This window comes from Hibiscus syriacus, unplaced genomic scaffold (assembly GCF_006381635.1).
Source record: "Hibiscus syriacus cultivar Baekdansim isolate YM2019G1 unplaced genomic scaffold, ASM638163v2 tig00109949_pilon, whole genome shotgun sequence".
Lineage (NCBI taxonomy): Eukaryota > Viridiplantae > Streptophyta > Magnoliopsida > Malvales > Malvaceae > Hibiscus > Hibiscus syriacus.
The window spans coordinates 550,248-622,336 of NW_024062537.1; the positions used below are offsets into that span (position 1 = coordinate 550,248).

At 32.3% G+C, this 72,089-nt stretch overlaps 1 protein-coding gene and 1 non-coding gene across 2 annotated transcripts; both read right to left on the reverse strand.

Moving 5' to 3' along the window:
• Nucleotides 1–25,734: 25,734 nt before the first annotated feature.
• Nucleotides 25,735–27,212, reverse strand: LOC120210988. Its single transcript, XM_039209625.1, has 5 exons — nt 26,975–27,212; nt 26,646–26,855; nt 26,336–26,551; nt 25,943–26,151; nt 25,735–25,845 (listed from the first exon to the last, which is right to left on the reverse strand). The coding sequence occupies exons 1-4, from the start codon at nt 27,035–27,037 to the stop codon at nt 25,945–25,947; spliced, it is 696 nt and encodes a 231-aa protein (XP_039065556.1). The 5' UTR covers nt 27,038–27,212; the 3' UTR covers nt 25,735–25,845; nt 25,943–25,944.
• Nucleotides 27,213–46,810: 19,598 nt separating this feature from the next.
• LOC120211001 lies at nt 46,811–46,916 on the reverse strand. Its single transcript, XR_005524554.1, has one exon. It is a non-coding gene; the product is annotated as a small nucleolar RNA R71 (small nucleolar RNA).
• Nucleotides 46,917–72,089: the final 25,173 nt, after the last annotated feature.

Consider the following 72,089-nt stretch of genomic DNA (forward strand, 5'->3'; position numbering starts at 1 on the left):
TCTATTATTTCAAAGACGCATATTTGGTGGAAAATGGCCTTTTTTCATTATCATCACCTATAAGAGGAGGATTAAAAGTTTGGGCGATAAAGTCGGTGGTGATGATGATGGTTTGACCCATAAGGTGAGAAAAAATGGTAATATAAAAGGTGCCATCATGAGAAACGGATGACACACGAGCATTTAAGTAAAAGGATCAAATAAAAAAGGGATAGATTGGACCATGAAAGTTTAAAAAATCAAAAAGTTTTATGTCCTTCAAATTTTGCTCATACAGAAAGCCCAAATTGTGTAAAATTCAAAAATCGATTTTTCAAGTTTCTTTAATTGGTATTTATGCAAAAAATGAGTCATATCGTTCACGGGCATTGGAATTTTTGAAACATTGATCAATCCAAGAAGCAACCTAATGGTTGCTTAAGGATTTTCCCTTTGAAGCCATGGTTTTCTTTTTGGCATTTTGAAAGATTTTTAAGAAAATATGAGTTTAGACCAACGAAAGGTATTGGGAGGTGGTTTTTTTTGGTTGGAGAATTTTATCAAACATCTTGTGGGTGTAAGATAAAAGTTTGGGTTTGAAAAAATTTGATAATTGGTAATGCTCCCTACAACAAAACAACAATATTTTCAATGAACATTTGTTCTTTAATCACCTAATTTAACCCAATTTGTTAAAATTTGTTCTCTAATCCTTTTTCTTGAAAATTTCACTTTTACTCCAATGACCAAATTATATGACACTTGACTCAAATATGATGCAACCTAAGTCATATTATTGATTGGAAATTAATTTTAATGACTTAGAGGATACTAAATGTGCATGAAAGTTAACTTGAAATATCAAATTATGTAAATTTTTATTATTGATCAATTTAATCTATAATTTGCACAAATAAGGTCCAAATCAAGTCACAATCATAAAATGGCTCTAAAGATCCTAAACATGTATATTTTCAATTTTACTACATTTAAATATCATATTGTCAAAAAACAACACATATGATCATTATAAAGCATGGAGAACGTCAAATATTGTAAATTTAAGGCCGACAATATCAACATAAGTATATTAGGCCATAAATGTGCAATTCATGCAATAATAACTCCCCTAAATAATTGCAATTAAGCATTATGTGGGGACACTCAATCATGCATATTAACAAATAAAATCACATAGAAGCATGAAATTGAATGAAATTGAAACATTTTACCACTTGAATCAAGGTTGATTTTTTAAGCCTCCTCTCTTCAAGTGTCTTTCCTTAGTGTGACTAGAGCCTTCAAATAGCTTGAAATTGCTCACCATTGCTCCAACACACCTACAAGAGGAACTTACTTAATTTTTGGTACCCAAATTGCTTTGGGTCCTTGATTGTTAGTTTCAATGCCTCTAGTTCCCTTGGGAACCCATACTTGACTTATTTTATAGGATTTTCTTTTCTTTATGAGACATGTGTTTGAATTATGACCATTATAATGTCAATGTGAACATTTTTTCATTATTGATTTTTGATGAATTATTTAAAATGGCTTCTTTTTCTTTAATTAAGCTTTCAAGCTTAATTTTTAAATCAAATTTTTCTTTTTCAAAATCTTCAATTTTGGATTTTGAAAACTCCAAATCTTTTCTTAATATTTTATTTTAATTTTAAAAATCCAATTTTGCTTTTAAAAGAAAATCATTTTCATTTTTGAATTTAGAAATTAATTCCTTATATTTGGATTCATGGTCTCAAATTACAAATACTATTCATCATAAACAACTTGTAACTCATTAAAAGAATAAGAATTTAATTCACCAGAGTTAGAAGTTACCATTGAATTTTCTTGGATGACCATAAGGAAAATGTTGGCTACTTCATCATCTTCATCAGTGTTGTCCTCATCACTCCAAGTAGCAACAAAAGCCTTCTTCTTTGGCTTGCTTGATCCCTTTCTCTTCAATTGGGGACAATCATATTTCACATGTCCCGATATTTGGAAATTGTAGCATATTATGTGATCTTTTTCTTTCTTTGATTCATGCTTCACATCTTTTCTTTTTGAAGAGATGAATTTCTTGAATTTCATGAAAAGTTTGGCCATCTCTTCATATTTATCCACCTCTTCACTAGAGTTTTCTTCATATTCATTGGTTGACTTAAAAGCAATGCCTACCTCCTCCTTCTTCTTGTTTTTCTTTCCTTCGTCTTCATCTTCTTGTTCTTCCTCCTTTACCATCAACTCATGAGTGAGAAGAGAACTAATAAGCTCATTCCAACGGCTAGAAATGACCACAAGATCATTCCAACATATATAAACAAGTCATGAACACTTGAAGAATGTTACAATATCTATCCAAGCTTAAAGATTAAGAGAAAAGATTCTTTCATTCTTATTTTTCATTTCTCTTGTACATAGTATTTTGAGCTTAATTACAAATCTTTATGACTAAGTCTTGTAAGCTTAAATCTTGTGAAATTTTCTTGCGTACATATTTTATCCTTTTTAAAAGGGGTGTAAAGGTTACTCTTGAGCCTAGAAAAAAAAAGAACAAATTAGTGAATTTGTTAGAAAATTCTTATTGTAGAGCTAAGGTAGTGGATGTAGACTTGGTTTAGAAGTCGAACCACTCTAAATTATTATGCCTAATTGTCTACGTTTTTACTTCCACACCCAAGTTTTTCAAAAGGCCAATTCACCTCCTTTTAACACTTGTTCGGTTTGATCATTAGAGCCACAATTATCCCAACATTATCACAAAAGGATAAGGATAATTATTTAAATCTTATGGTGATAAGTGTTGAATATTACATATTTTTACTATTATTTACTCCTCATTTTTTGCTTGGATATTACTGATTTATTTCCTTTTTGGGTTTATTTTGGATAGGAACTTCATTGGATTAATTAGCCCAAAAACCAACAGATTTAGAAGTCCAATTAGCATCTTCTAGCAGATGAGCTGAAATTTCTTGAATATTTAATTTGGAATTTACATGAGATAAGGTTATCCAAAAGATAAAGCAGAATTCAACTAGAACTACAAAACTTAAATATTTATTTTTATCTTTTGTGATAAACCTTTTAAATTTAGGATTTTTAGTTTGATTATTTTATTATCTTTTATTTAGGAAATAGTTATTTTATTTATTTAGAACTCTTGGTAGGATTTCTAGTTTGATTATTTTATCTTTATCATTATCTTTTATTTAGAAATTAGTTATTTTATTTACTGAGAACTCTCGGGTTATAAATACCCCTTTGGTTTCAAGCTTTAATGACAAATCAAAATTTATATTTCCTTGACTATTTATTGAAGTTCTACTTTTCTTTCCTCTCTTTATTTTCTTTCGTTATTTTATTTTTCATTATGCTAAGTATGATGTTAGCTTTATCGATCAACCAAAATACGCCAAGTGGGGGTGAATTGGTTTTTCAAAGAATTTGGTGGAAGTAATTGAAAAATAAAATTTTTGCACAACAATTTAGAGTGGTTCAACTTATCAACCAAGTCTACATCCACTACCTTAGCTTCCACACCAAAGATTTCTCAAATCCATTATATTTGCTTACCTTTAAGGACAAGGTGTAACCATACAAACACTTCAAGGTTTATACCCTAAAACCTTGAATACACACTCTCCCAAAGAGTAATTACAAATTTAGCAAATAAAAAAAACCTCACAAGGCAAATGTGTTTGCAAATAATAAGCTCTCACCTAAATCACACTTGAGCAAACTAAATAATAAAGCTCACAAGTGTGTTACAATGAAAAGATTAAGAATTTAAGCACAAAGGACTTCTTTGATGTTGGTATATTTGTTCAATATGATTCTTGTTAACCTTGGGATGTTTTGACCTTCAATTTATACTTCTATATCAATTCTAGCTGTTTGGAGCGTTGGGGATCATTATAACGTTACCTACAACCAAAAATAACATTTAATGCACAAGGGATTGATCATGTTTAAACAATTCGATCGTTGCAAGAAAGGGATCGATCTTCAAGGGAAGGATCAATCTTTTTCATCGATGGATCGATCTTTTTCCTCGAGGGATCGATCCTTTTATGAAGGAATTGATCCTTTTACAAGGGGATCAATCCTTTGGTCAAAGGGATCGATCCTTTGAGTGAAAAGAGCTTGAAAAAACAACTTTAAACCGCGAAAATGATCAAGTATATTTTTGAAAAGATTCGACTAAGTTGGAAAACATTTAAAACAATTTTTCAAGTTAATTTCAATTTTGAACTTTTTTTGATAAATTTTTGAAATTTTCAATTAAGTCCAAAATCAATTTTACAATTTAATGTTATATCAAACTACATATTCAACATACAATCCAATCCATGCTTAGCTAAACTCCACTTAGCCTAAAGCTTTGCGAAACTGAATTCTAAATCATGAAAATTGAGTCTCGTTCTTCATAACTTCGGATAGTATTCTTCCATTCTATGGAAACTATGAGTGACAATCAGTCACTCCTTTAAAAGTTACTACATCTTCACTTCAAAAGTGCATTGATTTAAGGTTGTTTTGGATTACGGTTTGGGAGACGGGTCGGTTGGTCGTAATTTGGCTTCCTGTGAACAAACTTAGCGGCAGTCTACTAACGGAAATCAAGATTAAGTTTGATTCTCATAGAGATGCTATAACCCGAGTCAAGCTCTTTTAGAAATCAAAGTTATCTTGGTGATAACGGCGATAGACGTGGTTAGACTAGAAAGAACCAAATTTCAGAGATAGAATTGGGAATTTTGGTTAACCATAGAGAAAAGTTAGTTGCGGAGGTTGGGCTTTGTTGACTGTAACTGGCGTGCATCCAAAAGAGAAAATATATCTCGATGATCGATCAAAATTGAAGCTAAGCAAAGCCTAAGCTATATCATCTCAATTGAATTCATCTACTTTATTTACTTATTTACTTTTTCATCATTTATTCATTATTTTTTTTTAATTTTTTTATTTTCATTATTTCTAAATTCCCCATATTTATTTTTATAGTTTAAATCAAATGATCAAAACAAGCCTATTAATTAATTCCTTAGTCCATGTGGATCGACCTCTACTTCTTTATACCACTTTCATCATTTATTTGAGCTTAGAGTATTTATCTATTTAGAAATTTAAACACTTGTCATGTGCTATGATTGAATTCTGCTCCATCTTTAGATAAGCTTCTCTTAGGCATTTATCTCCAAGATAATTTCGAAATTAACTACAAGATAATGTTGGGTCGTTTTCTAGCAGCTGCTGCTTGTATTGTCGAAATATACTATGTTGAACGCGAATAACGTCATGCCCTAGGTCGTGCCCATGTCTTCTGCCATGACTTCCAGAAAAATTACAGATTCCACCTTTAATTGTTTGTTTTGGGTTGATTAATCCCATTGAATCCCTAATAAAAAAAACATGCAAAAAAATGAATCGGTAATATCAAGATGAGAAATAAGGAGTAAATAGTACTAAAAATATGCAATATCCTACACTTATAATTGTGTATCGCGTCCAGGCTCAAGGTGCAAATTGAAGTTCACTAAACCCACCAGGGTTAGGGGCGCACATGCACGACGTTGACAATATGATTTTCTGGATTGATTGAGAGGTTGCAAATATTTTACCCACTATGAATTAATTTTTTCCTTAAATGTGGTATATCTTTTTTAATATCCCGAATTTAAAAGGATATTTTATTATTTTATTAAATTCATATATTAATATGGTAATGTCTTGCAGTTCACGAATATATATTCGATTAAATATGATATTAATGGCTTATTTTTTAATTTATTCAAATACAACATTAACGAGTTTAGTTTCATAATATATCATTTCCAATTATTCTCCAACGTGAAATCACTATAAATACCATGCAAATCTGTTAGGTTAAACACAATATCGTGCAAACAAGCAAGGGTATAGTTTGTGATCTCTTCAGTTGTGATACTGTAAGCTGATCATCTAGTTGTTGTATTCTGGGAGACAGATGACCAACGATCTAATCACTAAGGAGTGGTTGAAAATCTGTATTAAGAAAAAATTTAACTACATGCCTAAACTCATTTTCGTTCGTTCAATCTGATAAAAATAATGTATTTAATTATTTATTGTTATTTCGATTATTTAATAAATTTTTTTTTATTTTATCGTCTCGAGTTATTATATTTCGAACAAATTTTACTAACAATCTCCATTTAGTAAGTGTTGTGGGTGGATCTGTTGGTGAAGGGGTGAGTTGTTCCAGTTTGTTGTCAATAAATTTGGTACATTCAAGTGGCTGCCATGTGTGGCGTTACTTGTGTTGTAGTATCTTTGTATTGCTGCAAGGAATAGAAATTATTAATAGACATGGTGAACTCTTTTTCCTCCATCTAAGTTTGGAGAAGTTTTTCAATGAAGCTCCTCCTCTATGTCTCCTGTTTTGTATCAATAATACCTGTTTTGTATGGATTATCAATAATATCGTAAGAAACCATCTTTTAAAAAACAATCATTTTATTTAATATAGAAAATTTATCGTAACAGTAGCTTAAGGATCTCTTCAAAACACTCATTACTCAAATCAAATTGTTGAGAGATTTTATTTAAATTACTTTTCGATTTTTAAAAATGAATAACAATATTTGTGAGTAGGACTAGGATCCAATACATAGTGTAAAATTAAAAAATTTTACACTTTTAAGGATCGTTGGATGAGATGAAATCAAAGACTGTGATTAACAGTAGAAAAAGAGAAAATATTCGCTGAAAAAAAACAATGAGTTAATCTCAACCTTTGATCTCTCCTCATCCAACGATCATAGAAGAGTGTAAAACTAAAAGTTGTACATCAGATGTAAGTGGATCCTAACCCTTGTGAGTATACTTAAAAAAATAATTAAAATAATTTAAGAAAATTGGGTTTGAGGAATTTTTAAAATGAATACATTATACTAAATTACAATTTTGAAAATTTTGAAGAGACGGCAATTGTATCATTTTAAAGGACTACTGTTCCTATCGAACCATGACTCCTCCGCCTCTAATCTAATTAATGGATGCTTATAGACGCTTAGAAAAAATTATTTGGTTATCGATTTAGAATTTTTATTATTGAATTTTTTTTATTAATTTAGGGTGAGTACAAAGTAATACTTAATCTAAAGATTTACAATCATTTGACAATGGAGGAGGAATTGAAAGCACAGAGGTATTTTATGATGGTTTAAGAGCATGTAATTCAAATTTGATAAAAAAATTGGACTTAAAATGAAGGAGAAATTGAAGAAATAAGGACATATGAACTAAATCGTAAAATTGTTAAAATAGTTAGCCAAATTTTCGGTTTTTCGAGTAATTCGAAATTTTTAAACTTCAAATAGACTCAAACTCGAAAACTGAATCGATAATTCTTGTTGACTCGAATAGCTCAAAATTAAAGAAAAAAAAATGATTTTTCGAATTGACTCAAGTTTTGAGCACCCCTACATTTAATATTGATATTTTAAATATTTATATTTAATTTATTAATCAATTAATTTAAATCAAATACTATAAATATTTATTATGTGAACGATCTCTCAATTTAATTTATTCTATTTAAAATTCAAATTCGTAATCTTATTTTTTAAAAATTTAATATTTTATCTCATTAAATTTATTAATTATTGTATATTAATTTTGTTGGTAAATTAACGCTTAATACCTAATTACCACTTTTATTCTATTTTAGTACCTAATTTTTTTTATTATACTTAACGTTTAATATAAGTTTCAATTTGTACTTCGTCATTAAAAATTTGGCGAGAGCGATGATATGAAAGTATTTTCCCTTTTTCGGTACTCCACGCATCTTGTAATGTAAATTCCATATCAAGGGTGTTTTTAAGTTTTTAACGGCAGAATATCAAATTGTAACCTAAAATAAACGTTAGACATGGTTTTGAAAAAGGCATAATACCAAAATTAGCCCCTATTTTTTTTATCAAAATTATCATTTTCCCCTTGTTCTATTTTTGGAGTATTTTGGCCCCCAACGTTTCATTTTAGGGCAAAAAGACCCCTAACATTTGACAAAATAATCACTTTGTCCCTTATTTTTTTCTAGGGCATTTTAGCATTCAACTTTTCATTCTAGGTTAAAAAAAGCCTCTATTTTATAGTATTAATCATATGTTAACTAATTATTTTCATCTATAGAGTGAGTTTTTTGTCCTAAAATGAAACATCGGGGGGCCAAAATGCTCCAATAAAAAATAGGGGCTAAAAGACTATTTTAATAAATATTAGGGACTATTTTTGGAACTATACCTTTAAAAAAATTTAAATACTAAATAAAATAAAATTATAATTTTAGTACTAAAACATATAGTTTACCTTGATTTTTTTAATATAATGTCATTACTATTATTTAGGGGTGTATTCGGTTCGGTTCGGTTTTTTGTCAAAAATTGAATCGAACCGAAATAAACGGGTTTTCAAAATTTAAATCGAAACCCAAATCGAATGGTTAAAAAACCGAAAAAATCGAAACCAATTTTTTCAGTTCGGTTCAGTTTTTTTAACGGTTCGGATTTTTCGGTTCGGTTTAGTTTTTCGGTTTTTCAATGAAAAAATCACTTGAAACTATAAATTTTTAAAAAAAATTGTCTATTCGATTCAATATGAAACAAATGGATTCCATTTAAAAACTCGAACCGAATCAAAATAATTAAACTTTAAACCGAACTGAAAACTAAACCATATAATATCAAACCAAACCGAATCAAACCATTTTACTCTATTCGTATCGATTTTTTGATTTCGTTGCTCAACCCTATTATTATTCAATAAAGTAGAACGCCAATTAAAGGTATTTGTTTTTATGACGGCTGAAAGAGATACCAAAGTTCAATTACTGGAGTTAGAGAGGGCACGTGTCGTTCCACTATTGAATCTCAGTGTCTTAGTTACGACAGCAATTTCAAGGTGTCTAAGGCGGCGTGTACTCCCTCTTTTTCACTCCAATTTCTTTTTTAAATACTAAAATTAATATAAAAAATAATATTATTTTTAAGAAAAATACTAATTGTAGAAAATTGGGAAAAGAAAATTTCGGCCTTACTGGTATTACCGGTATGTGTCATTGTCCAGACCTTATCGAAGATTGCCATTATTGCAAATCTTATTAAATTACTTGGCATACCAAAGATCAAGGTACGTATTAGACACTATTTTTTTAATTTTATCAATCTAGCATTTTTTCTAACAAGTGCATATCGTCATTCGTGTCTTTACGGTTTTTTCTGAACTGACGTCACGTCATAAAATGTACAAATGATCATCTGTGTCTTATCCGAGCTGGCGCCACGTAAGGACAGGCGCGGATCGACATCCGTGCCTTCCTGGGATTTCTGGCACGCGTCAGTAAGGCGCGGATGGTGTATTGTTCCACCCGAACAACTCGACCTTTAAACTCTCACATCCTCTATAAATAACATCCCTTCTATGCAAATATCACCACATCAATTCTTTTTATTTTGTTTCACCAATTCCTTCGATTTTTTTGTAAGCTAAAATTATTTTTATTATATTATATTTATTTTATATATGATTATTTAAAAAAAATTATTGTACTAATTATTTTGTATTATTTTTTACGGTTGTAAAATTGGAAAGTGAGATTATACCTCGAGACATTTTTGCCGATACGATAACAATATAAAATTATATTATTTAAATTATTATGAAAATTTTAAATTTTTTTGATTAGTTTATATATACTATTTATTTAATTAGGTATTTCAGCTATTGTTTTTGCAGATATAAGACTCTCTAATCTTTCACTCTCAGAATGACGCGTATTTTAACTATTGTTTACTATAATAGAGAAATTCGGGAAGATGAAATCAGTATCTTCTTCACATCAAATCATTCTGTCAAAATCATTCAAGAGAAACATAACTCTTGAGGAGCTGATAACGACAATTTCAAGGAAGGTTCATGTTGGAAGTACTAGAAGACTATCCTCACGTTAGTACAGATTTCCAACCGTAGTATTTTTGTTAACTTATACAGCATTCGAACTATCCAACGATGACGATGTTGCTATGATGGTTGATTCTCAAAATCATTATTTAGACACTGATACAGAGATGTATGCAAAATTTGTTGAAGTACATGTTGATCGTGGTATGTTATTATGCTCCCACTATGGGTTGGCTCAACAAGCTGATCAAGTTGTCAGCTCAACTCAAGTAATATGTAATGATTTTAACTCGTTAATGGGAAATCAAAATCATTGTGTCATTCCATCAAGTTCAATGGGAAGACATTTATCAGTAACTTCTTACGATCTATACTGAGGTGGCTCCATAAACAATCTGTTTGGCAACATCGCGTCCAATTTAAGGGGAAGACATTCATCTGCCAATTTCTTTGACCTGAATATGGAGATGCCCTCGAAACAAAAATTTGTACAGTATCCATTTGACACGATGCCTTCAAGCTCTTGGGGGAGGCATTCAACTGCGAGCTTCTTCGACCTCAATATCGAGATGCCTTCAAGTTTAAGGGGAAGGCATACAACTACCAACTTGTTTGACCTAAATGTCAACATCGTGGAGGAACCCTCATCTCCACCAAAATAACCTTTTCGTGAGCCAGGTAAGGATGGTGCTGAGACTGGATTATTCATTCAGCTAGAACCACCGCAGTTCAACATAGACTCCGATGATGATGATGTAGATGAAGTTACCATAAATACGGTACACACTGAACCTCCAACACACATGTATGAAGCTGACTATGTGCAATGTACGGGCCAGAATTTGCGGATATGCCTAATGTCCGTGACTATAGATTTAACTCATCTGTCAATGATGGTGAGTTATATAAAGGAATGTAGTTTCCATGCAAAGAAGAAGCGATGATGGTAATTAAGAACTACAACATTCGTAATTTTGTTTAGTCCAGAGTCGACCGCTCTACCACAAAAAAATATGTCAGCGACTATGTCCAACGTGATAACTGATGCAATTGGATGGTTCGCGTATCGAAAAGGAAGAGGAAAAAACAATATATGAGAACCAACGATATACAACGGTCCTCACACATTGTGTGCTGGAATGATAAACCAGGATCATCCCAACTTGGACTCCGACATTATCTGGCAAACCATCATGCTCATGGTAAAAGCAAGCTCTCATATAGTTATTGTTGTGTTGATTTAAGCTATACAATAGCAGTATGGATATACCATCTCATACAGGAAAGCATGGAAGGTAAAACATAATGCCATTAAAAAACTTCACGACGATTGGGATGTATCTTACAACGAACTACCAAGTTGGTTTAGGGTAATGCGCAGATTAAATCCTAAGACAATTATCGACTTTGAAACTTGTCATGCATTCCACAATGATGGAGTGTTTCGTGATCGATGCCAATTCTATTGGCTTTTTTTGGACTTATCTACAGTGCATTAATGCTGTGAAATACTGTAAGCTCGTGGTCCAAATCAACGGGACATTTTTGTATGGAAAATACAAGTAAGTTTTACTATTGGAAATTGTCCAAGATGATAATTGCAACATACTTCCAGTTGCTTTTTCCCTTGATGAAGGAGAATATACAAATTCTTGGGCTTTTTTCCTCATAAACGTATGCTTACATGTTATCACAAGGGGAAAAATATGTGTCATTTCAGATCGCGGAGCTGGGATCAAAGAAGCAATGAATTCTTTGGATCTAATGTGGCAACTACCCTATGTTCAACATCGATATTGTATCTGACACATTACTGCAAACTATCATGCAAGGTTCAAGAAGAATAATGAGCGTCAATTACTTGTACGCATGAGTATGTCAAAATACTATTTTTTATTTCACAATCATTTTCATTTTTTATGGAAACAAAGTTAGTAAGTTCTACATTTGATGCTCAGGTTACAAACTATTACCTGAAACATTCGAGTCTATGCTTCAAGAGTTGTGAGGAAAGAACAAGGAAGGATACAATTACATCAGCCTCATCAATAAAGAAATGTGGACAAATGCATATGATGGTGGATATCGATATGGACACATGACAACCAACTTGGATGAGGATATCAATTCGACCTTAAAGGGGGTACACTATTTACCAGTAACGGCTTTGGTAAAAATAAGATATTTTCATCTGTGATCACTTTTTGCCAAGCTCGGGGGACAAGCTCAAACTTCGATGCAAAATTGTCATGTCTATCACCCAAGATTAGTTACAGATCTACAAAAAAGAATTGATGCATCAAATGGAATGTCTGTAAAAAGCTTCTCTAGAACCCATGAATTATTTCATGTCACAAAGATCCCACGACCTCTTCAATGGATTCAAGCTAACTCGTTCAGAGTTAATCTACGAGATAGATGGTGCAACTGTGGGTTTTTTCAAGCTCTGAAGTATCCATGCTCTAATATCATAGCAGTTTTCTCGCATACTCGTGAAAACTATAATTGTTTTGTGGATCCCGTATACCGACTTTCAGAAGTGTTTAAGGTATATGAATTTGAGTTCCCCCCATAGGTAATGAGAAATACCCTAATGAGGTTCAGAATTTGCTTATGATTGTACCATATCCTTCCTTATTGAGGGAGTCAGTTCGTCCAAAATTCACCCAAATTCATTCTGATATGGATATTTGGGAGAAATCCAGAGAAAAAAAAGATGTGGCCATTGTAGAAACCTAAGACACAATAGGAAAAATGTCTATCTCTTTTGTCATCAAGTAACCGTTTATGTAGTGCTTGATTTAGTTGTTGTTTATGAAATCTAAGTTTTGTTATTTAATTTTCATTTACTTTCAGTTAATTTCATTTGAGCATCATCGATTAATTAAACAAGAAAACGATACAACAAAAATTAAAATGAACTAAATAATAAAACAATCAAACAATTAAGTAATAAAAAAATTAAGAAACAAAATAAATAAAAATAAAAAATTAAATAAAAAATTTACAATTTTTGTTAAATAAAAAAATAATAAAGTGTATTACTTTATCGATGCTTGCGTCTTGCATGTGTTCTGTACGACGGTGGTTGTCTGTGTCTAGGAGGATTTCTTTGTATAACTTGTTCTGACTCCTTACTCGTATCATCATCATGAGCAAATACATTTTGTTGATGAGGGATGAATGACGATGTAGTACCTCCATAGAATAAGGACCTGAAGGTATATGACTGACTATCCCACCGCTCATAGAAAACTGTGAAAACTGTAAAAAGACCGACATCGATGAGTGCGAAAACTGTAAAGGAGGTGTCTGTGCATGTGGTGAAGCTTCACCTACCAATAACCAGCATATAAACCCCAAGTTGGATCTACAAACATGGAACTATAATATTCGCCAGGAGGGGTCATATAACTCTGCGGTGGTGGTGGCATATGATATGGAAGCGGTGGCGCGTTTGACCTGGATGCAGTGACATATGAAATGGTTGTGGTGCCATATGATATGGTTGCGATTCCATATGAAATAATATTTATTATATACTAAATAAAATTATTAATATACAAAATCAGTGTTGTAATTGTCTCAATAATAGCGGGAAGACCAATGAGTTTTTCACTACAGGACATAAAAAGGGCAGGCGATACCACATCCATGACTAGAACAGAAGAAGACACCTGCAGATAGCATTTTTTCTATAGTCAGTAGCTCGACACATTGCCCTATACAGAAATGCCAAAATTGCGAAGCCCCAACTCAGTGTGCCAGCATGATGAAAATCTGCGAGGTGACACAACCACATATAATGAACTTGGTTGCGCGATTTGTCCGACATCAAGAGCCCTCATATGAGCTGTAGTATGCAAGCCCGTGCTTACATTTTAACCTGCCCCTCGGAGGTGTCACCGCCCAAATGCTTGAAAGTTGTATCAAACAATTTAACGAAATTCGACCACCGTTAAAATTAGGCGGAAAACATCCAAGATACTCCTCACACAATGAATGCCAGTCACTATGCGCCACTCCAGAAATCACATCCCCATCTATCGGAAGACCTAAATGCATGGAAACATCCTCCAACGTAATTGTCCACTCTCCACAAGGAAGATGGAATGTGTGTGTCTTGGTCTCTACCGCTCAACCAATGCAGAAATAAGGTTGGATTCAAGGTACAATGCCCTTCATATTTTTCTATGTAATCGAATCTAGCCTTGACTAAATACGACCATACACGGGTAGGCATCTCTAACTTAAGATTGCGAATGAATGGATATAATATATGATCTCTCTCATAATTTAATAAATATTATAGAAATTAAAATATAAACTAATACTAAACAAATTAAATAAATAAATATTAACAATAATTAAAATTAAAATAGATTTTAAAAACTATTACCATATCAACAAAATGCCTCGAGAAATGATGTACATCTAAACGTAGCAAATCACGTTATATTTTATAACTGCAAAAATTAATAAAAAGTTAATATAATAAAATTTAATAAAATAATAAATTATTAATTTATTATAATACACTAAAATATTTTACCTTGTTAATAGAATTTGAGCTTTAAGAGAATTTGAGAGTGTTTGAGCTTTGAGAGGGTTTGGATGTTTGTGTTTGGTTTATGAAGAGGGGAGAGGGTATTCATAGGAAGAGGGGAGAGGGTATTCATAGGGGTAAGTCGAATTTCCCATAAATGTAGGAGGTGTGAACAGTTAGGGCATCCGCACCTTACTAACGCGTGTCAGAAACCCAGAGCTAGAATAAGGCGCGGATGACCATCCGCCCCTTTCATAATACGGAGCCAGCTCGGACAAAACCCCATAAATGCACGGATGACGAGATGTGCCTTATCAAAAAGGGTGTTAGATCGGTAAAATTAGGAGAAATGGTGTCTGATACGTGCTTTATTTAGTTATTATTTTGCTTTTAAATTGCTCCATACTCATTGGTTTTTGTGGCTTATTTGTTCATTTTGATTCATTTTCTATGCAGGATGCTAGATTCTAGAAATTGCACTAAAAGAACAGAATTCAATAGTTTTTTATTTATTTTGGGAATCAAAGCTAGATTAGTGGGCATGACTTTGGGCATGAAACATCTGACGAGGCGATGACGTCAGTACCTTCTAGAAGGTCAAGTCAACGCTTCTAGAAGAATGAATTGACCAGTCGCACGTCTCTGCAATTCAGATTTGAATTAAACTCATGTTTTAGGATATTATTTTAAATATTATATTATATTTTATCTTATCTTTGTTTTAGTTATTTCAATTTAAATAATTTTAAGTATTTTAATTAGGATTTTCTTCTTTAATTTAGGATTTATCTTTACCTTGTTTTAGGATTTTGAAGGCTATAAATACCCTCTCAAGGTAAGCCTAGAAATATATCTCTCAACAACTAAGAATTTACTCTTCTTCTTCTTCTCTCTAGCTTTATAAAATTCTCTCTTTTATTTCCTTTCAAGTTTCTAAATTTTTTTTATTTTATTTTAAAGTTTTGTTTTCAAATATGCTAAGTATGACTTTGGTCATGCTTAGCTATTTTTTTAAGCCGAAGGCTCAATTCTAGACGTGAGAATTGTAAGAAACTTAAACCGCTTCAGATTTTTTCTCTCTGTTTTCTGGGCTTATTTTCAAATCAAAACGAATTTCAAAACCAAAAGTCAACCTTGGTCTGGATGTTGTTATGGTTAAAGTGGGAAGAATGATCGGCTTATTGAAGCACATTATACTTCCTGTAAACACACTTACCAAAATTGTTTGCTAAGAGGAAATTGAGATCATAATCAATTATTGTTGAAACAACATAATCCGAGTTGGTAGGTTTTCAAACTTCAACTTTTTAAGATCTAGAACATTGTTGTTTCTTATATCAACTCAAAAATGAAATTAAAGAGTGCACTTGGATATTCGGTATACAAAGCATAGTCGCAAGGATGTGTCCTTGTAGACAAGTAGCCGACGTGAATATTGAAGTAAAAATCTATTTCGATGATCCGAGGAGTTTGAAGTAAAACTGAAGCCTGAGGTAGTTTTTACCATAAATTTTCTTTAACTCAATTTTCTTTATTTATTTGTTTGTTTATTTAATCTTTAGTTCATTTTATTTCTTTAAACAATTTAAAAACTCCCATATTTTGTCCTTATCCTTATCTTATAATTATTATTTATTTATTTTATTATTTTATCCTTAACTTGCATTTTAAATGATTTATATTTAGTTATTTATTTTATTATTTTATTCTTATATTTTTATCTTTATTTGAAATTATATCTTCTTCTAACTCAAAAAGTCCACTAAATAAGAAACACCATATTCCATGTGGATCAACTCTGCTTCTCTATATTACTATCACTTTTTACTTATTAAGAAGCCGAAATTTTTTGATAGCAAAATGATAGTTATCAAATTGGCATCGTTGTCGGGGACTAATGGCAAGTACTAATTTATTTTTCTTTGTTTTTGATTTATGACAAGAAGAAACCTTAGTGAATTAGTTGATCTTGACCTAGAGATTGTAGCACGAGAACAAATAATCCACGCACAAATGCTTCAAAAAAAAAGAAAGATATAAGAAGAGCATAGTTCAGAAACGGAATCAAATCCAAAACAAACTCTAAACTGGACGCATATTACGAAGATCAAATCCCGATGGAAGAAGAAGAAACGATCCGAGAGCTAGCCGCATCTTCTGTCACTTAGATGTCATTATGCATCACTTTTCCTAATGGCGGGACTCCATTTCAGTTAAAGACGGGAATTATTCATCTTCTTCCCACTTTGCACGACCTTCCCATTGAAGATCCGCACAAACACTTGTTGGAGTTCCACATGGTTTGTACTAGCATGAAACTACATGAAGTTATCGAATATCAAATTAAATTGATGGATTTCCCTTTCTCTTTAGCCGACTTGGCTAAATATTGGTTATTTTATTTACCTCCGAATTTAGTCAATTCATGGGCTGACATGAGTCAAATTTTTCTTGACAGGTTTTTCCCAGCAGCTAAAGAAAGCGAGTTACGAAGGAGCATTCTTTACATTCAGCAAATAGCAAAGAAAGTCTTTATGACTATTAGGAATGATTTTAAAAGTTTTGTGCATGTTCTCCGCAACACGGATTAAGCAAGAAAACGTTACTTCAATACTTTTATGAAGGCTTTTTTACCAATGGAAATGAAAATGATAGATTCTGCCAGCCGAGGAGCATTAGTCAGCATGACCACAACAACAACGAGAGAATTGATTTTAACCATGGCAGCCAACTCTCAACAATTTTCAAGTGAACACAGCCGACTGGTTCACGAGATAAGTACCTTTTCCATTGAAAATAAATTAGATAAATTAACTGAAATAATTAATTCACTTGTTGTAGAAAAAATCTGGGGTAACAAGAGCATGTGGGATATGCACGAAGCTAGACCATCAAAAGGACTGCTTCCTGATTATACAAGAAGGAGGAAATGCAGAAATCAATGACGTAAGAAATTTTCTAGGTCCCCCATATAGACCATACAACCCATATAGTAATACTTATAATCTGGGATGGCGAGACCACCCAAATCTCAACTATGCGCCAAATCAAAGACCATATTTTCAACCAAGACCTCCTCCTCAACAACAAACGCAAAAGACATCATTGGAGAAAATCATGGAAAAGTTAGCAATTTCCCAAGAAAAGCTGGTTACATCCCAAGAAAATTCCAAAGCCGAACCGAAACACATCTTCAAGAGTTGGATAAACAAGTGAGCCGATTGGCTCAAACTGTGGGGAAATTGGAATCACAAGGAAGATTATCTTCTCAAACGGAATTAAATCTGAGAGAGAATGTTATTGACACCACATTCTGAAGTGGAATAGTCATCTCACCTGAAATTCCAGAAGAAAAAGCCACACATATCGAGGAATAAGAAGAAATGCCACCTCTAAAAATACAAGGTACGTCTGCAACACATCCTCCTCTTTCTCCTCATGAAATCACACTACCACCCTTCCCATCAAGATTGATAAAACATGATAAAAGAGCTAAAGAAAGGGAGATTTTAGAGGTGTTCCAAAATGTTCAAGTTAACATACCTCTTCTTGAAGTAATTCAACAAGTACCAAGGTATGTTCAATTTGTAAAAGAACTTGCACTGCAAAGAGTAAATTAATGGGGCACGAAAAGGTAAATTTGGGAGCACATGTTTTCGCAATTTTTCAAAAAAAAACTCCCACCAAAGATGAAGGATCAAGGTATGATCGTCATACCTTGTAAAATAGGTAATTTTAAAATTAAACGTGTAATGTATGACTTAGGGGCTTCAATCAATGTTATACCATTTTCTATTTATAAAATGATTACTAACGAGCTTTTGAAGGGAACATGAATAACCATACAACTAGCTGATCAGTCTGTGATCTATCCAATGGGAGTGATGGAAAATGTCTTAGTAAAGGTCGATGTATTATTTTTTTCCTGCATATTTCTATGTCATTGACATGGAACATGATAGGTCGGATACTTATTCTGAAGCACTTTTAGGCCGACCCTTCCTAAGCAAAGTACATACAAAGATCGATGTTAGAACTGGTATACAGACAATGAAATTTGATGGTGGGATAGTTGAATTTGATGTTTACAAAGCAATGAAATACCCGGATCAAGTTGAAAAATTAATTTTGTTTAAATTTTAGACCCTTTAATTGATGAATATATTGAATCTAATAATCTTTCCATGGATCTTGAACTTTTTCACAAAGAGGAAAAAAGGGAGTTTGAAAATATTTTTTCAATCAATTCTAATTTATTTTTACCTTCTTCTAAAACTAAAATTTTACCTTCTGTTTTGCAGGAACCTGAGGTAGAATTAAAACAAATGTTGAAACACTTAAATAATGCTTTTTTAGGAGAAAATGCTACTTCACCGGTTATTAATTCGGATAAGCTTTCAAAGCTAAAAAAGATCCGAAGAAAAGCCTATGAGAAAGCCAAAATCTACAAGAAAAGAATAAAAGAATTATACGATCGTAGAATTTCTCCTAAGGAAGTTCTTAGTTGGAAAAACATATGAAGTGGATGAAGTATTTCTCTCGAAACCTATAGTCTTAATCAAGTCGTAGAGCTAACGACGTTAAAAATAGAACTTTATAAGAGACAACCCATTATTATTTTATTTTTTTGATTTATTTTTTTGATTTTTTTAATTTTTTTAATTTTTTAGGTACACTGTTATTCCTACTTGAATTTTAAGCAAGATAAAATCAAGAATTGTTCAAATCGAAAGCTAAAAAGTGGTGAAACCCTGACCCCAAGGCGTGAAGAGATTGTGTGGCAGCAAACAAAGGAAGAATCATTCGGGAAAAAAGGAAGCATAATTTTGAAATACACTGTTTGGACAGTGCAGAAAAAAACAGACTTGGTTCGAACTGTGCAGAAACAAGCAGAACAATACAGAAAAAATAGATTTGGTTCAAACAGTGACAAAAATACACTGCAGATTCGAACAGTGCAATGTAAAAAAATAGCTGCACATTTTTTGTTAAAAAACATCAGTACAATTTTGGTTCGAACTGTTAAAAAATAGCAGTACAATTTTGGTTCAAAAAAAAGGATAAAGCTTAATTGAGTTATTTTCTTGAGTCTATTTCCTTTAGAATAAGATCTTTGAATGATCTATTCTTTTCTTGATTTTTGTTTTGTAGAAAATTTTAATATTGGTGGCTTCTCGATCGGACATTCTACTCTACAACAGTTCGTTTCGATGTGGTCGTGACCGCAGTCGCCACTAGATCAGAGAGTATTCCTTTTCCATCTCTTTGTTTTTAAATTTGATATATGTTTTGGGACAAAACAGATTAAGTGAGGGGGGAAGGATATGCATGTCAAATTTTTTTCCTAGACTTGTTTGATTGTTTGAAATTGAGTTATTCTGATATTGATATGCTGGGATCGTTGGTTGTTATTCTTGAACTTCACTTTATACTCTTACTTCCTTTTGGAATGTGACCATGTTTTGATCGAATTTAATTTACATGATGGTGACTGGTATAGCTGGTGAATATTTTTTGTTAAGTATAGTTATTTCATGCTTTTGTTGATAGAGATGAACTTGACTCAGTGCATATAAACTTTTATTGTGAGATTCGAGCCTAACAAGCATACATTTTCTTTCTTGCTCAATGTTTGACTTGAGTGTGCCGGACTAATTAGGATATTCTAGAACTTGTAATCACAATGCATATCGAGACTACATGTTGAACGTAATATTTTAATGTGAAAGGGGCACCTAGGATAAACCCACTTTTCCCAAAAAGCCTACCCATTTACATATCCACTAGTGAACCACATTTGAGCCTATTTCCCTTGCTTTATTTTACACCTCATAATTAAACCCAAAGCCTTTTTTTATTTTTCCTCTCTTTTCACACCCTTACCGAGACATGAGATCTTGTATCACTCTTGTTCCACGAAAAAAGAAAAGAAAAAAAAGTCGAAAAAAATTTCATTGTTTCGAACATAAGAAAAAAAAAAATTGTTCATTGTTTCGAACAGAGAAAGAAAAAAGAAGGAAAATCAATCGTTTCAATTATCTTTCATTTATTCTTTTTCCTTGTTTTATTGTGCTTCATGTTAGTTCGTGGAATGTTCCTAATTGTATTAATCTCTTGTCTTGGTACTTAACCCGATCATCATGGCCTTTTTCCTACCCTAACCTAAGCCCAGTTACACCTTGTTTAAAGACCCCTTGATTATTGCATTATGTTCACTTTTAGTAGTGGAGACTTGATTGGATTCCAAGCATATGGTAATATTTTGGTTAGTTTCAGTTTGATCAATTTCATTTACCCCAAACACTTTGAGAGGCTATGTGTGAATCTTTGTGAGGTATTGAGTCATATTTCATTGAAGTTGGCAGTTAATCAGGATGTCTTGCTTGCTTTAAATTTTCTTAGTTGTATCTTAGCTTGATTGTACATTGAATTCGACAATTTTCATGGACTTAGTTCAATTGGAAGTTTGAGGAATAACATGAGTTTGAAGATGACAACTTATGATTTTGATGCATTAATTGATGAATGCTTGAGGATAAGCATTGAATGTGAGGGGAATTTGATAAATGCTTTATTTAGTTATTATTTTGCTTTTAAATTATTCCGTTATCATTGGTTTTTGTGGCTTATTTGTTCGTTTTGATTCATTTTCTATGTATGACGCTAGATTATGAAAATTGCACTAAAAGGACAGAATTCTACAGTTTTTTTTTAATCAAAGTTGGATTAGTGGGCATAACTTTGGGCATGAAACATCTGACGAGGCGATGACGTTAGCACCTTCTGGAAGGTCCAATCAGTGCTTCTAGAAGAACGAATGGATCAGTTGTACATCTCTGCAATTCAGATTTGAATTAAACTCATGTTTTAGGATATTATTTTAAATATTATATTATGTTTTATCTTATCTTTGTTTTAGGTATTTCAGTTTGAATAGTTTTAAGTATTTTAATTAGGATTTTCTTCTTTAATTTATGATTTATCTTTACCTCATTTTTAGGATTTTGAAGGCTATAAATACCCTCTCAAGGTAAGACTAGAAACATATCTCTCAACAACTGAGAATTTACTCTTCTTCTTCTCTATAGTTTTATAAAATTCTCTCTTTTATTTCCTTTCAAGTTTTCAAAATTTTTATTTCATTTTAAAGTTTTGTTTTCAAATATGCTAAGTATGACTTTGGTCATGCTTAGCTAATTTTCTTTTAAGCCGAAGGCTAAAACGAAGAATTAATTCCAGACGTGAGAATTGTAAGGAACTTAAATCGCTTCAGATTTTTTTTTCTCAGTTTTATGGGCTTATTTTCAAATCAAGATTTTCAAAATAAAAGTTGGCGTTAGCCTGGATGTTGTTATGGTTAACGTGGGAAGAATGGTCGACTTATTGAAGCACATTCGACTTCATGTGAACACACTTAGAAAAATTGTTTGCTAAGAGAAAACTGAGATCGGAATCAATTATTGTTGAAACAACATAATCAGAGTCGGCAGCTTTTTGAACTTCAACGTTGTAAGATCTACAACATTGTTGTTGCTTAGATCAACTCACAAACCGAAATTAAAGAGTGCACTTGGATATTTGGTATACAAAGCATAGTCGCAAGGATTTGTCCTTGTAGACAAGTAGCCGACGTGAATATTGAAGTAAAAATCTATTTCTATGATCTGAGGAGTTCGACGCAAGTTGAAGCCAGAGGCTGTTTTTACCATAAGTTTTCTTTATCTCAATTTATTTATTTATTTGTTTATTTAATCTTTATCTCATTTTAATTCTTTAAACAATTTAAAAACTCCCCCATTTTATCCTTATCCTTATCTTAAAGTTATGATTTATTTATTTTATTATTTTATCCTTATCTTCCATTTTAAATGATTTTTATTTAATTATTTATTTAATTATTTTATTCTTATCTTTATCTTTATCGGAAATCCTATCTTCTTTTAAATCAAAAAGTCCACTAAATCAGAAACACCAGAGTCCTGTGGATCAACTCTTCTTATCTATACTACAATCACTTTTTACTTATTATGAATTTAGAATTATTTTGATAGCAAAACGACAGTTATCAGTGCCTGACATGTAATTATTACCTATCAGGGTGATATTTTAGTAAAATTACCAAAGACTCTATCAATTTCGTTTTAATTATTAATAGGATTGATATAAAAAATAAGTGTCTAAACTATATAATTTTTTGAGTAAATTATACATTTAGTACATAAACTATATGTTTTGATCTGTTTTAGTACCTAAACTTTTAATTTTTTAAAACCATACATAAAATTTAGTTTTTGTTTCATTTTAGTACCTCACTGTTAAGTTTTACAAAAAAAATGAAAGTCTAGATACTAAAACACGTTTAGTACCTAAATCATAATTAAGTTTTGAAAAAATAAAAAAATTAGTAAAACGGATTAAAACTGATAATTTATGTACTAAACACGTTAAATTTTTAATGGTGTGGTACTAAAATGAAACAAAAAGTAACCTTTAGGTATGATTTTGATAAAATCGAAAGTTTAAGTACCAAAACTGATAGTTTAGGTACAAAATACGTAATTTACCCATTTTGGTGCCTAAATTATTTTTGGTCAATCCATGTAACTAACATTACAAATGATACCATTTTAAGTCTTTATAAATCATTCAAGCATTTAAGCATTTAGTGGGTTGGTGGGTGGGAGGGAGGGAGGGGGACGACCACAGTGGGGAAGGGGAATATTTTTTAATTTCTTTTTAAAAAAATAAAAATTTTAAAATTATATAAATGTGATACATGTCATTTAATGAAAAATTTTAATTGTCGTTACGATCGAGACACTTAAAATAATAACATTTGTAACGTTAAACACTTGGATTGACTGAAAAATAATTTAACCACCTAAATAATAAAAAAATATAGTTTGGGTACTTATTTTTTATATTAAGCTTTACTAATATCTATTCTCAATAAAATTTTGTAATTAGTATTTTAATTCAAAATTTTATAAATGATTAATTTGTAAATGTAATAAAATACTAATTATTATTATTATTATTATTATTATTATTATTATTATTTCCTACCATTTAAGTAAGTTCATAAGTTGCATGGAGGTTTTGTTGACTAAATAATTCAGGCCATTTGTAATTGTTATAATATACTAATGATTATTATTTTGGGACCATGCTATTTGTTGTAGTACGCGTAGAACTTGTTACAAATGAGTGACAAATTTCACAAAATATAATAAATAATTGAAACTCGTTATTCCTTCTAATGAGTTTCATACAATTTTCTTCTTGTCCATATGGTGAGTTCTATTCTTTTAATATATTTTATGAAATCCATCACTCTCTCGTAACAAGTTTTATAAGATTTTCAAATACATGCATTTCTTTTTAATAATAATCCAACCACATTATTTCCAAATTTTATTGAAGTTTCAGTTCCTAAAACATGGGAGTATATAAACAATACATTCAATTATAGCAAACCATATAAAGATCCCATATGTAGATGTAATGAAAACAAACCACTTTTTGCGTATAAAACCAAAATTATATCGCCACCACAACAACATTCAATTGAGTCGAGTTAAGTAAAAAAAATTTAAGTTATTCGAATTGATAAGTCTAATTTTATAATTTAAACTTTATTTAACAAAATTTCTAGTCGAGTTGAGTTTATAAAATTTGAGTCGAATTGAATAAAAACTTTAATTTTCGAGTTGAAGAGTCTTATTTTATAATTCAAAATTTATTAAAAAATTTCAAGTCGAGTCGAATAATTTTTTTAAGTTATTTGAGCCGATGAGTCTTATTTTATAATTCAAACTTTACTAAAATTTTCCGAGTCGAGTTTATAAAATTTGAATCAAGTCGAGTTGTTCAAGTTTATGTTTAAATTTAATTGTATATATTTATAATATTATGATACTATTTGATTTTAATTTAAACGGTTTCTATAACAATATACAATGTAAATATATATATATATATATATATATATATATATATATTCATTTTTTATATGTGATATACATATATCGTACATAATTGAAAGACTCTACCTTAACTTGAAAATCATTCTACTAATTACTAAAACTTTCGAGTTATTCGAGTCCTATCTTATAACACAACTCGAATTTAATTTTTTTTTGAGTCAAGTCTAATTTATAAAATTATAAGTCAATTCACTTTAAATCGAGTTAAAAAGATTAATTTTAAATCGTGAAAAATAAAAAATATCAAATTTTCAAGTTTAACTCTACTAATCCATAACCACAACCCTTTCATTTGATATATATATTCCATTCTTTGATATGCTTGTTTACAACTTCAATTTCTTTTTAGAGTTCTTAGTTAGCTCAATCCTTTTTGAGTTAATTTAATAAAAATGATTTGATTTTATATATAAAAATCAAGTTAAAATACACTCTTCTTAGCTTCTTAATATTTTAAATAAATATTTTAGATAATGAATACGAACCAAATAATATTTAATGGTTAAGAGATTCTTATTATCCTTTAAAGTTTAAAGTTCGAGCACCGCATATATAAGAATATAAGTGTTCAGTGTCAAATAATTGATGATTTTTGAATAAATAGTACTTATATTCATCTTAGAATTCTAAAAAATTATTTTAAATAATAAAAAAATATTTTCTAAAAAATAAACTATTAATAATATTAATTTTTATATGTTAATTTTTTAAGAAAATTTACAATATAAATGTACTTATGATTCATGTTCAAGTTCCAATTTAAACTTTAACTCAATTAAGTATAATTTTTTTATTCCAAACTTTCTCCACTTCCATTTCAAAATTTTTAAATTTTTTAAATCGAACTCAACAATATTTTAACTCGAGTCATTTACGGCTCTAATTACTTCAACAACAACACACAGCATCAAAATTTAGCATAACCTAAGACTCATTTCCTACGCGCCTTTTCTTCGCGTGGGAGACAAATTTTCTCACTTCAATGCAATGTACTCGCAAAATATGAGTACTTCGGTAGAAAGGAATGTCATCACACAGTACATCACTCCATCCAACAACAAATATTAAATAAATAAAAAACAAAGAATCTACTCATCACTCCGTTAATGTCATTTTAAAATTTCTCTTATAAAATACACACCAACTATATATTAAATATATACACATTTTTAACCCATTAATAATACAATAAAAAGTTCAGTAAATTAAAAAAAAAAAACTACCCGTCAAGCTACTTAGGTTTATCATATCAAACCCATATTTCCCTATCTTTTATACAATAATGAGATTGGTATTGTTTAGTTTGTAACACCGGCCTCTATGGCACGAGCTCAGGTGTTTTGACATTGCTTCCTATATCAGTCTAGTAAAAAGAAATTAAAATGTCTTATGGTACATCTCCCTCGTAAGAACTTTTTCCCACCAACCTTGATTTACCTCGGCTTGGACCTCCATGTAACTTTCATTTTATTATTTTTATTAGTATCAGTATTCTACGATGAGACCTCCCATCGGAGCTCGGTGAGGAATTCCCTTCCTCCGCTTCGCCGTCCTATAATTCACGGCGGTCGGTGGCGGTGTCGACGGCCTGAAGCTCTTCGGGCTTCCATTGCTCAATGACTCGGCATCGGACCCATCTGTTTCCTTGCACATATTCTTCTTCCTGATGGAGTTCTTTGATGTCCCAACAATCTGAAAGGTTTTAATCACAAGCATGGAATTAGTTCTTTAATTTAGAAATGTATCCTTAGATAAAGTGATCAAACTTAATAAGAAAGAGAATAGTTCGTGATTTCTTCATATGTGTTATTGTAAGCTGATTATCTAGTTGTTGTATATCCAGATAGACAACCAAGCACCAAGGAGTGAAAATTACCTTGCAATCAAGAGAACAGAAGGTGAAGGAATCAAGAAGGCTCCGGTGGCAGACTTGGCAGGTGTTGGTGACACCTTTGCCAGGCCTAGGCTGAGGCCTTTGGTTCAAGAACACGATCCTGGCACTGTTGATAATGTAAGTCTGAATCCCTGTTATGTCCACGAATTTCTGAATTTCTGAAACCCTTATCACATCATGGTATGAAGATCTCCTTATCTGCCACAACAACCCCATCATCTCCAAATCTCACCACAAATCAATGGTACATGACAGTGCTGAAACCAATCCAAATTCATGTAATTTGATTTACCTGGATAGCTCTATGGTCCTTGTGATGAGCAAGGCAAAGAGAACAAAGAGCACCATTCATGCAATCCAGGCAGTACATGTTGCATTCACTCTTGTGAGCATCGGCATGGAGTTTGCATTGAATGAAAAAGCTTGTTTGAAGCAGTGGTCTCAGCCATGGCGGCCACTTCATTTCCTCTTTATCGTCGTCATAATCTGGACCACCTCCACCCTATGATGAAATCCCAGAAAAAGAAAAAAAAACAAATAATCATCATGTCAATGACAATCAAATACTATGAAAATTGAGGAAGATTCAAATATGATTGCTAGGTGGTTTGGAGGGCTAACCATGATTCTTCTGCTTTTTGGTTTGATCTCTCTAACGGTTGATTCTTGATCAATACTGATCATTTGGAGGGGATAAAGAAACTTTCTTGGGAAACTTTTTTTTCTCGAGAAAAAGTGAGAAGAAAGAAAAACAAGTGGGGTTGCTTTGTAGTGGTGAGTGGTGGATGGGGTGCTTATCTTTGGCTTAAAAGTCTTCAACCGAACCTCAATCCGAACGAACCCAAAAACTTAAATAAAACATTAGATGTTTTTATTAACGATTAATTTAATTGATAAGTAGATTAATATTATTTAAGTAGATTTTGAATTCGATTCTTTTATATATATATATAAATTTATTGAGAGACTTATTTATCCAAAATAAATATGTGACGAAGATTGATTTGGATAAATTAAGATGGAATCTTGAAAATCGGAAAAGAAACAATAAAAAACATTAGATGCTTCTGTTTCAATAAACTTCGTCACCTTTTTAAATCTGTTTTTATTTCATTTTCTGGATATAAAATAAACTAAAACTTTTTTTTTTCAAGGAAAATAAATAAAAAGGTCATGTATTTTCACTTGGACAGAATAGAAGAGAGGGAACGTGGAAACCTGGCTCGTTATGATCTCAACACGTGGAAAGAGTTTTGGAATTTGCCACCTAAAAAAATACTTCACCTTTAGAATGCCAAAACAATTACTAGAATATACGGTTAAAAACTTTTAATTGACGCTTTTTTTTAATTGTGGGTTATTCAATAACAAATATTTTAGGGTGAGTTTTGATGGGTGAATCTCAATAGAGAATTTTTATATATATAATAATTCGAACTTAAAATTTTATTTAAACGATATCAATTGATTTACCACTTAAATCAATCTCTTTTTATATCCATCCTTGTTTTAAACACATCTCATCTAAGTAATTGATAAACATTTTAAAACTGAATTTAAATAATAATAAAAAAATACTATATATAATTTTGTTTTTATAGAAAATAGGTTTATGCATGGAGAAATCCAGATCTTACATTATCATAAAATTAAAAATATAAAAATGAAAAGAAAATGTCAAAGTCTAACACTTGGGTGGTACCCTTCATATAAACATTTAACGTTGGGCATTGAAGAAGTAATTATTGGCCATCACAAGTTCTATTTATTCATTGCAAACCACAGTTTTCTAAATAAAGAATTCTGTGTTTTATTTTAATATATTTGTCAATTACTTTCAGCGCTACATGACACTATAATACAATTTTTAATTTATAAATTATTTTTTAAAATAAAAATCAATTTCAATGAAATCGACATAATATATATATATATATATATATATATATAGGGTAAAGTACACAAATGGTCCCTCGACTATAGGATATTATTTTATTAAGTTCATCGACTATTAAAAGTTATAAAATGATCTCCGACTATAGGTTTTTACTTTGTTGAGTCTCTTGACTTTTAAAAATTATAAAATGATCACCCACCTATTCATTATGTTTTAAACTTGTCATTTTTCGTTAAAAATTGACGATCGTCTGAGTTGCACGTTAACTTACTGACTGAGATAAGATAATCGTTTGAGATTATAATATCATATTTTATTATATCTCAGACAGCAGGTTAAATTTCATCTCAGTTTGTTATCAAATTTTTAACGAAAAAAGACGAGTTTGAAATATAATAAATAGTCGGATGACTATTTTGTAACTTTTAATAGTTGATAAATTCAATAAAGCAATTTAGTCCTCAAACTTTTAAACATTTTAATTTCATCTTTAAACTATTAATATATGTTCAATTATGTCCTTCCGTCAACAAAACTGTTAAAATGCCCGTCAAAAAATTCATGTAAGCTTTGATGTAATATATAATTACATGACATGTCATAAATTATTATTAAAGTGGAAAATAAAATAATAATTAACTTTTTAATAAAATAATAGTTAACTTTTTAATAAAATAATAATTAACTTTAAACCCTAGAAAGAATTCTCTCAATTTTGAAAACCCCAACCTACACTAAAAAATTCAATTCTATCAAATCCTTCCTAAAATCATGATAAAGAGAAAATCAGTGGAACAAACAGAAGAGAAACATTTTTCGAGTTAAAGTTGGGACAAGTGTTGGAAAACGATGAGTAAGGAACTGATAATCCATGATTTAGGAGGTAATTATTTTAAAATATTTATTAATATTTTAGGTAATTTTAATTTTTTTTTACTTTATTATTTTTAATGAGTTCAATCTAAATATTTAGGGTTTTATTTATTGCTATCTAGATGTAAGGCTTTATTTGTTAGTATTTAGAATCAATCGATTAAAATTTGAAACAAATTTTCATTAGAAAGAAATATTCTTTTGCATGTTTTTTAAATGAAATTTATTTGTTTAAAATGTTTCAGTATTGAATTTGTTTGTTTACAATATTCAAAAGAACCAATCTGTATTTTAATTTCTTTTTGTGCTTCTATCTCACTTAGTTTAAATAATCATATACATCACCAAACTTTAAAATAAGATAAATAAGCAAGTCGTCACCACTTCACTTTGTTAAAGTATTTATCAGCTCATTATTATTTTTTTAGCTTCTATGTTTACTACTACATTAATGTATATTATGTACTAATAAACTTTTTTTATGTTTTATAATTGATCATGTTAATGAAGCTGGAGCTGGAAATGAAACTATTGTTGATGGCGACCATAGTGAGAGTGATTTTAATGACAGTGATTATGAAATTGAAGAAGATGATGATGTCATGTTTGAGCAAATTGTAAATGTTTTAATTGAGAGGGATGATGAAAATTTAGGATGGGCAGGAAATGAATCAAATAATGTTGTTATTTATTCTTTGGATGATCTTTATAGTATTGTTTATTCTGACAATGAAGTAGTTGATAAACCAAATAAAAAATGGCTCGAGTTTAATTATGTGAATGATCCAGTTTTTTCTGTTAGGATGTTGTTTGTCGATAAAAAGCAATTAAAGGCTGCTGTAAAAAATGCTAGCATTAAGGATAAAGTGAATGTAGTTGCAAGCAAGATGATAAAATAAGGTTTAAGATTGTTTGCAAAGAATGGTGTGATTGGACTTTATACGATAGAAAATTCATTAAAGACCCTGATGACCCAACCTTTCAAATCAGAACATACAAATCAAAACATACTTGTCATAAAGATTACGCAAATGGAAATATGAATTACAATTGATTGTGCAATAAATATATGCATTGTTTTATTGCTAATCCAAATTTCTCGTTATCTTCATTTGAGAGTTTAGTCTACAAGGATTATGTTTTGATTATCCCAAGGTCCAACTTGTTTAGGGCAAAACAACTAGCCTTGAAAACACTTCAAGAAAATTATAATGAGCAGTACTCTAAAATTGGGAGCTATGTTGAAGAGAAGAAACACTAATCTGATTCTAGTGTGCATTGTAAGTTAGATGGTGGTTTGTTCCAAAGAATGTACATCTGTTTCAAAGCATACGTGGTAGAACTAGCTCATTGCAGATGTTTTATTAATATTCATGGTTGTCATCTAATAAGAAAATTTGGAGGACAACTGTTAAGTGATGTTGGTATTAATGGGAATGATTGTATTTTTCCAATAGCATCTTCAGTGGTTGAAAGTGAAAACACAGAAACATGGAAATGGTTCATTCATCTTTTGATTGAAGATATTAACATTCAAGATCAATATTCTTAGATATGGATGTCAGATAGACAAAAAGTATATGCTTTAATTATTAATTCATACGCCAATTGTGATATATAAATCAATTTAGTTATCTAATAATTATTAATTAAATGTAGAATTTAATATATGCACTGGGTACATTGTTTTCAGAAGCAGAGCATAGATTTGTGTCACATTGCATAACAATTTCAAAAATGATGGGTTTTCAAGGTACGCCAATTGTGATATATAAATCAATTTAGTTATCTAATAATTATTAATTAAATGTAGAATTTAATATATGCACTGGGTACATTGTTTTCAGAAGCAGAGCATAGATTTTGTGTCAGACATTTGCATAACAATTTCAAAAATTCGAACATGGTAGAGCTCGAACATAGATTCTATGTGAAAAGGAATGTCGCAGATAAGTTTTCTGGTCCATTATGCCTTAAGATTCAGAAAAAGTTTGATAAGAATAAGGAATTTTCAGGACGCTATTGGCCACAACCGTCAACATTGAAAAATTTAGATAATATGTCATATCAATCAGTTCACATTGGAATTAGATGAGAAGTTATGCAGTTGCAGGAAGTGAGACTTATATGGTATCCCTTGTGTTCATGCAATTTCGGTTATTTGGTTTAACAAAGAGAGCCCAAATATTTATGTAGATGCGTGTTACTCTATTGACACACAAAAGAAAATTTATCAAGAAACCATTAATCCAATCAAAGGAAAAACATCATGGCCAACATCTATGTTCATTCCAAAACCCCCTGTTGAGCAGCCAAAATAACCTGGAAAATCTAAAACGAAGAGGAAGAAGGAACTTGATGAACTAACTTCACAGAAAGAATCTACTAAACTTAGAAAAATTGGAGTTGTCGTGACATGCTCAAAGTGTGGAGTGTGGACAATAAGGACATAACAAGCGGTCTTACAAAGTTATTAGACAGAACAAGAATTTACAACAATCAAGTGATGTAAGTATGTGATGGTTATAATAATTTTTGTTTTATTTAATTACAATACTAATTTCTACTTTAAGGGTGCCTGGAATAGGTGGTTGAGAATATGTTATCTAAGTTTATTGTTTTAGTGTTTAAAGTTATTAAGTTTTTTAAGGGCTTAAGTTAAACAAATTGTTTCAGTGTTTGTAGTTAATAAGTTTTGTTTGTTTTTTTAGGGTTCAAGTTAAATGATCACAAATGCGACATGTATAAATTATCCTTCAATTTATCAAGCAGTCTTGCAGTGATTTTTTGTTGTTAGGGAGATAAGCAGACAATGTTTTCTTATGTTATTTACCAATGGTTGTTTTTATTATATACATACTTATTGTTTAAGTTTAGGTATCGTTTAGATTCAAACATAAATAGTGGTTACTGTTATGATAGTTAAATCAAATATATGTAACCAAATGATAAAATATGATGTTTTGGAATTAAGTATTTTTTCTCATTTCTCTAGTTAACTAGGTAAATGTGGTATGTACTTCTCTAGTTAAATGTGGCATGTTATTTTGTTCTTTTATGAATGGGCAATAGTGTCTAATCCAAAGCATAAATTTGTCCCTGATCACATGAGTCCCACAAAGAAATGTCTCTTTAATATTTCTAAAATTTCTAAAACTCACATACAGTGACATCGGGCTGTTATAGTCTGAAAAACCAAGATTTTTCTGTTCAGGTTTAACGTTCCTCTAAATTTCATTTCGAGTACAAAAATTAACATCTTCAAATAATCTTGTAAAATGGCATGACAACAAGTAAATAACTTAAGATTTTTTATAACTTGAATGCTTCTGTTAATGTCAAATACATGATTGTTAGTGACAAAAAATAATCAATAATAAAAAACATTCAAGCTTGATCCAATTGACCAACAACTTCCGAATGAGTTAGAGTGCTTGAAGTGTAGCAATGTCGTTAACAGCACATGTCATTACCTTTTTCTTCCCATTTTGAGAACCAAATACTTGAGATAATACTGATTAGTCATTACCATTCGGTCTATAGTAGAGCTAGAAACAATTGGAATCAAACTCAACACTAAAAAAACAAGTAACAAAATTCTCTCAAATTCTTCCCAAGATCATAATTAAGAGAGAAAATCAGTGGAACACAGAAGAAGTGTTCTTAATGTAAACCATCTTTACGATCCCAAGTTCATCCCTTTTTCGGATTTGTAGGAGGTGAACTACAAGACTCTGTTAGGAGAAAGTCAAGCTTAATCATTGATTCGGGTATAAGGAGAAATATTTTCCAATTGAAGTTGGCTGCGGTTTAGGAACATGATGAATTGAAAATTGATATCTATGGTTTAGGAGGTAAGCATTTTAAAATAGTTTTTTATATTTTTAATTTTGAAATTTTAACTTTACTATTTTTAATAAGTTCAATCTAAATATTTAGAATTTTGTTTGTGAGTATCTAGATGTAAGGTTTTGTTTACTAGTATTTAGAATTAATTAGTTAAAATTTGAAATAAATTTTCTTTATATGTTGTTTAAATGAAATTTATTTGTTTAAAATATTCAAATATTGGAATTTGTTTGTTTATAATATTCAAAAGAATCAATATGAATTTTATTTCCTTTTTGTGCTTCCATATCACTTAGTTTAAGTAATCGTATCCATCATCAAGCTTAAATCTAAGATAAATAAACAAATAATCACTGTTTCATTTTGTTAAAGCATTTATCGCCTAATTTTTAATTTTTTGGCTTCTATGATTACTACTATATGAACGTATTTTATGTATTGACAAAGCTTTTTATGCTTTATTAATTGATTGTGTTAATGAAGTTGAAGCTAAAAACATTTCAGTGATTTACTATTAACTCAAAACATTTAGACAAGAATCACGTTTTATCCCAGTGTTTGATCCACTTTCATTGAAAATACTTAAACTAGGTTTATTTATCTTATGTTCTATTTGTTTTATTGGTTGAAACCTCTAATTATTATCAGTTAAAGCATTTTGATATTGCATTTGGCTTTGATTATGTAACAACCCAGAAAAGTGGATTTTTTTAGAATTGAGTAAATTGACGAAATTTGAGGATTAAATTAAAAGTTTTCAAAACTTATAGGCCATTTTAGAAGTGAAGGAAATTCATGGACCAAACCATGAATTTACCCTTGGAGTGTCGGCAGAATTTTGGTTATATATGCGTGCAATTGGTTTCTATAAAACAGAAACCAATTGCTCAAATTTCCTCCTCCAACGCCCAACTTCCAAACCCGATCCCGACGTCGTTCGGCCACCGATCGTCGATTTGAAACCACCATCGTGTTCGTCATCGACCGATGAACAAACTCCATAAAACAATTGAAGTGAAACGCTGTCAAACGTTATGAATTTCGATTCAAAGTCTCGACTTTTTTTAGCACCACCGTCGAGAAAATCTTCAATTAATCTCCGATTGTTGCTCCGTTTTCGACACCTCCCGCACCATCGTATTCCTTGTGCCGTTCCGAGTCAACTGGTGTCCATCGCGTCTCCGTGCTCGCCGATGCATGAGGGAGGTGAAGCGGTCAAAGTTTTTGACGTGTTGAAATCGAGATCTCTGCCATTCAAAATTGTGAACCAAGCTTTGTAAGTGCCTCAAAATCACTTAAAATAATTTTAGGAAATTTTTCTGTAATTTTTCCGGCACTAGAAGAGGTCCCACGTGCCGCCCCTGCGCTTGGGGGAGCTTCGAAATACGTTATAAGCAGTTTAACCGGTTCAACCCGTTGACTTTGACCAAAAAGTCATTTTTTTCAAAAAGTCATATTTTAGGTTTTTCGACGTCCTGAGTCTGAATTCAAAGTCCGTTTTTCGAAATTCAAACCCGAAAGCCTCGAAATCGTCAGTCAAACAGTTGACTTTGACTTTGACTAAAAAGTCAAAATTTCTGAAAAGTCATATTTTATGTTTTTCGACGTTCTGAATCTGATTCCGAAGTCCGTTTTGCCAAATTTTAACCTGAAATCCCAAAATCGAGCTCGTTAACACAAAAATGCTTAGTAATTTTAGCATTTTTGATTATTTATTTGAGATATGGTTATGGAATTAATCCAATAAGATATTTTATGAAGGTACTCGTGTCTCACCTGAGCGAGAATCAGTTAGGTCCGGTATTGTCCGTTTGTCAAATCCGCCCGAACCACGTACTACGAGAATTACCCGTAGGTTTCCGTAAATTATTTAAATAAAGATTAAGATTATTCATAGTAGGATTCCAATATGGATTTTTCCGATTTGTAGGATCTAGCGCTGCAGTAGAGCGTGATCGACAGACCCAATAGTAGGCTTTCCTATTCGATTTCTCAGACTGTTACAGGTGTGTTTCCTGAAGGTGTTACCTTACTATTTTAAAATATCTATCTGAATACTGTTTATTTGATATCTGATTTATGGCACATTTCTGATATGATCTCTGGTTACGGTATATTTTTATACCTGATTTCTGAATATGGCTTATCTGATATATGATTTACCATACGTTACTGATTTGACTTTTGTTTTCAGTATTTATGTATATGATTTCTAAGCATGAAACATTTTCATGTTTTAAAGGATTAGTCATTGTTTTCACTCAAATGCATTCATGTTCATTATTGTCATTGGGGGGTATTGTTGGAGGAAATATATATGCAGGCTCCTCGGCTTTGTGCTCAGGGCCTTACTGTTGTGCCGGGCTGTATGGTTCTGGGGAACCTACACATTCTGTTGTGATCGGATGGGGTAGTGTTCATATTTTTAAAGACATGTTTGCATAAACCGATTTTACTGAAATATTTTTATCAATATGTTTTTTTTATATACACTATATGGAACTCACTGGGCTTTTTAGCTCATTCTGTAAATTTTAACCTTTTCAGATAACAACAAATCGTAATCTAACAGATTTGGCATCAGGGGAGATCAACTACTTTTACTTTGTACGAACGTATTTCTCTATATGTTTTTCACTTATATTTGGTGACATGTATTTTGCTATCGTTTTTGAATTTAACCGTATTACCGATATTTTGTTCCGTAAATGTTTTGTATAGTTTTCTAAAATATGTATTCATAAATGTTTATCGTATAAATCTTTATTATGGATTAATTTCATATATTAATGAAATGTCGATTTCAACGTTGTTTTAAAAATAAAAATAATAATTTATGAATATGATACGTAATCACCTAGACATAGGCATAACGTCGAGGCTGAGTTTAGGAGGTTACATTTGGTGGTATCAGAGCTTTCAGTTTTAAACACTCGGACTGTGGATGAGTCCTAAACTCTGGATTTTTAAGAATTTTGATATTTTCAAAAATGTGTCACCTTATTTTATGAATTATTTTTATCCGAGATCCCTGATGCTAATTTGACTTTTGTTTCAAATTATTTATGTAGAGCCTTATAGATCCAATGATGAGCGCTGCTAAAGGTTGTAGGACAGGACGTGGCCGTGGTCAGGGCGAGTCGCTCAACCTTCTGTTACGATAGATGATCCGATGTCACCACGTGATCTTCCTGTTCAGCATGTAGATCCAACCATTTCTCAGGATGATGTGATTACTCCTGTGAGAGACTCTCCCGTAACTGAAGATGAGGATACTGACATGAATTAAGATACCATTAATAGAGTTATCTTTCGTATATTTCAGAGCGCTGCTAGAGTCCCTAGTAATATGACTGTAGTCGAGATTTCGAATTCTTGGTTGCTGCTGGTGTAGTTCCATTCGAGGGTATTACTGGTAGATCTCCGACTGATGCTGAGTATTGGTTGGAGGATATAGAGAGAATTATGGATGAGATGGATCTGAGGCTTGAGCAGAAGTTAAAGGGAGCCCTGACTATGCTGAATAAAAAGAGTTTCAGATGGTGGCAATCGATTTCTGGTAATATTCTGAGGAACCAATTAACATGGGATCTTTTTAAGACACGTTTCCGGAGTCTCTACATCGGAGAGAGATATCTGCAGGAGCGACGCCAGGAGTTTCAGAATCTGGAGTAGGGTAATATGTCTGTTATGGACTATGAGGTTGAGTTCATCCGATTGAGCCACTATGCTCCTAGACTTGTTGACACTGAGACAGATCGATGCTTGAGGTTCGAGAATGGACTCAGGTATGAAATCAAGAGTCAAGTTTCTACCCACTGGGAGAGGAATTTTGATGCCTTGGTTGAGATAGCCAAGACTGTAGAGGAAATAAAGTGAGTGGGTATAGAGCGCAATAGAGATCAAGATCAAGACCGATTCAGAAGGCCTTCTGGTTCCATGGATTCTTCTGCACACCCCAACAAAAGAGGTATGAGTGAGTCTTTTCAGAGAGGCGGCGCGAGTACCAGGCCTGTGGCATCCGGTTCTTCAGCTGTTCAGCCATCTAAACCTTTTGGTTCTTCTGAGTTACAGCCATGTAATTATTGTGGGAAACCTCATCCTGAGGAATGTAAGAGGAAATTAGGTACCTGTTTTAAATGTGGTTTTGGTGACCATTTTGTAAAGGATTGTACATGGTCAGGTCTTACAGTTTAGACACCAGCTCGTACTCCCGCTAGTTCTCATAGCATAGTTCAGACTCCTGTAGGGGGTTGTACTCAGGAGAGAGCACCTGGATCGGCTACTAGAGGTCGATCATATCAGAGTAGAGGTCCAGTTAGATCTAAAGCTAGGCAGTCTGCATTGGTTTACACTGCTAGACTTTGACAAGATCGCGATGGGCCTAATGTGATTGCAGGTACTGCTACTATACATTCAGTTCCCTACTTTGCATTGTTTGATAGTGGTTCTACAAATTCCTATGTATCACATTCCATTTCTGAGGGTCTGAATATTTCTGTTGAGAATACTGAGAATTTGGTGACAGTTCAAAGTTCCTTAGGCAAGTCCATAGTGTTGGATCGTATTTTTAGAGAATGACCTATAGAGATCAATGAGGAGATTTTTCTTGCTGACCTGATGTAGTTACCTTTGGAAGAGTTTGATTTGATTCTTATCATAGATTGGTTGGACAAACATCGAGTCAATCTCGATTGGAGACCAAGAGAGCTATTCTAAAGACCCCAGATAATCGAAAGATTGTAATGATCGGAGAACATCGTGGATTTCTGACGAATGTTGTGTCTTCTTTGGTAGTTGAGAAGATGATCAGAAAGGGTTCCAAGGCATTTCTTGCTTATATTTTGGATACTAGGAGTTCTCAATATGATATTGAAGGTATCCGGATTGTCAAGGAATTTCCCAATGTTTCTCCTGAAGAGTTGTTTGGATTACCGCCGGATAGAGAAGTTGAGTTTGAGATTGAAGTCTATTCTGGTTCCACCCCAGTTTCAGTGGCTCCTTATCGTATAGCCCCCAAAGAAGATTAAGGAACTGAAAGTCCAACTCTAGGAGTTGTTGGATAGGGGATATATCTAACCCAGTGTATCACCATGGAGAGCCCCAGTTCTCTTTTTTAAGAAGAAAGATGGGACATTGAGACTCTGTATTGATTATAGGAAACTGAACAAGCTCACTGTTAAGAAAGATGGGACATTGAGACTCAAAGTGAAAGACTCGGATATTCCGAAGACTACTTTCGTACTCGGTATGGGCATTATGAGTTTTTAGTGATGTCATTCGGGTTAACAAATGCCCCTGCTGCTTTTATGGATATGATGCATAGGGTGTTTCGACCTTTTTTGGACCAGTTTGTAGTTGTGTTCATTGATGACATATTGGTGTATTCTAGAAGTGAAGAAGAACATGAGGGGCATTTAAGGATTGTTCTACAGACTCTAAGGGAGAATAAGCTATACGCTAAGTTGAGCAAGTGTGAATTCTGGCTCAGCGAAGTGACTTTTCTTGGACATATCATTTCTACTGATGGTATTCGGGTGGATCTAAGCAAAGTGGAGGCTATTCTGAACTGGAAGTAACCCGTGAATGTTTCTGAGATCCGTAGTTTCTTGGGATTAGCTGGTTACTACCGTTGGTTCGTTGAGGGGTTCTCCCTTATTGCAGCTCCTCTAATGAAACTATTGAGGAAAGATGTTCCATTTGTCTGGTCTGATAACCAACAAGCTAGCTTTGAGAAACTGAAGACTGTTCTAACTCAAGCCCTAGTGCTGATTCAGCCTGAGTCTGGGAAAGATTTTTCTGTCTACAGTGATGCTTCTCACTCTGGATTAGGATGTGTTTTGATGCAAGATGAAAGGTTGTCGCTTATGCGTCACGTCAGTTAAATCCACATGAGCGTAACTATCCTACTCATGATCTGGAGTTAGCTGCCATGATTTTTTCTTTAAAGATATAGAGACACTACCTCTACAGAGAAAAGTGTTATATATATACTGATCATAAGAGTTTAAAGTATCTACTTACTCAGAAAGAATTGAATTTAAGACAGCGTCGCTGGTTGGAGCTTCTAAAGGACTATGATTTTGAGATAGAATATCATCCAGTGAAGGCTAATGTAGTGGCCGATGCCTTGAGCCATAAGACGATATCAGATCTCATAGCCTTATTCGCCAACTTGAGTTTATTTGATGATAATAGTTTGTTAGCAGAATTGCAGGTTAAACCCACTTTGGCCGAGGATATTAAGACCAAACAGATCCTTGATAGCTCATTGCTTCCCATTATTGAACATGTTAAGCATGGATCAAGTTCAGAGTATACTGTAGATCAGGATGGTATTTTGTTCTTTCACGGTTGTTATTGTGTCCCTAAATATGATGAGTTGAGACGGGTTATTCTTCAGGAGGCTCATAGTAGTCCTTATGCTATGCATCCTGGCAGGGAAAAAATGTACAATAATCTCAAAGAGTGCTACTTTTGGACTGGTATGAAGAAGAGTATTTCATATTTTGTAGCAAGGTGTTTAACTTGTCAGCAGGTTAAGGTACAGCATCAGCATCCATCTGGATTGTTACAGTCAATTAAGATTCATGAGTAGAAATGGGAGCGCATTACGATGGATTTCGTTACTGGTCTTCCTCTGACTCATTCCAAAAAGGATTCTGTTTGGGTGATTATTGATCGACTCACCAAGTCAGCGCATTTTATCCCTATTCGGGTTAATTATTCTCTGGACAAACTGGCTAGATTGTACATTTATGAGATCGTTAGACTTCATGGTGTTCCATTGTCTATCATATCTAATCGAGATCTGAGGTTCACTTCTAGGTTCTGAAAGGCCTTGCACGAGGCTCTGGGTACTCGTTTGAATTTCAGTACAACTTTTCATCCACAGACTGATGGACAGTCTGAGAGAGTTATTTAGGTGTTGGAGGATATGTTACGGGGTTGTGTGATTGATTTCCATGGTAGTTGGGAAGATTTCTTTCCATTAGCCGAGTTTGCTCACAATAATAGTTACCAGGAAAGTATTCATATGGCACCGTAGGAGGCTCTGTATGGACGTAGATGTTGTACTCCTATATGCTGGACAAAGTTACATGATAGAAAAACTTTGGGTCCAGACTTGGTTCGAGAAACAGAAGATACTGTCATATTGATCCGTGATCGCTTAAAAGAGGCATTTGATAGGCAAAAATCATACGCAGATAAGCGACGGAAGGATGTCGAGTTTGAGGTTGGAGATCAAGTTTTTCTCAAGGTATCTCAATGGAAGAAAGTATTGAGATTTGGACGTAAGGGTAAACTGAGTCCGAGATTTATTGGGATGTATCGTATTCTGAAGAAAGTCAGTCCTGTTGCTTATCAGCTTGAGTTACCTCACCAGCTCAGTTATATTCATGATGTTTTTCATGTATCTTTGTTGAGGCAATACCGTCCAGATCCAGATCACATCATTCAGGTTGATGAGGCAGAGTTAAGACCTGATTTGTCATATGAGGAGGAGATCGTTCAGATTTTAGAAAGGGATGAGTGTGTTCGTCAGAATAGGCGTATTCCAATAGTAAAAAATCAGTGGAGTAACCGTGGCCCCTCAAAAGCTACTTGAGAGACATTAGAGTCAATGGAAGCTCAATTTCCTCATCTATTTTCATAAGGTAAATTTCGAGAAGGAAATTTCTTGTAGAGGGGGAGAATTGCAATAACCCGGAAAAGTGGATTTTTTTATAATTGTGTAAATTGGCGAAATTTGAGGATTAAATTAAAAGTTTTCAAAACTTGTAGGCCATTTTAGAAGTGAAGGAAATTTAGGGACCAAACCCTGAATTTACCCTTGGAGTATCTGTAGAATTTTGGTTATATATGCGTGCAATTGGTTTTTGTAAAACAGAAACCAATTGCTCAAATTACCTCCACCAACGCCCAACTTCCAAACCTGATCCCGACGCCGTCCGGCCACCGATCGTCGATTTGAAACCACCATCGTGTTCGTCATCGACTGATGAACAAACCCTGTAAAACAATTGAAGTAAAACGATGTCAAACGTCGTGAATTTTGATTCAAAGTCTCAATTTTTTTAGTACCATCGCTGAGAAAATCTTCAATTAATCTCCGATCAATGCTCTGTTTTTGACACCTCCTGCACCATCGTATTCCTTGTGCCGTTCTGAGTCAACTGGTGTCCATCGCATGTCCATCATCGCTGGCGCGTGAGGGAGGTGAAGTGGTATAAGTTTTCGACGTGTTGAAATAGAACTCTCCGCCGTTCAAAATTGTGAACCGAGCTTTGTAAGTGCCTCAAAATCGCTTAAACTAATTTTAGGAAATTTTTCTGTAATTATTTCGGCACCGGAGGAGGTCCCACGCGCCGCCCTTGCATGTGGGAGAGCTTCGAAATAGGTTATAAGCAGTTTCATCAGTTTGACCGATCAGAACCGGTTCAACCCGTTGATTTTGACCAAAAAGTTAAATTTTTCGAAAAGTCATATTTTTAGGTTTTTCGACGTCCTGAGTCCGAATTCAAAGTCCGTTTTTCGAAATTTGAACCCAAAGCCTCGAAATCATCATTCAAACCCGTTGACTTTGACTTTGACTAAAAAGTCAAAATTTTCGAAAAGTCATATTTTATGTTTTTTAACGTTCTGAATGTGATTCCGAAGTTCGTTTTGCCAAATTCTAACCCGAAATCCCAAAATCGAGCTCATTAACCAAAAAATGCTTAGTATTTTTAGCATTTTTGATTATTTATTTGAGATATGGTTATGAAATTAATCCAATAAGATATTTTATGAAGGTACTCGTGTTTCACCTGAGCGAGAATCAGTTAGGTCCGGTATTGTCCGTTCGTCAAATCCGCCCGAACCGCGTACTACGAGAATTACCTGTAGGTTTCCGTAAATTATTTAAATAAAGATTAAGATTATTCATAGTAGGATTCCAATATTGATTTTCTGATTCGTATGATCTAGCGCTGCAGCAGAGCGTGATCGACAAACCAGTAGTAGGCTTTCCTATCCGATTTCTCAGACTTTTACAGGTGTGTTTCCTGAAGGTGTTACCTTACTATTTTAAAATATCTATCTGAATACTGTTTATTTGATATCTGATTTATGGAACACTTCTGATATGATCTCTGGTTACGATATATTTTTATACATGATTTCTGAATATGACTTATCTGATATATGGTTTATCGTACGTTACTGATTTTACTTTTTTTTCGTATTTCTGTATATGATTTCTAAGCACAAAACATTTTCATGTTTTAAAGGATTAATCATTGTTTTCACTTGAATGCATTTATGTTCATTATTGTCATTAGGTGGTATTGTTGGAGGAAGTATATATGCATGCTTCTCGGCTTTGTGCTCAGGGCCTTACTGTTGTGCCAGGGTTATATGGTTTTGGGGAACCTACACATTCTGTTGTGATCGGATGAGGGTAGTGTTCATATTTTTAAAGACATGTTTGCATAAACCGATTTTACTGAAATATTTTATCAGTATGTTTTTTTATATACACTGTATGAAACACACTAGGCTTTTTAGCTCATTCTGGAAATTTTAACCTTTTCAGATAACAACAGACCGTAATCCAATAGATTTGGCATCAGAGGAGATCAACTACTTTTACTTTGTACGAAGGTATTTCTCTATATGTTTTCAGTTATATTTGGTGACATGTATTTTGCTATCGTTTTTGGATATAACCGTATTACCGATATTTTGTTCCATAAATGTTTTGTATGGTTTTCTAAAATATGTATTCATATATGTTTATCGTATAAATCTTTATTATGGATAAATTTCATATATTAATGAAATGTGGATTTCAACGTTGTTTTAAAAATAAAAAAAAGAATTTATGAATGTGATACATAATCACTAGACATAGGCATAACGTCCGGGCTGAGTTTAGGAGGTTACAGATTATGTTGTTATATGAACAGACTAATATCGTTGCAAGAGTGGTTAGAGGCTTTTACGTGTATCACTCCTGCAATATCAAGTGCGACTGATCACCCTACAATACATAACATTTTCAAAAACATTATCGGTAATTAATCGAACATCTCATTGAGAGTGTTGTCAACTTATATCGACGAACTTCTCAAATAAGCTTCCGAATTTATACGACTACTGTTAGCGTAGGTTGGGATTTTCAAAATTGAGAGAGTTCTCCATCGTGAAGTTTTTTTTTATTGTTTTATTCATAAATTTTTATAGGGTTTAAAGTTAATTATTATTTTATTAAAAAAGTTAACTATTACTTTATTTTTACACTTTAATAATAATTTATTACATGTCATATAATTATATTTTACATCAATGCTTACATGGATTTTGAAAGGCATTTTAACAATTTTGTCGACGAAAGGACATAAATAAGCATATATCAATAGTTTAAGGATGAAATTGAAATGTTAAAAAGTTTGGGGATTAATTTAAAATAAGTGTTAAAGTTTAGGGACGGTAGGTGCAATTAACTTTTCTTTTAATATTTTCCTTTCCAAATAAAATAAATCATTCAACTATTTTTTAAATGTATTATATGTTTAAAATAATTTAATTTTATCAAAACAAAAAGAGTTAATTGCATCACATGTCCACAAAGTATAGCTCTCATTTTAAATTGATCCCAAAACTTTTAAATGTTTCAAATTCATCCCTGATCTATTACTATCATTATCAATTAGTCCTTAAACTTTTGAAAATTTCAATTTCATCCTCAAACTATGACCTTTATTCTAAATTGGTCCTCAAACTTTTTGAACATTCCAATTTTATCCCAAACTATACATATATACTAATCAAATCTATTGTTAATAAAATCGTTAGACCAAGTTATATTATGATATGTTTGAAAAAATGAATTTTAGGTTAAACTATGTTTGAAACTAATTACATAATTAGATGAATTTGGGGATGAAATAAGAATATTCAAAAGTTTGGGGACTAATTTAGAAAGTTTTTCATAGCTTAGGGATAAAATCAGAATCTTCAAAAGTTTAAGAACTAAGTTAGAATGAGAGTCATAGTTCGAGAATGAAATTAAAATATTAAAAAGTTTAAAGACCAATTTAAAATAAGGATGATAGTTTGGGGACAAATGATGCAATAACTAAATATAAAAGATTATTTAATTTTTATTATAAAAAAGTGAACATGCAAAAAAATTAACCATTTATGTTAATAAAAATTGAAGTAGAAAAGAAATGTGATCGTAAAATGACACATAATAGGTTGTTCTAGATTGTATGATATGATAAAATCAAATCATAATAAATATGAAATCAAAACTTAAGATCTAATTATGTCAATTATCATGAATGAAATATAATATTGGATTGGTGGAAGCATATCTGAATATTTTATGGAGATCACCTAAAAGATGGTTATGATATTCTAAAAAAATATGTTTACTCTTATCATGGCCATCCATTTACAATTGTATTTTGTAACACGTCATAGGGCCCCCAAATTTTTAGGGCCCCCCACTTTTAAAGATCTACTAATATAAAAAATTTCCCAAAAAAAAAACTGTTACCTATCCTTTATTAATTCCAACAACAAAAATTTAAGAAAAATCCTTTTAGTTATCTCTTTTATAAAAAAAAATCTCACCAAATTTATGGTGTTTAATGGGCACAAAAAATCTTATTTATTTCTATCATAATCTTCTTCAATTGCTCTAGATTCAACCACTAATTAGTGATATTCATCATCTAAAAGTCAAAAAAGAAAATTCATAGTATTACTTTTAATTATTATTTTGAAGGCAGAATTTTTAGTTGAAGAATTTGAAGAATTTGAGAATTTGAATGATAAGTGCTTAATTTACTTAATATTTTTCTTTTAAATTACTCTTCAATCATTGGTTTTTGTGGCTTAATTATTCGTTTTGATTCATTTCTTGCGCAGGACGTCAGATTCTGGAAATTGTACTTAAAAGACAGAATTCTGTAGTTTGTTTTTTATTTTCGGAATCACGGCTGGAGACATGAGCTCGACTCTGGGCATGACACGGTCTGACGTGGCAGTTTCTAGAAGGTCCAGTCAGCGCTTCTAAAAGAACGAATGGATCAACCGTACGTTTCTGCAATTCGAATTTGAATTAAACTCAAGTTTTAGGATATTATTTTAAATATTATATTTGTTTTAGTAATTTTAGTTTAAATAGTTTTAAGTATTTTAATTAGTATTTAGGATATTTTTTTATTATATTATATTATATTTTATCTTATCTTTGTTTTAGGTATTTTAGTTTAAATAGTTTTATTAATTAGGATTTAAGATATTATTTTAAGAATTATCTTTAGATTGTTTTTACGAATTTGAAGGCTATAAATACCCTCTTAGGGTAAGCCTAGAAACATATCTCTCTCATATGATAATAAAATCTTCTTTTTCTCTCTAGCTTTCTCTCTATTTTTCGCATACTTCCTTTATTTCCCTTTAATTTTTTTTCAAATATGCTAAGTATGACTTTGGTCATGCTTAGCTAATTTTCTTTTAAGCCAAAGGCTAAAGCGAATGCTCAATTCCAAATGTGAGAATTGTAAGACACTTAAATCGCTTTGGATTTTTCTCTTTGTTTTCTGGGTTTATTTTTCAAATCAAAACGATTTTCAACATTAGTCTGGATATTGTTACGGTTAACGTTAGAAGTAGGATTTGCTTATTGAAGCACATTCAACTTCCTGAGAACATACTTAGCAAAATTGTTTACTAAGAGGAAAAGGAGATCAGAATCATTTATTGTTGAAACAAATCTGAGTCGCAGCGAGGAATTGTTCTTGTAGTAACTAACGTGAATCTTGAAGTAAAATCAGTTTCGATGATCCGAGGAATTTGAGGCAAAGCTGAATCTGAGTCTGCTTTTACAATAAGTTTTCTTTATCCCTGTCTCTTTTATTTATTTTTAATCTTTATGTTTTATTTCTTTAAATAATTAAAAAATCCCTTTTATATTTATATTTATTTATTACTATTTATTATTTTAATTATTTTTCTTTTTCTTTAAATTATAATTATTTATTTTATTATATCTTTTCAACTTCATCTGAAACTCTGTTTTCTTTTAAATCAAGAAACAATTTTACTAAATCAGAAACACCACAGTCCCTATGGATCGACCCTGTTTCTTTATACTACTTTTCCTTTTTATTTATTAAGAAGCCGAAATTATTTTGATAGCAAAACGATGATTATGAAATTGGTGTCGTTGCCGGGGACTAACGGCAAGTACTGGTTTATTTTTCTAGTTTTTAATTTATGAACAGAAGAAACCCAGGTGAATTAGCAGATCTAGATCCGAAGATCGAAGCACGAGTACAAAGAATCCACACACAAACACTTCAAGAAAAAAGAAAAAGACAAGAAGAACAAGAGTAGAGATCAGAAACTGAATCATATCCGGAAACAAACTCTGAAGCATACGCATACAACGAAGATCAAATCCTGATGGCAGAAGAAGAAGAAGAACAAATGATATGTGAGCTAGCCACACTCCTGTCTCTCAGACGCCATTATGCATCAATTTTCCTAGTGGCGGGACTCCGTTTCAATTAAAGAAGGGACTTATTCATCTTCTTCCCACTTTCCACGACTTTCCCACTGAAAATCCGCACAAACACTTGTTAGAATTCCACATGGTTTGTACTAGCATGAAACCACAGGGAATTACCGAAGATCAAATTAATTTGAGGGTTTTCCCTTTCTCTTTAGCCGATTTGGCTAAATATTGGTTATTTTATTTTCCTCTAAATTCAGTTAATTCATGGGCTGACATGAGTTGAATTTTTCTTGACAAGTTCTTTCAGAGGCTAAAGCAAGCGAGTTACGAAGGAGCATTCTTTCCATTCAACAAAAGAGTGAAGAAAATCTTTATGACTATTGGGAGCGATTCAAAAAGCTTTGCGCACATTGTCCGCAACACGGATTAAGTGAGAAAACGTTAATTTGATACTTTTTTGAAGTCCTTTTACCAATAGAGATGAAAATGGTAGATGGCGACAGTGGAGGAGCATTAGTTAACATGACCCCAACAACAGCAAGGGAATTGATTTTAACCATGGCAGCAAACTCTCAACAGTTTTCAAGTGAACCCAGCCGACGGGTTCACGAGATAAGTACTTTTCCCTTGAAAATAAGTTATACAAATTAACTGAAGTAGTTAATTCACTTATTGCAGGAAATTTTGGAGCAACAAGAGCATGCGGGATACGTATGAAGCTAGACCATCTGACGAACTACTGCCCGATGATACAAGAAAGAGGCAATGTAGAAATCAATGTTTTAGGAAACTTTCCAGGTCCTCCACGAAGACAATACAACCCATACAACAATACTTATAGTCCAGGATGGCGAGACCACCCAAACTTCAGCAATGCGGGAAATCAAAAGCCAGCTTATCAACCAAGACCTCCTGTCCAACAACAAACGAAAAGTTAGCAATTTCACAAGAAAAGTTCATTGCATCCCATGAAAATTTCCAAAGCCGAACCAAGACACATCTTCAAGAGTTAGATAACCAAGTAAGTCAAGTAGCTCAAACTATGGGAAAATTGGAATCACAAGGAAGACTACCTTCTCAAACGGAGTTAAATCTGAGAGAGAATGTTAGTGCCATCACACTCCGAAGTGGAACAATTATCTCACCCGAAGTTCCAGCAGAAAAAGCCGCACATCAGGAAAAACATGAGGAAATGCCACCTCCAGAAATACAAGGTATGTCTGACTCACATATTTCTCCTTCTTCTCATGAAATCACGCCACTGCCCTTCCCATCAAGGTAGATGAAGCATGATAAAAGAGCTGAAGAAAGGGAGATCTTAGAGGTGTTCCAAAAAGTTCTAGTCAACATACCTCTTCTTGAAGTAATTCGACAAGTACCAAAGTATGCTTGGCTTTTAAAAGAACTTTGCACTACAAAGAGGAAATTAATGGGACACGAAAAGGTAAATTTGGGAGAACATATCTCTGCAATTTTTCAACGGAAGCTCCCACCAAAGATGAAGGATCAAGGTATGTTCGCTATACCTTGTAAAATAGGTAATTTTAAAATTAAACGTGCAATGTGTGACTTAGGAGCTTCAATCAATGTTATGCCATTTTCTATTTATAAAATGGTTACTAACGAGCCTTTGAAGGAAACAAGAATAACCATACAGTTGGCGGATCAATCTGTGATCTATCAAGTGGGAGTAATGTAAAATGTCTTAGTAAAGGTCAATGTATTATTTTTCCTGCAGATTTCTATGTCATTGACATGGATCATGATTGGTCGGATTCTTATTCCGAGGTACTCTTAGGCCGACCCTTCCTAAGCACAACACATACAAAGATCGATGTTAGAAGTAGTATACTGACAATGGAATTTGATGGTGAGATCGTTGAATTTGATGTTTACAAAGCAATGAAATGCCCTGATCATGTTGAAAGAATTAATTCTGTTGATGTTATAGATCCTTTAATTGATGAATATATTGAATCTAATTTCTCTTATGATCTTTTCAAGGATCCTGAACTTTGTAATGAAGAGGAAGAAAAGGAGTTTGAAAATATTAATTCAATCAATTCTGATTTATCTTTATCTTCCTCTAAATCTAAAATTTACCTTTTGTTTTGTAGGCACCTGAGGTATAATTGAAGCAATTACCGAAACATTTGAAATATGCCTTTTTGGGCGAAAATGGAACCTTACTGGTGATCATCTCAACTAAATTATCTGAAGGAGAAGAGGAAGCTTTGGTAACAATGTTGTGCTCTCATAAAGAAGCTTTGGTAACAATGTTTTCTTATGTTATTTACCAATGGTTGTTTTTATTATATACATACTTATTGTATAAGTTTAGGTATCGTTTAGATTCAAACATAAATAGTGGTTACTGTTATGATAGTTAAATCAAATATATGTAACCAAATGATAAAATATGATGTTTTGGAATTAAGTATTTTTTCTCATTTCTCTAGTTAACTAGGTAAATGTGGTATGTATTTCATAATCTATTTTTCATCATTTACCTTGACATCAGCATGTTATTTTGTTCTTTTATGAATGGGTAATAGTGTCTAATCCAAAGCATAAATTTGTCCCTGATCACATGAGTCCCACAAAGAAATGTCTCTTTAATATTTCTAAAATTTCTAAAACTCACATACAGTGACATCGGGCTGTTATAGTCTGAAAAACCAAGATTTTTCTGTTCAGGTTTAACGTTCCTCTAAATTTCATTTCGAGTATAAAAATTAACATCTTCAAATAATCTTGTAAAATGGCATGACAAAACGTAAATAACTTAAGATTTTTTATAACTTGAATGCTTCTGTTAATGTCAAATACATGATTGTTAGTGACAAAAAATAATCAATAATAAAAAACATTCAAGCTTGATCCAATTGACCAACAACTTCCGAATGAGTTAGAGTGCTTGAAGTGTAGCAATGTCGTTAACAGCACATGTCATTACCTTTTTCTTCCCATTTTGAGAACCAAATACTTGAGATAATACTGATTAGTCATTACCATTCGGTCTATAGTCGAGAGCTAGAAACAATTGGAATCAAACTCAACACTAAAAAAACAAGTAACGAAATTCTCTCAAATTCTTCCCAAGATCATAATTAAGAGAGAAAATCAGTGGAACACAGAAGAAGTGTTCTTAATGTAAACCATCATCTTTACGATCCCAAGTTCATCCCTTTTTTCGGATTTTGTAGGAGGTGAACTACAAGACTCTGTTAGGAGAAAGTCAAGCTTAATCAATTGATTCGGGTATAAGGAGAAATATTTTCCAATTGAAGTTGGCTGCGGTTTAGGAACATGATGAATTGAAAATTCATATCTATGGTTTAGGAGGTAAGCATTTTAAAATAGTTTTTAATATTTTTAATTTTGAAATTTTAACTTTACTATTTTTAATAAGTTCAATCTAAATATTTAGAATTTTGTTTGTGAGTATCTAGATGTAAGGTTTTGTTTACTAGTATTTAGAATTAATTAGTTAAAATTTGAAATAAATTTTCTTTATATGTTGTTTAAATGAAATTTATTTGTTTAAAATATTCAAATATTGGAATTTGTTTGTTTATAATATTCAAAAGAATCAATATGAATTTTATTTCCTTTTTGTGCTTCCATATCACTTAGTTTAAGTAATCGTATCCATCATCAAGCTTAAATCTAAGATAAATAAACAAATAATCACTGTTTCATTTTGTTAAAGCATTTATCGCCTAATTTTTAATTTTTTGGCTTCTATGATTACTACTATATGAACGTATTTTATGTATTGACAAAGCTTTTTTATGCTTTATTAATTGATTGTGTTAATGAAGTTGAAGCTAAAAACATTTCAGTGATTTACTATTAACTCAAAACATTTAGACAAGAATCACGTTTTATCCCAGTGTTTGATCCACTTTCATTGAAAATACTTAAACTAGGTTTATTTATCTTATGTTCTATTTGTTTTATTGGTTGAAACCTCTAATTATTATCAGTTAAAGCATATTGCATTTGGCTTTGATTATGTAACAACCCAGAAAAGTGGATTTTTTTTTATAATTGTGTAAATTGACGAAATTTGAGGATTAAATTAAAAGTTTTCAAAACTTATAGGTCATTTTAGAAGTGAAGGAAATTCATGGACCAAACCATGAATTTACCCTTGTAGTGTCGGCAGAATTTTGGTTATATATGCGTGCAATTGGTTTCTATAAAACAGAAACCAATTGCTCAAATTTCCTCCTCCAACGCCCAACTTCCAAACCCGATCCCGACGTCGTTCGGCCACCGATCGTCGATTTGAAACCACCATCGTGTTCGTCATCGACCGATGAACAAACTCCATAAAACAATTGAAGTGAAATGCTGTCAAACGTCGTAAATTTCGATTCAAAGTCTCGACTTTTTTTAGCACCATCGTCGAGAAAATCTTCAATTAATCTCGATTGATGCTCCGTTTTCGACACCTCCCCCACCATCGTATTCCTTGTGCCGTTCCGAGTCAACTGGTGTCCGTCGCGTCTCCGTCGTCGCCGATGCATGAGGGAGGTGAAGCGGTCAAAGTTTTTGACGTGTTGAAATCGAGCTCTCTGCCATTCAAAATTGTGAACCAAGCTTTGTAAGTGCCTCAAAATCACTTAAAATAATTTTAGGAAATTTTTCTGTAATTTTTCCGGCACCAGAGGAGGTCCCACGTGCCACCCCTGCGCGTGGGGGAGCTTCGAAATACGTTATAAGCGGTTTAACCGGTCTGAACCGGTTCAACCCGTTGACTTTGACCAAATAGTCATTTTTTTCAAAAAGTCATATTTTAGGTTTTTCGACGTCCTGAGTCTGAATTCAAAGTCTGTTTTTCGAAATTCGAACCCGAAAGCCTCGAAATCGTCAGTCAAATAGTTGACTTTGACTTTGACCAAAAAGTCAAAATTTTCGAAAAGTCATATTTTATGTTTTTCGACGTTCTAAATCTGATTTCAAAGCCCGTTTTGCCAAATTTTAACCTGAAATCCCAAAATCGAGCTCGTTAACACAAAAATGCTTAGTAATTTTAGCAGTTTTGATTATTTATTTGAGATATGGTTATGGAATTAATCCAATAAGATATTTTATGAAGTACTCGTGTCTCACCTGAGCGAGAATCAGTTAGGTCCTGTATTGTCCGTTTGTCAAATCCGCCCGAACCGCGTACTATGAGAATTACCCGTAGGTTTCGTAAATTATTTAAATAAAGATTAAGATTATTCATAGTAGGATTCCAATATGGATTTTTCCGATTTGTAGGATCTAGCGCTGCTGCAGAGCGTGATCGACAGACCCAATAGTAGGCTTTCCTATTCGATTTCTCAGACTGTTACAGGTGTGTTTCCTGAAGGTGTTACCTTACTATTTTAAAATATCTATCTGAATACTGTTTATTTGATATCTGATTTATGGAACACTTCTGATATGATCTCTGGTTACGATATATTTTTATACCTGATTTCTGAATATGGCTTATCTGATATATGGTTTATCGTACGTTACTGATTTTACTTTTTTTTTCGTATTTCTGTATATGATTTCTAAGCACGAAACATTTTCATGTTTTAAAGGATTAATCATTGTTTTCACTCGAATGCATTTATGTTCATTATTGTCATTAGGTGGTATTGTTGGAGGAAATATATATGCAGGCTCCTCGGCTTTGTGCTCAGGGCCTTACTGTTGTGCCGGGGTTGTATGGTTCTGGGGAACCTACACATTTTGTTGTGATCGGATGGGGTAGTGTTCATATTTTTAAAGACATGTTTGCATAAACCGATTTTACTGAAATATTTTTATCAGTATTTTTTTATATACACTATATGGAACACACTGGGCTTTTTAGCTCATTCTGTAAATTTTAACCTTTCAGATAACAACAAATCGTAATCTAACAGATTTGGCATCAGGGGAGATCAACTACTTTTACTTTGTACGAACGTATTTCTCTATATGTTTTTCAGTTATATTTGGTGACATATATTTTGCTATCGTTTTTGGATATAACCGTATTACCGATATTTTGTTCCGTAAATGTTTTGTATAGTTTTCTAAAATATGTATTCATAAATGTTTATCGTATAAATCTTTATTATGGATAAATTTCATATATTAATGAAATGTGGATTTTAACGTTGTTTTAAAAATAAAAATAATAATTTATGAATGTGATACGTAATCACCTAGACATAGGCATAACGTCGAGGCTGAGTTTAGGAGGTTACATTTGGTGGTATCAGAGCTTTCGGTTTTAAACACTCGGACTGTGGATGAGTCCTAAACTCTGGATTTTTAAGAATTTTGATATTTTCAAAAACGTGTCACCTTATTTTATGAATTATTTTTATCCGAGATCCCTGATGCTAATTTGACTTATGTTTCAAATTATTTATGTAGAGCCTTATAGATCCAACGATGAGTTTGCTAAAGGTTATAGGATAGGACGTGGTTGTGGTCAGGGCGAGTCGCTCAACCTTCTGTTACGATAGATGATCCGATGTCACCACATGATCTTCCTATTCAGCAAGTAGATCCAACCATTTCTCAGGATGATGTGATTACTCTTGTGAGAGACTCTCCGTCACTGAAGATGAGGATACTGACATGAATTAAGATGCCATTAATAGAGTTATCTTTCGTATATTTCAGAGCGCTGCTAGAGTCCCTAGTAATATGATTGTAGTCGAGATTTCGAATTCTTTGGTTGCTGCTGGTGTAGTTCCATTCGAGGGTATTACTGGAGATCTCCGACTGATGCTGAGTATTGGTTGGAGGATACAGAGAGAATTATGGATGAGATGGATCTGAGGCTTGAGAAGAAGTTAAAGGGAGCCCTGACTATGCTGAAGAAAAAGAGTTTCAGATGGTGGCAATCGATTTCTGGTAATATTCTGAGGAACCAGTTAACATGGGATCTTTTTAAGACACGTTTTCGGAGTCGCTACATCGGAGAGAGATATCTGCAGGAGCGACGCCAGGAGTTTCAGAATCTGGAGTAGAGTAATATGTCTGTTATGGACTATGAGGTTGAGTTCATCCGATTGAGCCACTATGCTCCTAGACTTGTTGACACTGAGACAGATCGATGCTTGAGGTTCGAGAATGGACTCAGGTATGAATCAGGAGTCAAGTTTCTACCCACCGGGAGAGGAATTTTGATGCCTTGGTTTAGATAGCCAAGACTGTAGAGGAAATAAAGTGAGTGGGTATAGAGCGCAATAGAGATCAAGATCGAGACCGATTCAGATGGCCTTCTAGTTCCATGGATTCTTCTGCACACCCCAGCAAAAGAGGTATGAGTGAGTCTTTTCAGAGAGGCGGCGCGAGTGCCAGGATTATGGCATCCGGTTCTTCAGCTGTTCAGCCATCTAAACCTTTTGGTTCTTCTGAGTCGCAGCCATGTAATTATTGTGGGAAACCTCATCCTGGGGAATGTAGGAGGAAATTGGGTACCTGTTTTAAATGTGGTTTTGGTGACCATTTTGTAAGGGATTGTACATGGTCAGGTCTTACAGTTTGGACACCAGCTCGTACTCCCGCTAGTTCTCATAGCACAGTTCAGACTCCTGTAGGGGGTTGTACTCAGGAGAGAGCACCTGGATCGACTACTAGAGGTCGAGCATCTCAGAGTAGAGGTCCAGTCAGATCTAAAGCTAGGCAGTCTGCATTGGTTTACACTGCAGAAGAAAATCAGTGGAACAAACAGAAGAACAACTTTAAAGGAGAGGAGTGCTCTCCTTATTGTAAACCATCCACCTTTACGATCCCAAGTTCATCCCTTTTTTCGGACTTTGTAGGAGGTGAACTACAAGACTGTTAGGAGAAAGCCAGGCTTAATCAATTGATTCGGGGTATAAGGAGAAACATTTTCCAATTGAAGTTGGCTGCGGTTTAGGAACATGATGAATTGAAAATTGATAATCTATGGTTTAGGAGGTAAATATTTTAAAATAGTTATTAATATTTTGAAATTTTGAAATTTTAACTTTACTATTTTTAATAAGTTCAATCTAAATATTTAGAATTTTGTTTGTTAGTATCTAGATGTAAGGTTTTGTTTACTAGTATTTAGAATTAATTAGTTAAAATTTGAAATAAATTTTCACTCGAAAGAAATTTTCTTTATATGTTGTTTAAATGAAATTTATTTGTTTAAAATATTCAAATATTGGAATTTGTTTGTTAATAGTATTCAAAAGAATCAATATGAATTTTATTTCCTTTTTGTGCTTCCATATCACTTAGTTTAAGTAATCATATCCATCAACAAGCTTAAATCTAAGATAAATACACAATAATCACTGTTTCATTTTGTTAAAGCATTTATCGCCTAATTTTTAATTTTTTGGCTTTATGATTACCATTGTTTTGAAAATCGGACCGGACCGGCCGGTTCAACCGGGAACCGCTGCCTAATCCGGTTCAATCTACACTGGTTGAACCGTTATTAGTGAACCGGCCGAAACCGCTGAACCGTTCAAACCAGGCCGACTGAAAACCGGAAAAAACCAGAAAAACCGCCAATTTTTTTTTAAAAAAAATTAAACCAAACAACGTCGTTTGTTAAACGAGACAAGTCGAACTCAAGTATTGCTGAGCTCAACTCGAACTTGAAAACTTTAAAAGTAAGCTCAACTCGACTCAAACTCGAGAGCTAAAAATTATCAAGTTCAACTCGAACTCGAAATATAATATTGAAATTTGAACTCGAAAAGGCTTGAACTCAAAAAAAAATTAGAAGCTCATTGAAGCCTAAAATTCAAGCTTGATTAAAGTGAAAGAATAGTTCACTCAATGCTCACCAAAAGGCTCCATGATTTTGAATGCAAATTACCTCTATTATTTATAGAAGTTAGTTGGATGCTTTTCTATGTTTCTTAGCCATGTGGGATTGTTTTGTTCTCATATTTTTACTCTTTAGACTTTTTAGATGCTCTTCTATGTTTCTTAGCCATGTGGGATTGTTTTTAAAAAAATTAAACCAAACAATATTAATTCGTTATGATTTTTTTAGCCCCAAATTTATTTTTTAATTATAGTTATATAATTATATTTATTATTTAATATGTTTTACCTTAATTATTATGTTGTAGTTAATTTGAATCATTTTGTTTCACTTGATTTTATGGTTTTTAACTTATATATGTTATGACTTGCTTTGAATATGACTTGTGATATAAAAAATTATTTTTATTAAATGTTTTTGGTATTTTTATTTAATTTTTTAAATAATTATGACGTCGTCCGGTTCTTCCGACCGGTCGGATCGGTTCGACCGATTGAACCAGTGAACCGGTAGCATGACCGGTTCGCTAACCAGTCAGTTCTGAAAACCATGATGATTACTACTATATGAACGTATTTTATGTATTGACAAAGCTTTTTATGTTTTATTAATTGATTGTGTTAATGAAGTTGAAGCTAAAAACATTTCAGTGATTTACTATTAACTCAAAACATTTAGACAAGAATCACGTTTTATCCGAGTGTTTGATCCACTTTCATTGTTTTATTGGTTGAAACCTCTAATTGTTATCAGTTAAAGCATTTTGATATTGTATTTGGCTTTGATTATGTTGATATATGAACAGAACAATATCGTTGCAAGAGTGGTAGAGGCTTTTACTTGTATCACTCCTGCAATATCAAGTGCGACTGATCACCCTACGATACATAACATTTTCAAAACCATTATCGGTAATTAATCGAACATCTCATTGAGAGTGTTGTCAACTTATATCAACGAACTTCTCAAATAAGACGACTACTGTTAATTTAATTATACTTTCTTGTCTGTAAGATTACTTGACTGTATGATAAACGAACACTAATTGCTCAACCTCACCATGCTTAAAATATTACATATATTTATATTTTGTGCTCTTTCATATTTTCTTTCAGTTTTTTGTAATATGAACCTTGACAATAACAGTATGATGCTAATGGTATTGATACAGGACCTTGTATTCTTTTTAACATGAATTTTCTTAGAGTAGGTTGGGATTTTCAAAATTGAGAGAGTTTTCTGTCGTAAAGTTTTTTTTTGATTGTTTTATTCATAAATCTTTCTGGGGTTTAAAGTTATTATTATTTTATTAAAAAAGTTAACTATTACTTTATTTTACACTTTAATAATAATTTATGACATGTCATATAATTATATATTACATCAATGCTAACATGGATTTTGAAAGGCATTTAAAAATTTTGTTGACGAAAGGACATAACTAAACATATATCAATAGTTTAAGGATAAAATTGAAATGTTTAAAAGTTTGGGGATCAATTTAAAATGAGAGTTTAAGTTTAAGGATGGTAAATGCAATTAAATTTTCTTTTAGTATTTTCTTTCCAAATAAAACAAACCATTCAACTATTTTTTAAATGTATTATATGGTTAAAATAATTTAATTTTTATCAAAATAAAAAGAGTTAATTGCATCACATGTCCACAAAGTATAACTCTCATTTTAAACATGTCCTAAAGCTTTTAAATGTTTCAAATTCATCCCTAATCTATGACTATCATTCTAAATTAGTCCTTAAACTTTTGAAAATTTCAATTTCATCCTCAAACTACGACCTTCATTCTAAATTGGTCATCAGACTTTTTAAACATTACAATTTTATCCCAAACTATACATAGGTACTAATCACATCTCTTGTTAATAAAATCGTTAGACCAAGATATATTATGATATGTTTGAAAAAAAAGAATTTTAGGTTAAACTATGTTTGAAAATAATTACATATTTGGATGATTTTGGGGCTGGAATAAGAATATTCAAAAGTTTAGGGACTAATTTAGAAAGATTGTCTTAGCTTAGGTATAAAACTAGAATACTCAAAAGTTTAAGTTAGAATGAGAGTCATAGTTCGGGAATGAAATTAAAACATTAACAAGTTTAAAGACCAATTTAAAATAAGGGTGATAGTTTGGGGATAAATGATGCAATTAACTAAAATATAAAAGATTATTTAAGTTTTATTATAAAAAAAGAGAACATGCAAAAATAATTAACCATTTATGTTAATAAAAATTGAAGTAGAAAAGAAATGTGATCGTAAAATGACACATAATAGGTTGTCCTAGATTGAATGAAATATAATATTGGATTGGTGGAAGCATATATGAATATTTGATGGAGACCACCTAAAAGATGGTTATGATATTCTAAAAAAATAGGTTTACTCTTATCAGGCTCATCCATTTACAATTGTAATTGTAACATGTCATAGGGCCCCCAAAATTTTGGGCCCCACATTTTAAAAGATCTACTGATAAAAAAATATTTTTCCCAAAAAAATTGTAACCCATCCTTTATTAATTCGAACAACAAAATTTAAGAGAAATTGTAACCCCTCAGACCGATGCGGATAACCCAATCCGATCTGGAGTGTCACAATAGGGTCACCGGAGCGACCCACTGTAAAAATCATGGAAAATTTAAAACTTTATTAAAACATTTAACTCATAAAATGATTTATCAGTATGCAGAGATAAAACAAATTTTTAAACTCATATATAAAACAAAATACAATTGCATGCCCCTAATCACAAGTATCATACTCTGTAAGTTTCGTCGAAAGAACTCCCTTATTGATGTCGATAGATGCACTGATATGATTCTTTTAACCTGAAAATGTGAGTAACAAAGTGAGCTTTGGAAAGCTCAGTAATACAGAACTACCAGGTGATGCTGAAGAACGTACAGATAACAGATAAGCATATATTTTCTTATTGGTTCAAACATCTACAAATTTTTAGACTGAGCTGAGGCTCCACTGATATCTCAGGTAATAATAGACAGTAAGTTTTCAGTTCAGAGGAAAATATTTCGGATGACTAGGTTTAAGAGATCACGATAGGTTATCTAGTGTGTTCCCTCAAAACCAGTGAAAAGATACAAATCATTTTTAAACATATATTTAAAATTCAGAAACCATAATAATCCCTCCAGCTCAACACATCATAATGTGTAGGTTCCCCAGAACCAAACACCCACCGTCACATCGAGTAAGGCCCTGAGCACAAAGCCGAGGAGCCTGCAAGTATATTTCCTCCAACAATACCCCCAAATAAATCATTTTTCGTCCGTAAACGGATATATCAAAAATCAAAACATAATTCAGGCCAAATATCATAACAGAATCCAGGTCAGGTATCATAACAGAATTCAAATAGAAAATCAAATAAAATATTCATGTGATTAGGGAACACACTAAAGTTTCCAGATATTATTCAGAGATATTGGATAATCTTATCAGGTAGAGAAATACGGATCTTCAGTATACCGATAGAATGACGAAAGTTAAAATCAATATAGGAAGAGTTCATTAACTGACGAAATCATCAATTATTCAAATGTGATTTGAGCTGATAAGGAAGAAATAAAGGTTCATGGCATTTACAGTCTGTGTTGATCTATCGGATTATCGAAATAACTCAAGTTAAATAACTCCCAGAACTAATGCATGTTAACTGATCCATTCGTTGCCCTTCCAGGTATTCACTCTTTAATTCCAATAATTATTTTCCAAAATCATCTTTTGAGTCATCGCTGAATGGACCTTAAGGGAACGAACAAATATTCTAATGGTCTTTATTCCATTTCCATGTTTCAACTATATCAGGAAATGCTGACGTACTTGATTTGTGGTTCATAACCCATAGAGATGATTCATCATGTAAGTTCATCCGAGTTTCCAGACTTATCCCAATCACTTACTTAATCCTCAGTCATTGAGGTTACTTCGTTCATTTAGAAGTCAAGTCTATTTCGGTTACTCCAGAGTTTTCCAGAGTAATTCGAACATTTTTGAATTTTGGATACATATTGTACTTATGTTCAGATCAATTTGGTATTCGTGGTTGATTTGTCTAATGAATATCGATTTCTTAGTACCGAATGTGCTCTAGAGTTGAGCTGTGTACTTCCAGAATTATCATCGATCCAAACTTGAGGAGATGAACAAGGATTCAAGTGGTATTTATGCCTTTTAGGTACTGATATGATATTAGCGTTGGTTAACCGGCTTAAGTTATGTTCCATAACTTTTAAGGGTAGTACATCACCCATGTTTATTTGGATTCCTTAATTAATCCAAGACATTTACTTAGTCTAGGCCATAAGAGTATTTTGGTTATTTTGGTGCTAAGTTTTATTCCATTCATTTCAGAGCTTGAGGATATCCAATCATTCATAGGATTGGTGATATTCTTGGGTTATTTCCATTCTAGGGGTATTTTGGTCATTTTATAGATCCAATTTATTTCAATCTTTTCCTTATGTGCGATCTTATTATTTAATTTGAATATATCATCTATTTCAGTATTCAAGGATTTGCTCATAACTCATAAAATTCGTATCGAGTGTCTTCTCAGAGGTTACGGATTGATTATCCAAATTTTCTGTATAAAAGTGTAAACTTAACGATGAAATTAGTAGTTCATTGAATTAGGCATGATTCTCATGTACTTTCTAATTCAAGGTTAATCCGGGCTACTTTTACCTCTTAAGGGCAATTTTGTAATTTCTTAATCATGAAATTTCGGTATTAAAACTATTAATAAGGATAACTATACTTTAGAAATACTAGAGTTAATTACTTTTTCGGATAATCTCTGAACTTGAAATGATTCCTTATCAAACATCTAGTATATTGTACAAGCCATCTTGGGTTATCCAGATTTTCTAGGCAAAACTAGCATTTTGTATGCACACCAGTATTTCCATCAGATCAATATGCCTTTTTAGAGTTATTATCCAACTTCCAAGGATAATTCTTATATTTTTACAATATAAGGGTAATTTTGTATTTTTACGTAACCGAAGTATTCTCACCCAATAATTACCTTTGGTATTTAACTATTACTGAGATAATTTATAATTTATAGATTCAGGGCTGCTTGATATCACTTAATCACAGATCTTGTACTTTAATTCTAACAGTCATCCAGTTTCTTTTATTAATCATCTGGGTCGTATTCAGATAGCAAATTTTTACCGAATTCAGATCAAGTGTAAAAATTAATTAACTACACAGATGAGACCAACATTATCTTATTCATGCACTTACCAATACCAACATGTTTTATAAAGCATAAAAGGTAGTAATGTATTACCTCGATTTTCATGCCATACTGATCGATCATATAAATTTCATTCGAATGCCCTCGATCTTTAATTAAATGTCCAATAATTCCTCAGATACATATCAACAGAAATTTCATCAAAAATGGAGCTTAATTGTGAAAAAAGGATCGAATCGTGTGATAAATTAGTGAAAAACAGCTTACCGATTTCAAATTTGGCAAAATAGACTTCGGAATCAGGCTCAGAACTTCGAAAAACATAAATAATGACATTTCGAAAATCTTGACTTTTTGGTCAAAGTCAATAGTCAATAACGGTCAACAACGGTCAAATCAGGTCGGGCATGTGGATCAGGTCAAACCGGGTCGAGTCTGGTCAGACCGGGTAAAACTGTCTACCATGGAGTGGATATTCCCCACCGCAGGGGCGGCGTGTGCGGTGGCTGGGAGTCCCGAAAAATTCTGTAAAAAATTCTAAAATTATTTTTAACGGATTTTGAGACACTTACCAGGCTTGGTTCAATATTTTGAATGGTGGAGACTCGATTCCGAAATGAAGGAAACTTTAACTTCCTAATCCCCTCACGCGTCGGCGACAACGGAGACAAGAAGGACATCGGCAGACTCGGAATGATGCGAGGAACACGATGGTGCGAGAGGTGTCAAAATTGGGAGGCCGGATCGACTGAAATCGATGAAAAACCAACGACGATCGAGTTAAAACTGACGAAACTTCTAGTTGAGTTTTACGGCGAACGACATCGATTCACGATGAGAGGTTTGAGGGGTTTTGTTCTCCGGTCAAAAACAAACACGAAGGTGGTTTTAGATTGATGAACGGTTGCCGAACGGTGGAGAAATCGGAACTCAAAAGGGGGTTGATGGGGAAGAGGAAAGGGGAAAAACAATCTGGAAAAACCATATTGTTTCGGGGGATAGAGAGTTTATAATTCAACACATAAGAAAAATGGGTAAATTTAGGACTGGGTCCCTGAATTTCCTACACTTCCTAAAATAGTCTACCAACTTTGCGACTTTACACTTTAATCCTCAATTTCTTCAAAAATACTACTTAAATTCAATACTTTATAATTTCTAAAATTTAGCCCCTAAATTAGGGCGTGACAATTCTCCCCTCATTAAAAGAATTTCATCCTCGAAATTCATTCATCTCACAGAATTGCAGAAATGAAACTTCCATCAGTTCTTTCATATCTTTAAGTAGCTTTTACAAAAATATTATTCCTCTATAAATCTTTAACCAGTTGAGTATACATTCTCTTCAGAACTCTCCCTCATTCCAATAAAATAATCAGAACAAATTTATCCTTGTGGAATCAATTCAGCCTTGGTTACGTGAATAGGCTCCTAGAGCGATAACATATCCCAATTTTATTTTTGGAGTTGAATCGGAATTTATTAGACAAGTAACATTCACACGGCTCGTGAGGTACTTTACAAAATTTATAAAGACACTACTGGTATTCCTTTATGCAAAGGTAGAGCCTTAACAGATAAAAAATTAGGTTTGTTCGTTACAGATAGGGACTCAACCTTGGAGTTCCGACTCAGAGAAGTACGACTGTAGTCTAGGGGCATATACTAATCAGACATTTTTTGACATTCAACCGGCCGGTCTATCTTAAAAATTTTAACTCAACCTAGGCCCTGATACAACTAAATGTAACCCCCTCAGATCGATGCGAATAACCCGATCTGATCTGGAGTGTCACATTAGGGCCACCAGAGCGACCCACTGTAAAAATCTCATAAAATTTAAAACTTTTATTAAAACATGTAACTCATAAAATGATTTATCAATATACAGAGATAAAATAGGTTTTCAGACTTATATATAAAATAAAATACAATTACATGCCCCTAATCACAAGTATCATACCTACAAGCATCGTCGGAAGAACTCCCTTATTGATGTCGATAGATGCACTGGCACGATTCTTTTAACCTAAAAAGGTGAGTAACAGAGTGAGCCTTGGAAAGCTCAGTAATACAGAACTACCAGATGATGTTGAAGAACGTGCAGATAACAGATAAGCATATATTTCCTAATTGGTTCAGATATCTACAAATTTTTAGACTGAGCTGAGGTTCTATTGATATCTCAGGTAATAACAGACAGTATGTTTTCAGTTCAGAGGAAAATATTTCGGATGACTAGGTTCAAGAGATCAAGATAGGTTATCTAGTGTGTTCCCTCAAAACAGTGAAACGATACAAATATTTTTAAAACATATTTTTAAAATTCAGAAACCATAGTAATCCCTCAAGCCCAACACATCATAATGTGTAGGTTCCCCAGAACCATACACCCACCGTCACATCGAGTAGGGCTCTAAGCACAAAGCAAAGGAGTTTACAAGTATACTTCCTCCAATAATACCCCCCAAATAAAACATTTTCCATCCGTAAACGGATATATCAAAAATCAAAACATAATTCAGGCTAGGTATCAGAACAGAATCTAGGTCAGGTATCTTAACATAATTCAAATCAGAAATCAATTAAAATATCTATGTGATTAGGGAACACACTAAAGTTTCTAGTTATTATTTAAAGATATTGGATAATCTTATAGGGTAGAGAAATATGGATCTTCAGTATACCAATAGAATGACGGAAGTTAAAATCAATATAGGAAGAATTCATTAACTAACGGAATCATCAATTATTCAGAATGTGATTTGAGCTGGTAAGGAAGAAATAAAGGTTCATGACATTTACAGTTTGTGTCGATCTATCGGATTATCGAAATAACTCAAGCTGAATAAATCCCAGAATTAATGCATGTAAATCGGTTCATTCTTTGCCCTTCCAGGTATTCACTCTTTAATTCCAATAATTATTGTCCATAAATTATTTCTGAGTCATCGCTGAATGGATCTTTAGTAAACGAACAGATATTCTAATGGTCTTTATTCCATTTCCATGTTTCAACTATATCAGGAAATACCGACGTACTTGATTTATGGTTCATAACCCATAGGGATGATTCATCATGTAAGTTCATCCGAGTTTCCAGATTTATCCCAATCACTTACTTAATCCTCAGTCATTGAGGTTACTTAGTTCATTTAGTAGTCGAGTCTATCCCGGTTACTGTAGAGTTTTCCAGAGTAATTCGAACGTTTCTGAATTTCAGATACATATTGTACTTATGTTCAGTTCAATTTGGTATTCGTGGTTGATTTGTCTAATTAATATCCATTTCTTAGTACCGAATGCGCTCTAGAGTTAAGCTGAGCTGTGTACTTCCAGAATTATTATCGATCCAAACTTGAGAAGGCAAATAATGATTCAAGTGGTATCTATGCCGTTTAGGTACTGACATAACATTAGCGTTGGTCAACTGGCTTAAGCTGTGTTCCATAACTTTTAAGGGTAGTACATCACTCATGTTTATTTGGATTCCTTAATTAATCCAAGACATTTACTTAGTCTAGGCCATAAGGGTATTTTGGTCATTTTGGTACTCAATTTTATTCCATTCATTTCAGAGCTTGAGGATATCCAATCATTCCTGGGCTTGGTGATATTCTTGGGTCATTTCCATTCAGGGGTATTTTGGTCATTTTATAGATAATGAATTTCAACCCTTTCTTTCTGTTCGATCTTATTATTTAATTTGAATTTATCATCTATTTCAGTATTCAAGGATTTGCTCATAATTCAAAAAATTCATATCGAATGCCTTCTTAGAGGTTACGGACTGATTATTCGAAATTTTATGTATAAAAGTATGAACTTAACGATAAAATTAGTTATTCATCGAATTAGGCATGACTTCTCGGGTATATTCTTATTCATGGTTAATTCAGGCTACTTTTACCTCTCAAGGGCAATTTCGTAATTTCTTAACCATGAAATTTATATATTAAAACTCTTAATAAGGATAATATACTTTAGAGATACTAGGGTTAATTTCTTTTCCAGATAATCTCTAAACTTGAAATGATTCCTTATCAAACATCTAGTATATTGTATAAGCTATCTTAGGGTTAGAGATCGGTTATCCAGATTTTCTAAGCAAAACTAGCATTTTCTATGCATACCAGTATTTTCATCAGATTAATATGCATTTTCAGAGTTATTATCCAACTTCCAGGGACAATTCTTATCTTTTTACAACATAAGGGCATTTTTGTAATTTTTACCTAACCGAAGTATTCTCATTCAATAATTACCTTTGACATTTAACTATTATTTAGATAATTTATAGATTCAGGGCTGCTTGCTATCACTTAATCACAGATCTTGTACTTTAATTCTAACAGTCCTCTAGTTTCTTATATTAATCATCTGGGCCGTATTCAGTTACCAAATTTTTACTTAATTCAGATCAAGTGTAGAAATTAATTAACTACATAGATGAGACCAAACATTATCTTATTCATACACTTACCAATACCAATATGTTCCATAAAGCATAAAAAAGGTAGTAATGTATTATCTCGATTTCTGTGCCATAATGATCGATCATATAAATTCCATTCGAACACCCTCGATGTTTAATTAAATGTCCAATAATTCCTTAGATACATATCAATAGAAATTTCATAAAAAAAACAGAGCTTAATTGCGAAAAACAGATCGAATCGGGTGATAAATCAGTGAAAAATAGCTTACCGGGTTCGAATTTGGCGAAACGGACTTCAGAATTGGACTCAGGACGTTGAAAAATATAAAATGTGACTTTTTGAAAATTTTGACTTTTTGGTCAATGTCAACGGTTAACGGTCAACGGCGGTCAAATCGAGTCGGGCAGGCAGGATGGTTCGGACCAGGTCAAGTCTGGTCGGACCGGGTCGGGTCGATCAAACCAGGTCAAAACTGTCCACCACGCGGTGGACATTCCCTACGTGCAGGGGGGCACGTGCGGTGGACTAGTAGTCCCGAAAAATTATGTAAAAATTTCTAAAATTATTTTAAGGGATTTTGAGACACTTGCAATACTCGGTTCACAATTTTGAACGGTGGAGAGCTCGATTCTGAAACGTCGAAAACTTTAACTTCCTCACCCCTCCTACGCCGGTAACGACAGAGACAAGAAGGATACCAACATACTCGGAATGATGCAAGGAGCACGATGGTGCGGGAGGTGTCGAAAACGGGTGGCCGGATCAACCGAAATTGACGAAAAACCAACAGTGATTAAGTTAAAACTGACGAAACTTTCAGTTGATTTTTACGACGAACGAAATCGATTCATGACGTGGGGTTTGAGGGGTTTTGTTCTCCGATTGATAACGAACATGATGGTGGTTTTAGATCGATGAACGGTGGCCGGACGGTGGAGAAATCGAAACTTAAAATGGGGTTAACGGGGGAGAGAAATGGGAAAAACAATCTGGAAAAACCAGATTGTTTCGAGGGAGAGAGTTAATATTTCAACACATAAAAAAAATGGGTAAATTCAGGACTGGGTCCCTGAATTTCCTACACTTCCTAAAATGGTCTGCGAACTTTGAGACTTTACACTTTAATCCTTAATTTCTTCCAAAATACCACTTAAATTCAATACTTTATAATTTCTAAAATTTAGCCCCTAAATTAGGGTGTGACAAAAATCCTTTTAGTTATCTCTTTTATCATCTCTAGAATTGAATTGTAATCAATTCTTCCTAAAAAAACTCACCAAATTTATGGTGTTTAATGGGCACAAAAGATCTTATTTATTTCTATCCTAATCTTCTTCAATTGCTCTAGATTCAACCACTAATTAGTGATATTCATCATCTAAAAGTCAAAAAAGAAAATTCATACTATTACTTCTAATTATTATTTTAAAGGTTGAATTTTTACTTGAGGAATTTGAAGATTTTGAGAATTTGAAGGTTGTTTCTTTTCCAATTCGGTAGTCCTATTGAAGGTATAGTGCTTCTTCTTCTTCTTTTTATTATTCTTTTGTTGTGATATAAAGTATTCTTTTTTTTTGTATTGTAAATTTTTCAGTATTCTCATTTTTTTGTTTGATGGTTGTTAATTGAAGGTTAAAATTTTAATTGGTAGATAAAATGGATGGGTAAGGCTCTTAAGTCTTGATTGATTGATGATTAATGTTCCAGAGTTTTATTCTTCTAAATATTTAGGTTTTTTCTGTCCCTTTAATTATTAGTTTACTACTTGGCCTCTTTCTTTGAGAAATTGATCATGGGTCTGTAATTAGGAAGCATAATTTTGGATGTGAAAAACGTAAGGGAAAAAAGAGACGAGAAAAGTTAATTCAATCTCAAATAGAAGCTCTTGATAAGTTCTTTGTGAAGGAATCACACACTAATGTTGAAATTAGTAACATTGTTGATGCTAATGATAAAATTATTTTGAATGATGATTGTGTTCATTTGAATAGTAATAATGATAATTGTGTTGATTTGATTGAAAATATGCCTGTTGAGAAAGATAAATTTTCAAGTGATGGTGACATGTTAATTCAAAATCACAATTCTAATGGTATTAGTGATAATTGTATTAGTTAGAATATCGACAATGATGTTTTAAATGCTAAAAACGATATTGATACTAAAACTTTGCTCGATATATTTGATCCTAAAATTTGGGATGATCTTAGTGCTAAAATTATTGATATTTTGTAGCTAAAGGTCCTAAAAGAGATTTGTCTATAGAAAAAGGTCCTAAAAATAAATTGCCAAAGTCATTTTCTTCAACCTTATATATGAGATTATTATCAAATGGCCAGAAATGTAATAAAGGGTGATTGATTTATTCCGAAGAATTGAGTCAATTTTTTTTAATGTAAAATATTTAGAAAATGACTTAAAATGGGCCAATTACCTAATGAAGATTTTAATGATTGGACACATGTTAGTACAAGGTTCAAGGAACATGAGACTAGAATGGAGCATTTTAAGAATATGACAACTTGGTATGATTTGAGTCTTAAATTTCAAAAGAATGCAACTATTGATAAAGTGACGCAAAAACAACTTGAAAAAGAGAAGGAACATTAGAAAAATGTATTATTGAGAATAATTTTATTGATAAAATTCTTTGTAAAACATAACTTAACATTTCTTGGTACTAATGGCATATTATGTAAAAATAGTAATGTAATTTTTTTGGGCTTAATTGAAATGCTTTGTGAATTTGATACAGTTGTTTAAGAACATGTTTGGCTTATTAGAAATGATGAAATTCATTTCCATTATCTTATTCCTAGAATTCAAAATGAATTAATATTTTTTCTTGGTTCGGCAATTAAGTCTGAAATTATTAAGAACATAAAACAAGCAAAATATTTTTCAGTCATACTTGATTGTACTCCTGATGTGAGACACCAAGAAAAAATGTCTCTTATAATCAGATATGTTAATATTTCGTGGAGTCCTATTATTGTTGAGGAGTCAATTTTAGGATTTTTAAATGTTAACAATACCACGAATCAAGGACTTTTTGATGTTTTACAAACTGAATTGAAGGATCTTGGTCTTGACATAGATGACGTGATGGGACAATAGTATGATAATAGATCAAATATGAAAGGAGAACATTGAGTACAAAAAAAATGTTAGATATAAATCTTATAGTTTTTTACACTATTTGGGTTGTCATAGTCTTAATTTAACGTTGTGTGATATGACCAATAATTATCATAAAACTAGAGTTTTTTTTTTTGGAATCATACAACGCATTTGATGGTAAATTTTGAAGAATAATGTTAAAGGTTTGACTCCTAACCATTGTCATCAACTCATTGGAGAGTCATGTTGAGAGTGTTAAAGCTATAAGAAACCAAATATCGAAAATACACGAAGTTTTACTTCATGTAGCTGAAAGTTGTGAGAATGATTTTAAATTACAAAGTGAAGCTAAATCTTTAGCAACAATTGAGTTTGGTGATTATGATTTTGGTATAAATTATTATTTGGTTTTAAATATTATATGTGGTTAATTTAGTTATTCAAGATTTACAATCGAAGAATATGTTCATTGATGTTGCCATGGAAAAAAAAAGAATTGATTTTTTTTCTTTTTTTAAGCGATATAGAGAAACTAGCTTCGAGGATGCTTTGGATGTTGCTAAGGGTATTCCATTAAAATGAACATTAATCTTGTTTTTCCTCAAAGGCATCAAATTAAAAGGAAAAATTGTTTTGATGAGAATTCAGATAACACCTCATCCATGACTCCACAATCTCTAGAAGAATCATTTAGAGTTGATTATTTCTTATATATTGTTGATCAAGCTATTGCTTCTCTTAATAGGATATTTGAATTATACCAAGAATATGGAAAAAATTGAGTTTTTATTTACTTTTCATAAGTTACAGTCACTAAATGATGCGAGTCTAAAGTTTTCTTGTTTATTTTAAGTCTATTCATAAGAATAAAGGACAATCTAATATTGATGGAAATGAATTGTATGTGGAGTTGAGGTTACTAAGAGAGTTCTTGCAGGCCAAAAAAAATGGGGCTACTAGAGATTTTGAGATTTTTGAAAGATAATATTTTTCCTAATGTTATTATTGCATATAGAATTTTGTTGACTATTTTTGTGATAGTTGCATCTGCATAAAGAAGCTTTTCCAAATTGAAGTTGTTGAAGATCTATATCCGCTCTACTATGTCACATGAAAGGCTTAATGAGTTATCATTGATAGCGATTGAGAATGATATTTTGGAGAAAATTGACTATGAATATTTGGTTGACGATTTTGCTTCTAAGAGCGTTTGGAGGATGACCTTTTTTAAATAAAATGTTACGATTATATAGTTGTTTTGTGAAATTGTCTTAGTTCCATATGTTTGTAAATTTTTTTATTTTATAAGAAACAAACATATTATGATAAATTTTGCTTTATTATAAAATATTTTAGGGAACTCATTTTAAAAAGTAGCACTGGACCTATACATCTTTTGGAACGGGCATGACTCTTATCATAAAATTCTCTGACTAGATAAGAATAATACAAGTCAATACAACTATAGATTTTAATCTAACATGATGATGTTCCTTAATATAAGAAAATAATAAAAAATACAATTTTAATCTTTAAATAATATTTAATTTTACATTTTATAAGAAAATAATAAAAAGTGCATTTAATATAATAAGGTGTTCCCTAACAACTTACAGGTATCCGATCTATTGATCGACTAATCAAGATTGGGTATTATCATAAAATATGAGATGCATATGATGATAAATAATTTAATGAAATTAAACATCTTTACCAGGGGTGCTTATCGAGCGAGTCAATCGCGAGTTAAGTTGTGCTCGACTCGTACTTGTTAAAAAAATTTGTTGCTCGACTCGACTCGACTCGTTGCTCTTTAAGCTCGTTACTTGTTAAGTTCGATGCTCGTTGCTCATTAAGCTCGATGCTCGTTGTTTGGCTCGTTTCTCGTTAAGCTCGTTGCTTGTCTCGTTGCTCGTTAAGCTCACTGAAATTTTTACCATATTTTCTTAACTATAGGTAAAATCTACTAATACATTATACATAGCTTAATATAAATATAAATTAATAAATTTAACAAAAAAAATTATCAAAAGAATGTATGAAGCATTTTCAAAGTCTAAATTCCAAAGTAGCAATCCACAAATACATTAAAATAACAAATAAGGTTTGATTTTTGAGTGTAGTAAAATATTAATTAATAATTTAATATTTTTCGTTGTTTATTAGAAAATTAATAGATTAGAAATTTATCACATTTTTTATTATCTATTGGTAAATTTTTTAATAAAATAATTTTTTAAGATAACTACTAAAAAATTAATGAATTGTTGACGAACTTATCGAATAGAGTTAAACTTTGCTTAACTCAACTTTTTGAGATCTCGATTCGAGTCAACCCGAATCGAATTCGAGGTGCTCAACTCATTAATCATCCCTAAATTTTACTCTCATCTTTATAACAATATGCAGTAACCGAAGCAAACAGATGGCGTTACTTAGATATGAATGATTACAATTTTAGAGTAAACTACAAGTTTGATACTTAACTATTACTTTTATTATGTTTCACATCGAAACTTTATTTTATTTCAAAATCATACCTAACGTTTAGTTCAAATTTTTATTTTGGAACTTCACCGTTAAAAACTTAACGGTTATATTGACATGTCATCATAAGATAATTCCACATCATCATTGAAAGAATATTTTAGACCTAAAAAGTATATTTTTAACGTGATAATCACTGAACAGATCTAAATATTTTTTTTGATTAAGTAGAGATATTACATTTTAAGACAAATATCGAAATACGAACCCACACAAAATAAAATTATATAAATATATTTCATCATTCAACCAATTAGTAATCTCCGTATCCTAAATACTTTGATAGTGGCCTTATGCTATTTGCACAACCATTTTCATTGAAGTTATTCCATTGCCGACAGTATGATAATAATTGTTAAAGGGACTGAGAATTCATTCATCACCATAAACCTTTTCTTGCTGTATAAATCCCATTTTCAGAGGCAACATCTTCAAACCATAACTTTTTTTAAAAATAAAATAAATTCTCTTTTTTTTCAGTCCTTTTCTAGAGATTAAGATACCATTAAGCAATTTGCGGGTCATGTTTCCATTCCTGCATTCAACATTATTGCAATCTTCATCAAGTTTTGCAACTTTAATTAATACAACAACAACAACAACAAAACCCTATTCCCATATGCAATGGGGATAAGGGGAAAGTAGGGTAGTAGGGTAGTAGGCGACCCCCAACGTCAGGTTGAGAGCAGCTCCGTCGGAGACCTCCGGCAGTCAGAAAATTAAAAATAAAGATAAAATGCAATGCATGTTTAAATAAATAAATAAATACATAGTTGAACAGTCTTCATAATGCAGTCTTCATATGCGCGTATGTAATGGGAAGTAATCTCTGCAAATAAATCACTGCGTAAAAATCTTTGAGAGAGTTGGCTAACCGTCTCTAACCAATAGTAACAAAGCTGGTCTCCTGATTTGACATGAACCATGCAAGAGAAGAAACACTTCCAGTAAATATAGGACGTTGCTTTGGTGAGTCCCTCAACTATAAAAAGTTACGAAACGGTTCTCCGACTATATGACGTTGTTTTGTTGAGTCCCTATACTATTAAAAGTTACTAAATGGTCATCTGACTATTCATATGTTCTAAACCCGCCCCTTTTCGGTAAAAAATGGCTGTAGCATGAGCTGGACGTTAACATGTTGATTGAGATATGATAGTCGTTTGAGATTATGAGATTATATTTTAGCATATCTTAGTCAATAAGTTAATGTCCAACATAGACCACCATCAATTTTTTAACAGAAAATAACAACTTTGAAAGATATAAATAGTTGGATGATATCAGGAGACTCAACAAAACATCACCCCATAGTCAGAAGATCATTTATGTACTTTACCTTAATTTTTTTATCATATATATCGTTCAAATTTAAATATATTAAGCATATTAAATGATTTCAATAATATCTGAGAATGTCATTCTTTCTAAGATTTAGATTTAAAACT

Bases quoted from the DNA above. Each gene is read 5' to 3' on its own strand.
- LOC120210988 (XM_039209625.1), bottom strand. From the start codon at position 27,037: ATGATCAGTATTGATCAAGAATCAACCGTTAGAGAGATCAAACCAAAA. The intron at 26,856-26,974 runs GTTAGCCCTCCA...ATTTCATCATAG, and splicing joins CAAAAAGCAGAAGAATCATG to GGTGGAGGTGGTCCAGATTA. The intron at 26,152-26,335 runs GTAATTTTCACT...AAAACCTTTCAG, and splicing joins TCTGTTCTCTTGATTGCAAG to ATTGTTGGGACATCAAAGAA.